Source organism: Dendrobates tinctorius, unplaced genomic scaffold (genome assembly GCF_039654945.1).
Source record: "Dendrobates tinctorius isolate UK_male_01 unplaced genomic scaffold, ASM3965494v1 ptg000366l, whole genome shotgun sequence".
NCBI lineage: Eukaryota > Metazoa > Chordata > Amphibia > Anura > Dendrobatidae > Dendrobates > Dendrobates tinctorius.
Window position 1 is genome coordinate 2,314,106 of NW_027362032.1, and position 72,089 is coordinate 2,386,194.

The 72,089-nt window shown below is 44.4% G+C and overlaps 2 protein-coding genes across 2 annotated transcripts; one reads left to right on the forward strand and one right to left on the reverse strand.

Moving 5' to 3' along the window:
• Positions 1–1,836: 1,836 nt before the first annotated feature.
• LOC141075638 (uncharacterized) lies at positions 1,837–30,566 on the forward strand. The gene is made up of 7 exons (XM_073562747.1): positions 1,837–1,902; positions 9,812–9,902; positions 12,579–19,860; positions 23,335–23,523; positions 28,340–28,481; positions 28,566–28,710; positions 29,276–30,566. The coding sequence occupies exons 1-3, from the start codon at positions 1,837–1,839 to the stop codon at positions 14,519–14,521; spliced, it is 2,100 nt and encodes a 699-aa protein (XP_073418848.1). The 3' UTR covers positions 14,522–19,860; positions 23,335–23,523; positions 28,340–28,481; positions 28,566–28,710; positions 29,276–30,566.
• A 13,046-nt stretch (positions 30,567–43,612) lies between these two features.
• LOC141075639 (gastrula zinc finger protein XlCGF66.1-like) lies at positions 43,613–49,209 on the reverse strand. The gene is made up of 4 exons (XM_073562748.1): positions 49,077–49,209; positions 48,896–48,993; positions 48,607–48,697; positions 43,613–44,512 (listed from the first exon to the last, which is right to left on the reverse strand). The coding sequence occupies exons 1-4, from the start codon at positions 49,207–49,209 to the stop codon at positions 43,740–43,742; spliced, it is 1,095 nt and encodes a 364-aa protein (XP_073418849.1). The 3' UTR covers positions 43,613–43,739.
• Between the last annotated feature and the right edge of the window lie 22,880 nt (positions 49,210–72,089).

The following is a 72,089-nucleotide window of genomic DNA, read 5'->3' on the forward strand; positions in this document are numbered from 1 at the left end:
TAACTTCATGGAATTTGAGCAATTCAGAGTTTTCATCAGTCACTACATCTCTGCTGATTGTTGCTGTGTTGGTCTCTGGGTGTAGGATTCTGTATCCCTTTTGAGTTTCCCTAGAGCCCACCAGGACTCCTTGCTTTGCGTGTGCTTCCCACTTGGAAGTTTTTCTTTGGAAACATACACAAATGTTTTGCTTCCAAATATCCTGAGGTGCTTCAGGTTAGGCTTCTCGCAGTTCCACAGCTCATATGGAGTTTTATTTGTGGCTTTGCCTGGCACTCTGTTTTAAAGATGGTAAGCTGTCATGATGGCTTTTACCCAATACATTGTAGGTAGATTCGCATCAAACAACATACTTCTTCCACTTTCACAGAGAGTTCTCTCTGCAATTATTATTATTATACATTTTTATAGCGCCATTTATTCCATGGCACTTTACATGTGAAAAGGGGCAAATATAGACAAGTACAATAAACATGAGCAAAACAAGGTGCACACAAGTACAGAAGGAGAGAGGATCCTGCCCGCAAGGGCTCACAGTTTACAGGGGATGGGTGAGGATACACTAGGAGAGGGTAGAGCTGGTCGTGCGGCGGTTCAGTAGACTGAAGATCATTGCAGGTTGTAGGCTTGTCGGAAGTGGTGAGTCTTCAGGTTCTTTTTGAAGGTTTCCATGGTAGGCGAGAGTCTGATGTGATGGAGTAGAGTTCCAGAGTATGGGGGAAGCACGGGAGAAGTCTTGTACGTGGTTGTGAGAAGAAGAGATAAGAGGGGAGTGGAGAAGGAGATCTTGAGAGGATCGAAGGTTGCATGTGGGTAAGAACCGGGAGACCATGTCACAGATGTATGGAGGAGACAGGTTGTGGATGGCTTTGTATGTCATAGTTAGGGTTTTGAACTAGAGCCTGTGGATGATAGGAAGCCAATGAAGGACTTGGCAGAGAGGAGAGGCTGGGGAATAATGGGGACACAGGTGGATTAGTCGGGAAGCAGAGTATAGGATGGATTGGAGTGGTGCCAGAGGGGAGGCCAGAGAGTTGGAGGTTGCAGTAGTCGAGGCGGGAGATGATAAGAGCATGCACAAGTGTTTTTGTGGTTTCATGGTCAAGGAATGCACGGATTTGGGAAATATTTTTGAGTTTGAGATGGCAGGAGGAGGCAAGGATATGTGGCTTGAAAGAGAGGGCAGAGTCAAGAATCACCCAGAGGCACCGAGCATGCGGGACTGTGGAAAGTGAGCAGCCATTGACATTAATGGATAGGTCTGGTGGAGGGGTAGAGTGAGATGGGGGAAAGATTATGAATTCTGTTTTGTCCATGTTCAGTTTTAGAAAGCGAGTGGAGTAGAAAGTTGAAATAGCAGAAAGACATTGTGGGATTTTGGTCAGTAAGGAGGTGAGGTCAGGTCCAGATAGGTAGATCTGCGTGTCATCGGCATAGAGCTGATACTGCAAACCATGGGATTCTATGAGCTGTCCCAGGCGGAAGGTGTAGATGGAGAAGAGTAGGGGTCCTAGAACTGAGCCTTGAGGATCACCGACAGGGGGCAAGGTGAGGGGGTGGTGTGGAGAGGGAGACACCGAATGTTCGGTCTGTTAGATATGATGAGATACAGGTTAGAGCCAAGCCTGTGATGCCAAGGAGGCAGTGAGCGATAAAAGTTTAGAGGCAGCTAGGGTGGAAGTGTCAATGGGGATGTTGAAGTCACCCATGATGATAGTGGGGATGTCAGCAGAGAGGAAATGAAGTAGCCAGGTGGTGAAGTGGTCGAGAAAGGTGGAGATGGCTAGTTCTGGGGGGGCAGTAGATGACAGCCAGTTGGAGGGGGAGTAGATGCAGATGGAGTGCACCTCAAACGAGGGAAGCGTAGCGGAGAGTGGTAGCGAAATTGGGGTAAAGGAGCAGGTATCGGAGAGGAGCAAGCCAACTCCTCCACTACGTTTGTGGCTGAGGCGAGGGGTGTGAGAGAGATGGAATCCGCCGTAAAAAAGTGCAGCTGGAGAGGCTGAGTCAGAGGGGTGAACCAGGTTTCGGTGATGCCAAGGAAGGAGAGTTTGTTGGTGAAGAAGAGGTCATGGATAAACGACAGTTTATTGCAAACCGAGCGTGCACTCAATAGTGCTCCAGGTAGAGGGATCGGGGGAGTGGGAGCTGGATGAATGGATATGAGGTTATCATCATTACGAAAATGTGTAGAGGATCATGGCAGGGTGTTAGAAGTGAGTGTGGGGAAGTGTTTAGGAGGGCCAGGATTTGGGGATACGTCACCAGCAGTGAGGAGTAACAGACAGAGCGTTAGAATATGGGAGCAGGATAGGACATGATGTTGCCGTGTATGTCTAGAGAAAAAAGGATTGTATGTGGAGCAACAGTTCTGAAGATGAGGTGAGATGGCTGGGGAGGATGAAGGGGGAAATGACTAGTTCCTTACTAGGTGGGGGGATTACAGGAGTTAGAAAAAAATAGAATAGTATGGGGGTGAAAGTGGAAAGAAACCAAAGCATTGTAGTGGTTATCTATTACATCACCTTAAAGTCAAATTCCAGTCCAATTCTAGTCTAATTCAGAGTAGTGCAATTAGAAATCTGTAATTTGAAATATGGAATTTGAAATATGCCTGCTCGGACTACGTCAGACGCATGGCCCTGAATATATATGTGACTGAGAGGGATCAGTTGTGCGAGGGTATATGGGCGTGTGTGGGCAGACCACATGTTTCGTGTTAACCAAAGGTGATAAAAAGGGGGGAGGGACTGCTGTTGTGAATTCTCTTTCTGGGCTCCCTCTGGTGGTTACTGAAGGTAGTGGAACTTGTCAGATTGACAAAGGTGTTGCAAATTCTCTTTCTGGGCTCCCTCTGGTGGTTACTGGAGGTAGTGGAGCTGGTCAGATTGACAGAGTCTTGCCACCTGATAATGATGACAATTGGAGATCTGGGATTTCTGACTGGTGTATTTAATACAGCTGACTTCCTTCCATCCCTGCTGGTGATTTTCTTCCTGTGCCTTCTAAGGTCTGATGTCTGACGTCTCTTGCTCTGTTCCTGCATGGTTCAGCTAAGTGGTTCATTTGCTAATCTTTTTGCATTTGATCTGGTTTTGTCTATCTCTGCTTTGTGCAGGTCAGCTTGCTCCTGCTGGGGCTGTGCTGGATCACCGCCCATATGTTACTGCTTGTGTCAGTTTGTTCTGTCCCCTGTTGTGTTGGTCTCTTTTTGCCTTGCTTTCAGTATATACCAGAGTGCTGATATAGTGGGGGCGAAGTCGTGTGACTTCAGTGTTTTTGTGCATCAGACGTGTTGGATTTTTCAGGGTTTTTGCGTGATTGCAAACAGTGTCTTTCCTTTCCTGTCCTGTCTAGTCAGTTTGGGCCCCATCATTTGCTCAGTTTATTTTCCTGCCTGCGTTTGTGTTTTCATCTTGTCTCACCGACAATATATGTTTGGGGGCAGTCTATTCCTTTGGTGTCTGCTCCGGGGCAGTTTAGATTTTACCTTTCTTGCTTTAGGCTTAGTTAGCTCTCCGGCTGTGCCGAGGCATCTAGGGCTTCGTAGGTACGCCCCACGGCTACTGCTAGTTGTGTGGATAGGATCAGGGGTCTGCAATCCGCTTAGTTACCAACCTCTCTGGTTTTCTAGTGGCTTAGCCTGGTCCTGCTATCCTCCTCGGTGACCCATTCATAACAGACTGCCCACTCAGAGACATGCATGGAAGCCACAAGAGGAATGAAGTACATTATGGATACAAAAAGTAGGGTAAGCAGTGCATACCAGGGATAATAAATGCAATTCACAAACACAGTCAGGAGCTGGGAAAAGTTGGGGACATTCAGTGCATACCAGGGATATGCCATTTTGTTCTGGGTTGTATGGAATGGTAGTCTGGAACACAATTCCATCCTTTTTCAAAATGGTTTGCACCTTACCACTTGTATATTCGGTTCCATTATCTGCACACAGGGCTTTTGGCATTCTTCCAAATTTGTTAAACACTACAGCAAGATATTCTTCAAGTTTCTGTGGAACTTCATCCTTACTGTGAAGCAGGTAGGCGACTGTATATCTGGAGTAGTCATCAATAAATGTGAGAAAATATCTCATTTTGCTAGGAGTTTGAACACTCATTGGACCACATACATCTGTATCAGATCCAGAGGCTGTGCAGATCTAGTGGTGCTTATTTTAGGAAAGAATTTTCTGGACATTTTCCCTGTAAGACAGCTAGTGCATGTCATCATTTGACTGCACTGGTTGATTTCAATACCATTTGCAAGATGAGCTAGCTTCCTTACTGCTTCTGGGTCTCTGTGCCTAAATCTGGAGTCACACATAGCGACTTCACCGATCTCAAGGTGTCAGGATCGCTGGTAAGTCGCTATGTGATCGCTGGTGAGCTGTCACACAGAGCGCTTCACCAGCGATCAGCACAGCGATGCCGAGCGCCCAGCATCGCTTGCCATCCCTGTAAAAAATAGAATTAAAATAAAAAATATTGTTATTCTCACCTTCCGACGTCCCGCGCAGCCTTCCTCTCTCCACGCTCCGGTCCCAGTAATCCTTTGCGAGAATGACCGCGAGAGTCACAGTCTTGCAGGAGCGCGAAGTCTCACGGTCATTCGTGCAAAGGATTACTGGGACCGGGAGCGTGGAGAGAGGCGGGAATGCTGCGCGGGACGTCGGAAGGTGAGAATAACAATTTTTTTTATTTTAATTCTATTTTTTACAGCTGATCGCTGGTCTCCCGCTGTCACACACAGCGATGCGTGCTGGCCAGCGGGAGACCAGCGACCAAAAAAATGTCCAGAGGTTTCTTACAGCGATCAGCGATACCGGCAGGGGGGCCGTTCGCTGATCGCTGTGACATACAGCGATCTCGCTGGTGAGATCGCTGTTACGTCACAAAAGTTGTGACTCAGCAGCGATCTCGCTAGCGAGATTGCTATGTGTGACTCCAGCTTAAGACGTCTGTGCCATACATGGATACAGTTCATATGCAGATCTTGTCTAGCACCGTAAACTCATTCTTTTCATTTTATCTGATAAAGTTCTTGTGGGATTTTTCCTACTGTGACCCTTCTTTTAGATGATGCAGCTGTTATCTCTAAAAGTAACTAGATTCCTGTTTTGCGTGAGCTTCTTTACTGACAGAAGATTGCTTTCAAGGCTGGGAACATAGAGAACATCCTTTTGTCATGATCCAGGTCAGGGTTTGTTTCTTGTTATTCTCTCCCTGGCCTGGTCATGTGAGGATTAACTTTCTCTGCCTCGTTTTGGGATCTGTTTGGCTATTTCGGTCTGCTGCTGCCTGCAGGCAGCGTCTGTAATAGTTCTAGTGTTTGCTCCCCGTGCTGTGACCCTTTGGTATTTGACCCGGCTTGATCTCTGACCTGTTTGACTGTCTCATGTCTCTGGCATCTCTGCTCCTGACCAGCTCTGACTTCTCTGGCTTGGATCTGATCACATGTATTGTTTCCTCTGGTACTGCATTCCCTGTCCATTACCGACCTGGCTGCTGCACTGTGGTGCTATGCTGTGAGTGCATCCTTTTTTCCCTCACCTGCACCCCCTGATGGAGGTTGCGCGCTACTGCTTTGCAGCAGCATTACACCTTTATTGGGATCTTTCTGCTTTGTGCTGAGGAAACTGGACAGTGGAGGTAGCCGTATCCTATTCCTTCTGAAGTCATATAGTAACCATTCGCTAAGATGACCTTTTCTGATTAGCTTTCATTAAGGTCAGTGAAGAAATCCTTATTATTTGTCATATTGCTACTTGCACCAGAATCTATGCACCATATAGACTTTGCAGATGGGCTTGTTCTGGCATTAAATGCAGCTTCAGGACATGCAGAATCTTCCTTTACAGCTGTTTTAACCCTTTGATGACTGTTCTGCTTTTTAAGCTGATTCATTCTTACTTTCCAAATTCTGCAGTCTACTTTAAGGTGGCCGGGCTTTTTACAGACAAAACATTCACGAGTTTCTCTTAGATTGCTTTTATATTTAGGCAAATCCTGTGTCTTTAATGCTGTTTCTGCTCTGGATTCATTACTGCTGCTTACATGCTGCGTTTTTCTCTTGAATTCATCCAAAAGTTTGCCTTTAACATACTCTAGTATCAGCTCATCATCTGGCCGTGCATCTAGTGCAGTCACAAGTCTGTCATAACTCTCTGGAAGACCACTTATTAGAAATGCAGCAGCATGAAAATCTTTAATTTCTTCTCCAAAACCCCTGAGATGCGGGGGGCGTGGCTATGCCGTGAGAGGGAGAGGAAGCTGGTGAGGAGAGCTCCGCAGAATCCTGACTGATCCTGGTCCCTAGACCCTTTCCTAACAGCTCACCTGCTGCTGACTGGATCCTCCTTGGACGCTGGGACCCCCTGGGCACTCCATGGCAGGTCGGGAGATGGCTTCTGGGAGCGGGCGACGGAGGAGATAGGGGCGGGCGGCTGGTTCCCCCTTGAGGCGTCGGCCATCTTGGGTGCGCAGCTCAGCTGCTGAGAGCTGCAGCGCCGGCTTCCCACTGCTGCACCGCCACCGGGCAGAGAAGAAAAACAGCGGACAATCTGGGGGAGTGCACGGTGAGTGCCCTGGAAAAACGGGCCCCGTGTGATATCTCTCTTCTCCTATCCGTTCACTGTGCCGGCTGGCACCATCATTAAGGGAGGCTCTGTGCGCCCTCCCCCACTGCAGCTGCCACTGCGGGACCCCCCCTCCCTCCCCGGGCCATAAAGGTCATCTGGACTGTGCCTGGCTACCGTCCTTGCAATCCTTCAGGCATCCCCCTGTAGCCTGATCTATACTTAACTGTTACCAGCCCGCTGTGATCCCTCTGTGTAGTGGATAATACCTGGATCGCGCGCCTCATTTATTTCATTGGAAGCACTGCAGACAATCATGAGCCGACTTAAAGGGTCGGGAGCGGCGGCGGAAAGATAAAAGGAGTTTGCAAGACCTGACCCCGCTAAAAGTGCGCGGCATAATAGGAGCACATCCTCTCAAGTTCAGTGCAAAAATCGCCATTCTGGGGGTGAGGAGGAGATGGAACAGGAAGAATTGACCCTTAAACAAGCATCTGAGCAGTTGATGCAGGCTATCTCATTGACCAGGACATCCCTGACGGAGAAAATTGAGGATATTTATACGGAGGTGGGGAGACTCCGTCAGGATATGCAGGCCATGAAAGGACGCATTACGGAGGTGGAGACGAGGATGTCCAGGGTGGAAGACACCATTACACCTATGGAGGCTAAATTAACGAAGGTGGCGGGCTCCATAAATGCCTGGAAGCAGAAGGCGGATGATTTAGAAAACAGAACGCGCCGGAATAATATCCGTATTGTTGGGCTGCCTGAGCACTCGGAAGGTCAACATCCTGAGCAATTTCTGGAGGATTGGCTTAAGACCTCCCTGGGGGATGAATTCTCCTCAATGTTCACCGTTGAAAGAGCCCACAGGGTCCCTACAAGACCCCTGCCTCCGGGGGCCCCGCCTCGACCATTCCTGGCACGCCAGCTTAACTGCAAGGACAGAGATACCATTTTGCGTCTTGCACGCCTGAAAAGTCCTATTAAATTCAACAATGCTGTTGTTTCCATCTTTCCGGATTTCTCCGTGGAGCTGCAGAGGCAGCGGGCACAGCTCTTCGAGGTCAAGAAGCAACTGAGAAACAGGAACGTTGTGTATTCGATGATGTATCCGGCCCGGCTCCGAGTTGTCCATGAGGGTTCCTCCGTGTTTTTTGCGGATCCATTGGAGGCAACTGAGTGGATACGGTCCCATGGGGGATTCCCGGCGAAGGAATCCTAATGTGACGGTTGTTACATCAGATTTTCTCAATTAATGGTCTAATTGGAGCTCTCCCGGCGAGTTCCCAAATTCCAGCTATACCGGACGTTGGATTCAGTGATGGTATCCCCTTGTTCATTTTTTGATGGGGGCGTAAGACTGTAGGTCTATGTTACTAGGTTCCTGTTTTGCTTTTTCTTTTTCAAAAGTTTTAATTTTTATAGTTGTTTAGATAGAGGCCGCAGCTGACGCCAAATTCTGTTATCTGTGTGGGGTCTATGCACTGGGATCGGGCACCATTATGCATCATATACAGATAGACGGGAATAGGTTCTAAGCTGATTTGTATGACCTGGAATGTAAGAGGCATAAAAACCCCTCAAAAGAAAATTAAGGTGTTCTCACAGATCAGACATTACTGTCCTCACATTGTGGCCTTGGTAGTGACACACCTGACTAGAGAAACAGTTCGGTGGGTACAGAAACCGTGGGTGCAATGGTTCATACATGCTTTTCACACCAGCTACTCAAGGGGAGTTTCTCTGTTAATCCATAAGAATGTTCGGTGGGAGGTCAGGGAGGCCCGGAGAGACCCCGAGGGACGATTTTGTTTGTGCACGCAATGATTAACTCTCAGAAATATGTCATTCTTTGTATTTATAACCCCCCTCTGGCCAATATATCAATCCTTCTGTCCTGTGTCACATCATCAATAAACACCAGTGACCCAGTGCCACTGGCAGCCATGCATGCCCAAGCCATCACACTGCCTCCGCCGTGTTTTTTACAGATGATGTGGTATGCTTTGGATCTTGAGCTGTACCACGCCTTCGCCATACTTTTCTCTTTCCATCATTCTGGTAGAGGTTGATCTTGGTTTCATCTGTCCAAAGAATGTTCTTCCAGAACTGTGCTGGCTTTTTTAGATTTTTTTTTTAGCAAAGTCCAGTGTAGCCTTTTTATTTTGGATGCTTATGAGTGGCTTGCACCGTGCAGTGAACCCTCTGTATTTACTTTCATGCAGTCTTCTCTTTATGGTAGATTTGGATATTGATACGCCTGCCTCCTAGAGAGTGTTGTTCACTTGGTTGGCTGTTGTGAAGGGATTTCTCTTCACCATGGAGATTATTCTGCGATCATCCACCACTGTTGTCTTCCGTGGGCACCCAGGTCTTTTTGCATTGATGAGTTCACCAGTGCTTTCTTTCTTTCTCAGGATGTACCAAACTGTAGATTTTGCCACTCCTAATGTTGTAGCAATTTCTCAGATGGTTTTTTTTCTGTTTTTGCAGCTTAAGGATGGCTTGTTTCACCTGCATGGAGAGCTCCTTTGACGGCATGTTTCCTTAACAGCAAAACCTTCCAAATGCAAGCACCACACCTCAAATCAACTCCAGGCCTTTTATCTGCTTAATTGAGAATGACATAACGAAGGGATTGCCCACACCTGTCCATGAAATAGCCTTGGAGTCAATTGTCCAATTACTTTTGGTCCCTTTAAAAACAGGGTGGCACATGTTAAGGAGCTGAAACTCCTAAACCCTTCATCCAATTTTAATGTGGATACCCTCAAATGAAAGCTGAAAGTCTGAACTTCAACTGCATCTGAATTGTTTTGTTTAAAATTCATTGTGGTAATGTTTAGAACCAAAATTAGAAAAATGTTGTCTCTGTCCAAATATATATGGACCTAACTGTATGATAAGCTTAATAGATCAGGGATAAATCATTTGTGTTTCTCTATCTGTGCAGTATCTACAGCAGGCTGCTTCTCTCATACACAGACACAGCAGGAAAACAGGAAATACAGTCACATGCTCCCCCTGTGTGAGCCTCTGTGAGTTTTTTTTTAAGCTTTATAAATAGTTTACAAATTTAGCAACTAAACACTCATAGACATAAATGAGTTTTTGCACCAAACATATTCCAACAACTTGTGTAATGAGAACAGTGGAGATGGCAGGATTAGAGCTGATCATAGATGGGACTTCTCCATCTGTCTGTGACTTTTACAATATTTGTTTCAGGGTGAAGATCTGACCCATATTAATACTACAGAGACATATGTGAGAGATGATGAGCGGTGTAAAGAGGAGATTCCCACATATGACTACCCAGGTGAGTAGTAACCACTGAATGCAGAGAAGTCACAGATTCCTCTCAGTCACCGGCTGTGGCTGCTTTATCGGTGGTGTAGTCCGGCCGTATTACTATGATCACCATTTTGCCTCTAGACCACAACATTCTCCTCCACCCAAAACTGTTCAAATGACTTTGGGCATTGAAAGCCCTTTTCTATAGAACTTACAACCTGGAGGATCCACCTACCCCCTGGGATTAGGAGACGCTAACCGTTACCTGCCCAGATCTGTAAACTATAAAGCCAAATGACAGCGTACGTAGAATGTGCTGACAGGTTAGAAAATCACTTGAAGAAAAATCTTATGATGGGCCTGTAAGAGAAAGTGGAGGGTAATGATGCTGTTGGCTTCCTAGAGTCCTGAGATGTAATTCAGGGCTGAAATCTAATATCCCGAGATCTTGATACAGAGATCTCCATCTGTGCATGCGCTGCCCCCCGGTGGCCATGTTTACAGAGTCCACCGCACAGGACATGTGAGGGCTCTGGCATTTCACGAAATGTTGACAGAGTCCCCCCACAGCGGCGGACACCCCGGGCAGCAGCAATGGTGGCAACCCCGGGCAGCGACAGCAGCAGCACCCCACTCCTGCCTCCTCCAGCAGCGACACTATGACCCCACTTCACCACAGCAATAAGACGCATGGATTATAAGAAGCACCACCATGTTATTAAAAAAAAAATTCCTATTTTTCTCCTCAAAATTTGGGGTGCGTCTTATAATCCGGAATGTATTATAATCCATAAAATACGGTAACATGTTTTTTATTTTAGCTCTTTTTGTACAGGTTCATTTTGTATGGCAGTTTGATGATGGTGGGATCGGCCTGCCTCACTTATGTGAGTCTGCAACTACCTGGTAGCCTTTAAAATAAGGTCTCCATTACCTCTGCCATATGCCTGAGATCTAAATTTAAGACACATCACCTCTGCACTAGTATAAAAAGTTCTCTATGAATGTCTAATCTTTCTTCTTGAAACTCATCTGACAGAAAATATTGGCCCTTACGATACTTTAGATTGCCAAGAGCCACCGAGCCCCATACTCTAATTACCCAGAGAGTTTTCACCAGGATAATAGGAAACAAATGGACCTTACAAATTATTTCCCAATGTCTCTTCAATCCAACAATCCCCTATATATGGTTGTACACTACTTTCTGGGCACATGGTAGGGTTAAGAAAGGAAGGAGCGCCATTTAGCTATTCGTACACAGCTCTTGATGGAATAGTTTGCAGACACGGTGTATTGGGAGCACTGTTAGTGATCACCTGGCAGATGAAAAGATGGCCACCACGAGAAGGCTTGGCTCTATCTACTCTATTTTCCAGATCCCAGTGATTGCCTTGCTCATCATCCTTTAACCCCTCTACATGGATCTGGACTTACACAGAGACCCCTAGGCTTGGGCCATGGTGTTACCCGCTATTCTGTGGAGTGAGATGGCAAGAAGAATAGTCAGGTAGTTGGCCATAACCAGGAGGGCAGAGAAAGTAGAAAATCAGAAGACACAAGTGTAGTCAGTAAGCGGGCTGGGATTACACCAGGAAACAAATACACCAGCTGAGCACAGAGGACTGAATCAGAGGAGAACAAGGCTGTATCTGGCAGATTCCGAGAATAGGCTTCAAGCTTTAGGAGGGTTTGGTGCTTTCTAATTGGCTTAAGCAGGTAGTAGATTGCTACCATATTGCTGGACAGCACACAAACCCATACTGCCAGGCTGGATGAAACTACTGGTCTCAGGCACCCTAATCTTAGCGGCTGGACAGAGCCAGCGCCACCCAGAGCTTCTGGTTTCGATGTCTCTTCTATTACCAGCAACGTCTGCACAATAAATAAGGCGCTGCTTGGTGATGGAACCAAACATCGCAGGAGCAGATTCCAGTGGAGAGGGGACACACCATCTGCAGATGCCCTAATATAACAAAATTACAGGAAACTAAAGCAGTAGAAATCCCCATAAAGTGGCTCCATTATGGAAATTATAACCCTCAGTGAATTATTCTATGGGAGTAGTGACACTTTCCGGAAATTAGCTCGCACTGGATGTTGCAACATGAAAATTGCACATTTGTCATTTTATTATCCAACACATAATGCCCAGATTGTGCTCCAGGAAACACACACCGTAAATTAAGTGGGTTCGTCTCACTATAGTAATGCCAAATATATGGATGCTAAATATGGTTTGGGCGCACTACAAGGCTCAGAAGAGAGTGGATATTTGACTTTGGGAGAGCGGATATTGCTGGATTGGTTTATGGAAGCCATGTTGCTTTTCAAGAGCTTTTGAGCCACAAATATTGTGGAAACCTTTTGGTTTTCCTCTGTCAGATGATGGACCTTAGTGGTGTCTTGTGTTTCCGTGAGATGAGTAGAAGTTTTATTGGTATAATTTTCACATATATAACATTGTTGGCTTTTTGTTCCATGTTTGGGAGGCAGAATGAACAAACCATTGAACACCATGATGCACTGGTTCATGCTATGAGGCTTTCGATTAGACTGTGAACTGTCATTGTCTTGGTGAATACTTAAATATTTTTAAAAAGCTTGTATTTTTTTATGGACAGCTTAAGTAGAAATGTCCAAAAGTATAAAATTTGAGGATATTTTATTCAAAATTATTAATTGGTTTTATTTTTAGCAGATGACTGTACCTGGAGATCAGAGGGAACGCTGACATCTTCAATTTTTAAATCTGATGATCTTGAGATCTCACAGGATACAATTGAAGTTAATGCCGTTACTCCACATATACCATCATCCCTTCATAGCAAAGATCTGTCATCTGATCCTGTGAAACAGGTCCCATCTTTTGGTTCATTACCAACTACTAAGGAAAATCAAAGTCACAATACAAGCTTTAAAAAATTAATTGATTCTAAAGGAAAGGAGCCATTTTCAGATTCAGAATATGGAAATAGTTTTCTTGAAAAGACTTTTCTTAAACATGAAAAAATTCACATAACAGAGAATAGATTTTCCTGTTCACAATGTGGGAAATGTTGTACAAAGAAATCAGATTTGCTTAAGCACCAAAGAACTCACACAGGGGAGAAACCTTTTTCCTGTTCAGAATGTGGGAAATGTTTTAACCAGAAATCAGATTTGGTTAATCACCATAGAACTCACACAGGGGAGAAGCCTTTTTCCTGTTCAGAATGTGGGAAATGTTTTAACTGGAAATCAGATTTGGTTAGGCACCAAAGAACTCACACAGGGGAGAAACCTTTTTCCTGTTCAGAATGTGGGAAATGTTTTAACCAGAAATCAGATTTGGTTAATCACCATAGAACTCACACAGGGGAGAAGCCTTTTTCCTGTTCAGAATGTGGGAAATGTTTTAACTGGAAATCAGATTTGGTTAGGCACCAAAGAACTCACACAGGGGAGAAACCTTTTTCCTGTTCAGAATGTGGGAAATGTTTTAACTGGAAATCATATTTGTTTAAGCACCAAAGAACTCACACAGGGGAGAAACCTTTTTCCTATTTAGAATGTGGGAAATATTTTGTGAGGAAATCATCTCTTCTTAGTCACCAAAAAACTCACACAGGGGAGAAACCTTTTTCATGTTCAGAATGTGGGAAATGTTTTAACAAGAAATCTAATTTTGTTGCACACCAGAAAACTCACACAGGGGAGAAGCCTTTTTCCTGTTCAGAATGTTGGAAATGTTTTAGCCAGAAATCAGATTTGGTTAAGCACCATAGAACTCACACAGGGGAGAAGCCTTTTTCCTGTTCAGAATGTGGGAAATGTTTTATCCAGAAATCAGATTTGTTTAAGCACCAAAGAACTCACACAAGGGAGAAGCCTTTTTCCTGTTCAGAATGTGGGAAATGTTTTACAAAGAAATCATATGTGGCTATACATCATAGAACCCACACAGGGGAGAAGCCTTTTTCCTGTTCAGAATGTGGGAAATGTTTTACAAAGAAATCATATGTGACTAATCACCATAGAACCCACACAGGGGAGAAGCATTTTTCCTGTTCAGAATGTGGGAAATGTTTTACAAAGAAATCAGATTTGGTTAAGCACCAAATAACTCACACAGGTGAGAAGCCTTTTTCCTGTTCAGAATGTGGGAAATGTATTGCACATAAATCACATATTGTTACTCACCATAGAACTCACACAGGCGAGAAGCCTTTTTCCTGTTTAGAATGTTGGAAATGTTTTACAAAAAACTCAGATTTGGTTAAGCACCAAAGAACTCACACAGGGGAGAAGCCTTTTTCCTGTTCAGAATGCAGGAAATGCTTTACCCAGAAATCAAATTTGATTAAGCACCAAAGAACGCACACAGGAGAGAAGCCTTTTTCCTGTTCAGAATGTGAGAAATGTTTTACAAAGAAATCAGATTTGGTTAAGCACCAAAGAACCCACACATGGGAGAAGCCTTTTTCCTGTTCAGAATGCGAGAAGTGTTTTAACTGGAAATCAGATTTGTTTAAGCATCAAAGAACTCACGCGGTGGAGAATCCTTTCTCCTCTTCAGAATGTGGGAAATGTTTTGTGAGGAAATCATCTCTTCTTAGTCACCAAAAAACTCACACAGGGGAGAAACCTTTTTCATGTTCTTAATGTGGGAAATGTTTTCTACCGAAATCAACTCTTAATAAACATAAGGGAAGTCATACGGGGAGAAGCTTTTTTCATGTTCAAAATGTTGGAAATATTTTAACTAAAAATTGTATCTTCTTAAAGGTGTTGACCACTACTAGGACAACCCCTTGTCATTCCTCATGATTGGCCATGTTACAATAAAAACATTCATTGTACGAGAATGATCAGTACTAAATATATCTCTTTGATAACTCTCTTCTCGACCCTCTCCAATCCGGTTTCCGCTCTTTACACTCTACTGAAACTGCCCTCACTAAAGTCTCTAGTGATCTACTAACAGCTAAATGAAATGGTCATTACTCCATGCTAATTCTCTTGGATCTCTCTGCAGCATTTGACACTGTGGATCATCAGCTCCTCCTCACTATGCTCCGTTCCATTGGCCTCAAGAACACCGTTCTCTCCTGGTTCTCCTCCTATCTCTCTGACTGCTCCTTTACTGTATCTTTTGCCGGTTCATCCTCCTCTCGCCTTCCCCTTACTGTTGGGGTTCCTCAAGGATCGGTTCTAGGCCCCCTCCTCTTCTCCTTATACACTGCCCCTATTGGTCAAACAATCAGTAGATTTGGTTTCCAGTACCATCTCTATGCTGATGACACCCAATTATATGCTTCTTCTCTTGACATCACGCCAGCCTTTCTAGAAAACACCGGCGATTGTCTAAACGCTGTGTCTTACATCATGTCCTCACTATATCTGAAACTGAACCTGTCAAAGACTGAACTCCTTGTGTTTCCTCCCTCTACTAATGTACCTATACCCGACATTGCCATTTCTGTGTGTGGTTCCACTATTACTCCCCAGCAACATGCTCGCTGTCTTGGTGCCATACTTGACTCCAAGCTTTCCTTTGCCCCCTACATTCGATCACTGGCTCACTCTTGTCATCTGCACCTCAAAAACATTTCTAGAATTCAACCTTTTCTTATTTTTGACTCTGCAAAAACTCTTACTGTTTCTCTTATTCATTCTCGTCTCGACTATTGTAACTCCCTTCTAATCGGTCTCCCTCTTACCAAACTCTCCTCTCTCCAATCTGTCTTGAATGCTGCAGCCAGGATCATATTCCTCACCAATCGTTACACCGATGCCTCTACCTTGTGCCAGTCATTACACTGGCTACCCATTCTCTCCAGAATTCAGTATAAACTTATTACCCTCACCCACAAAGCCCTCCATGGCTCAGCACTACCCTACATCTCCTCCCTTGTTTCAGTATACCACCCTACCCGTGCCCTCCGTTCTGCTGATGACCTGATGTTAGCATCCTCAATAATCAGAACCTCCCACTCCCGTCTCCAAGACTTTACACGTGCTGCGCCAATTCTTTGGAATGCACTTCCCAGGTCAATACGATTAGTCCCCAATCCCCACAATTTTAAGCGTGCCCTGAAAACGCATTTATTCAGACTGGCCTATTGCCTCAACACATTAACCTAATCTATCCCTGTGTGGCACAGCCAAAAGTTTTACCATAACCAGGTTCCCCGCATCATGTTCCCACATGCTTTATGCATCCATTAGCCCTCTGTGTCTGTACTGTTACACACTTAACATTATGGCTGGTCCAATCAATCAGGGCAACTGTTACCACCCACCTTTCGTGTCTACCTTTTTTCTTTTCCTCATAGATTATAAGCTTGCGAGCAGGGCCCTCATTCCTCTTGGTATTTGTAATGGTCTATTTGATTATTGTTATGCTGTAATGTCTATTGTCTGTACAAGTCCCCTCTGAAATGTAAAGTTCTGCGGAATATGTCAGCGATATAGAAATATAATTTATTATTATTATAAATACATTGAACAGCCATGTCGGACTGAGCTGCCATCTTAGAAAAACTTTCACTAACTAACTTTGCAGCTAGTGAGATGACCTTATGGGAGCTCTAGCCAGAATGGAGACATAAAATGACATCAGAGCCATTAGCAGGTATGGTTGGCATACACAAAGGTTAATAGGAGTAGCTGCAGGGCATCATGAGAGTAAATAATGGTGTCATATGGTAGTAAGTAGGGATGAGCGACTTTGCCTTTTTTCGGGTAGAGTCAGGTTTCATGAAACCCGACTTTCTCAAAAGTCGGGTCGAACGAAATCGGCCGATTATTGCAAAAAGTCGAAGGCCGACTGAAACACGAAACCCAATGCAAGTCAATGGGGAACCAAGGTCGGCAGGGAGTGGAGGACAGGAAACACACCTACAGTGCCCATTTTAATGCCAAAAACATCAATTCTTATTACTTAAGCTTGTCAACCTTAATTTACTTTATAATAATAGTTAGGCATTGAACACTGGGGGTTATTTGGCTAAAGTTGTGTGGGGGGGGTAGGGCTGGCTCCAGATTTTCATGGGCCCAGGGCCAAAGAGTGTCAATTGGCTCCTTTAACACATGCCACAATTCATGATCCTCTAATATGGCAGAGAAATAGCGGTATAGTACAATGAAAAATACTTCACTTCTTACATCTCATGACTGATATCCATTTTAAATTCTCCAATAGCTCCAAAAACGGACAGTATATAACTCCGTACAGTATTATGTCCACCGCATAGTGCGCTGTACAGAGTAATGAGGCCCATATATTTCTCCATACAGAATCATTGGTCCCATATAATGTTTGAAACAGTATATGATGAGCTCCACATAATGCTACAGTATATGATGGGCCCCATGGATGAAGCTCCACTGTGTTATGGGCCCAAATAATGCTCCATATATAATGGGCCCCATTTCTAATGCTCCAGTGCATAATGGGCCCTGTAAATGCTGCTCCAGTGTCTGATGTCCACCTTTGGAATGCTCCAGTGTATGGTGGGCCTCATATATCATTCTCCAGCGTATAGTGCTCCCCAAAAATAGCTGTCCCAACATTGAAAACAATTAAATAAGTCTCCTCGCTAGGGAATCCCTGTACTAGTCTGGACTCCTCGTCGTCCCCATTTTCCATCTCACTGCACTTGGACTGTTTAGGCAGAGGGCGTACAGACGTGATGTCATCGCGCTCTCTGACCAGAATGTCACTGTCAGGAAACGCGGAAGACGTCACGGCGGTGGAGCAGGGAGAGGTAAGTATTTCAACTTTGCAAGTGCTGTGATCCTGAGCAAGCAGGGGGGGCCCATTCATTGGCGACGGCACTGGCGCAGGGCCCCTCATAGTACGCCGGTGTGTCTGACGGCGGGTGTGCAACCCCACCGTCAGAGACACTTGATTCTACTATGAGGGACCTTGTGCCAGTGCCATTGCCAAAGAGTGTTCCCACCCACCTGTCCAGGGCAACGGCACTCGCACGGGTGCATGTGCCAGGTGGTGACCCCGACCGTGTGGGAGGAGGCAGCCCAGTTAGGGAGGTGGAAAAATTGGCATATGTTGATGTTGGACATTCAGCAGCTGCAAATGGAGTAATTGGAGAAGTCCGCAGAAGAGGAGGACAAAAGCAAGCCATTTTTCTGGCAGGGGAAGGTGGGTCAAAATCCTTTGAAACCCATGCATGGTTCATTTTAATGAAGGTTAGATCATCAACATTTTGGGTCGACAGACGGGTCCTTTTTTCTGTCGGGATTGATCCAGCAGCACTGAAGACTCGCTCAGATAACACTAGCAGCAGGGCAAGCGAGCTCCTGTAAGGCATATTGTGCCAATTCAGGCCAGGTGTCAAGTTTACTGGCCCAATAGTCAAAGGGGAATGACCGGTGAGGGAGAACATCGATATGGGAGGAGAAGTAGTTTGTTACCATAGTTGACAACTGCTGTCTCCTGTCACTTTCCATCGATGCTGTATTACCAGTCGTGTGAGCAGTACTTGAAAAATCAGTCCACAACATGGTCATTAAACCCCTGTGTCCAACGCCACTTCGGCTGTGTGCACCACGAACACCTCTTCCATGTTGCCCCCTACGGCTCGTTGGAAAAACATCACCGCCGCTGTGTGCTGGGAATGCCTCAAACAAACGGTTTACCATAGTTGCTTGTTTTTTAGCCATTATTAGCTCTAGGTTCTCCTGTGGCATGATGTTTTGGAATTTGCCTTTATAGCATGGATCCAGGATGCTGGGCAACCAGTAGTCGTCATCGTTCATCATTTTGGCAATGCGGAGGTCCCTTTTTAGGATCTGCGAGGCATAATCAGACATGTGGGCCAATGTTCCAGGTGTCAATGATGCACTGCGATTGCTGGGAGGAGGAGCACTTTCTGGCAAATCAACATCCCTCCAGTCACGCACAAACCCTGTACCTGACCTTGCCACGCCAACATTTTCTCTTGTCCCCTGAAAAGCATCCTCCTGCCCAAAATAATCATCCTCCTCCTCTTCCTCTTCTTCCTCCACCTTGCCCACGAGACTTCCCTGACCAGACAATGGCTGACTGTTGTAAAATATCAGTATTTCTATAATAAAAAAATATATTGACTACGTAGCGTATGCAGAGTCTAGTCCTGCTAACAAGCTCTGTTTAGCTTAGAGAGTGACTGAGCTATTCTGAGTTCTTTTGCTCATACATTTGTTCCTGCGTGTCAGACGTATAGGTCACTTGTCAGAATTGTCAATATGTGACTATTTAGAGGTTATGTATGGTTCTAAAGATTGCAGGTTTTAGGTTTAAGTTACTCTGGCTAAAGTAAATGCATTAATAACTATATGCATATTGTAAAATAACTAGGGTACACTTAATATGGAAGAAGTTATGAACATAGAGGAAAGCCACCATATGTGGTTGTAGTTTAAAGGTCAAAATAGTATATAAGCCGACCTAACTCTTGTTCAGTCAGATCTCATATCCCTTGAGATTCTCGAACACACACAGAACAGCTGCTCAAGACCATATGTAAGAACCAAAATGCTTCTTTTTCTTCTTTTAAAGTAACATTTATATTTTGTGTGCTATGAACTTACTTTTCTTCATTTTTGTAATAATTTTTTGAATGAACAATTAAACAAGATTTATTTTATCCACAATTCAACATTGCTTTTCATTTTTATCCTCACCGAGCTCTTACTCAAAAGTGAGAATGGGAGTTATATTTTTCTTCATTTTGGCGAGCCTTGGCCAGGCTGACCTTTTGTGCTAACTTTGGCTGGCATTCCATCATCGGTTGTACAAGGGGGAGAACTAGAACTCTGCTAAAAACACCTGTTGTACAAGCCTCCTCAGGAATTCCACTATTTCACGGCACAAGGATCAGACTGAACCTAAAGTAGACGAGTGAGGATCGTACAGAGCTGCAAGCATCCCATCCAGACGGAGATCTGAGGATTGCATAAGGACACAGAGGACCATCCATTGGATCAAAGCTCCATAGGTGAGAAAATGGATTTTATACATGATTATTTTAAGAAAACTAACATAGAGTTTAAGTTTGATCATAGTTATACAGACGCACAATTATGGTCTAGTTTGTATAATCAATGTGAAGCAGAAAATGTTAAAATTGACAAGCGTTTTTTCCCAGTAAGGAAATTACAAAGAAAGCTTCAAAATGTCATGCAGCTGGTCCACGTGTATAATAGCCTAGTCTTTGAGAAAACTGAACCCAACACTTATAAAACATGCATTGTCACACAGGAAACTGATCACACTGACACACCAGGTGACACACAAGAGTCTGACGAGGATTATTTTGATTGTCCAAATTGTTTGATATTGTCAGAACACATAGAACAATTGGAGGATCAGATTGATACCAGGACAGAGTTATTGTCCAAATTACGACAAGATATAAAAAAGATTTCAGTTAACACAAGATCAACAGGTAAACAGGAGGACAGTGCTGCTGCCTCATCATTTGGACCAGACACACAAGATCCAGATGCTTCAGTAGAGGAATTAGAGGCAGTAGAATTACAACGGAAAAAATTACATGACAGAGCAGCACGCATTAATCTGAAAATACACGATCAGCTAATGAAAATTGTAAAAGACATTCCAAATTACAATGATAAGATGGACGCCTTTTATAATGCGGACACTTTTGAATCAAACACAGACAAATACAATCTTAATGATGAGCAAAAGAATAAGATATTCAAAGTATGGCTACCTTCACATATGGGAAAAAGATTACTGACCACACCCAGACTAAATGATGATCATGAAATGACACATAGTACAAAAGAAGACAGACTTAGACAATTAGTATTGTTTACAACTGGAGAAGACATGCCTACAGTTGATATTTTAGGGAATTTACAAACAAATATTTCCGATGATCCATTCTCTTTTTTGGTAGAATTTGAACAGGCCTACCGAATGGTAATGGATCTCGGGCCTCACGAAGAGCCGGCATCCATGATCAAATTTTTTGTAAAAAAGTTCAAGTACTTGGATCCTGCCTCAGTGCAATTGGCTAACACTCAGCCATCATTGCAGGAAGCAACAGTTTTTATTGACAAAGTAAGGAGATCCATGAAACAAAACCAGGTCAAGGCTAAAATAGCTGTAGTTCATGAGAAAGAAGCCAGTCAGCTGAAACCTAGAGCCACAGTATTCTCCAAGAGTAGGGATTACATTGAGCATAGAGGTAAAAATACTACACAAAGGAACAATATCCATTGTTATTTTTGTGGTATACCTGGACATTTGAAGTGGCAGTGCAGGAAATTTTTCAGAACAGAATCAGAGATAGGTACACAAGGAACAGGTAAGCTTGGAAAGGAAAACGGACTCATGCCAAAATCATACACCACACCTTCCGCACCTCCATTACAATTATCTGCACCTGCTCATACTGCCAACAGACAAACACAGTCACCATATGCACCATTAATCAGACAGATCAGAGAGATGACAGTGAAGGAGACAGAGTCAAGGGATAGAATTCCAAGGTCTTTTAAGAGGGACACTGGTCTTCTCCCATCTCCTTCATCTTTCTGACAATCACAGACTATTCCTCTACCACATCCATTGGAATTTGTGACTCGAGTTACATTGGATGACTGTGGAAGACCATTTAACAAAGTAAGTTTAGCAGGACAGAATGCTGTATTTCTTATTGACACAGGAGCTCAGTTAAGTGTTACAAACCTTGATTTGAAGCTAAACCCAGATTCACCAGTTTGTACAATCGTCGGTTTTAGTGGAAAGGGTGGAACTAAAGCAACCTTAGTTCCCAATGTGACGTTGGAAATACCTAGTTCTTTCAAAACAGAAATTGACATTTGGTATTGTCGTGATTCTGAAAATATACTTGGCACAGATTTTATGCAGAAATTCAGATGGGTAGTTGATCTAGGAAATCAAGTGATCTGGAAAGATTCCAATGGTTGTAAACCGGTAGTCATTGACCCTAATGATTATAGCCATGGTGGAAGTATTTGCTTAAATGATGTGGTGTCATCAGACCATTTGTGGCCTGAAACTGATGGTGATGAGGTATTGATAGAAATTGTACAGCTTTTTCCTTCTCTTTGGGCTCAGTTCAGGAATGAGGTGGGTACAATGAAAATGTGGTGGTAAATGTGGAAGGATGAGATCCTCCACCACAGCGTCAGTATAAATTGCCTCCAGAATCAATTGATGCAGACTGAGGTCAGATTTTTAGGAGTGTTGTTGAGTCCAGGAAAAAGGCAGCCACTGCAGGAAAGAATTGAGGCAACTGCTTCCCTACCAATTCCGACATCACACAAGGCATTGAGACATTTCTTAGGTCTTATGAACTATTCATGGGATTTCATTGAGAATTTTGCAGACAAGGCCAGACCTTTATATGATCTTTTGAAAGGTGAAAACAGTGATTACTTTGGTCCTTGGGGTGATGAACAGCAAACCTCATTTGAACAATTAAAAATTAATTTACAAAATGCACCTGCTTTGTCCACAGTAGATCCTTCGGCTCCATTTGCTTTGCAAGTGCACACATCAGAGGCATCAGTGTCTGCTGTGCTGTTACAGTTGCAGGGAGAAGAGTGGAGAATTTTGGGCTATTTTTCTAAGCTTCTCTCACCTGTTGAAAGAAGTTTTGAGACCTGTGCAAGACACTTGGTAGGTGTGTACTTTACAGTCAATTTCTATTCAGATGGGCACTATTATTCAGGATATGCCATTTTTTATCCCAAAAGAGGACAGGTTGTGAAGCACAAATTACCGAGTCATTTTTCAGCTCAAAGGGCAGAGCTAGAAGCAGTAAAAATGGTACTACAGCTGAATGAAGCAGATGATCAGTGTCCCATTGCGATCTACAGTGATAGCTCTTATGTTGTTAGATCACTGACAGATTACTTGTCAGTTTGGGAAAAAAGAGGCTATGTAGATTCATCTAATAAGACTCTTGTTCACAGTGACACACTGAAGACAATTTTCAGGATAGCATCAAAAAACCCTAATGGTTTTGCTATTGTCAAGGTTCCGGCCCATAAAACATCTGATTATGAATTATCTGTTGGAAATGCAACCGCAGATATGCTAGCCAAAGAGGCAGCCCTGACAGGAGAAGAGGTGTTTGAACCTGAACCTCTCGAGGTTTCAGCAGTTCAAAGAACAGACATGCATATCCCTTCTTTTGCGGAAGAACAAGAAAAAGACTCATCTCTTGTTGCTTCCCGGGTTGATCCAAAACCTCCCTTTGTTTGTGAAAACGGGGTTTTGTGTCATGACTTAAACGGGGAGTTGCGTCCTGTTGTCCCAAGACATCTACAGGTTGAGTTCACAAAATATAATCATGAAAGTTTGGGTCATTTGGGCCAACAGAAATTGTTGTGTTTGAAACTGTTCAACTGTAAAGCGCTGCGGAATATGTTGGCGCTATATAAATAAAGATTATTATTATTATTATTATTAGGCATTCTCAGAGAGAAATTTTACTGGGAAAAGATGGAGGAGACAGTGCAAAGTATTGTTCAATCATGTCTCATTTGTGCCCAAATTAATCCAAGACCAAAAGGACAGAAACCACCACTACTCTGAATTGCACCTGCAGATGGTCCATGGTCTACGTTACAAATCGACTACATTGGACCGTTACCATCAGGTAAAAATGGTCTCAGGTATGCATTGGTTGTAGTAGATGTTTTTTCTAAGTGGGTTGAAATTTTACCTGTCAGGAAAGATGATGCTTTGTCTACAGCTAGAGCATTAGTGAATCATGTCTTTTGCACTTGGGGGATCCCAAGAATGATCACCTCCGATCGAGGAAGTCACTTTACAGGAAAAATCATGCAAGCCGTTTGTGCTATTCTAGGGGTACGACAACAGTTTCATGTACCCTACCATCCACAGTCTGCTGGTATTGTGGAAAGGATGAATAGAACAATAAAATCCAGAATTGCCAAGATGTTATTGGACAAAGGAAATACTTGGGTTGATGCAGTACCTTTTGTACTGTTGAGTGTAAGGGTATGTTCACACGATCCGTTTTTTTTGCGTTTCCGCGGCGTTATTTCACGCGCGTTTCTGCCGCAAAATCACTAAAAATAAGCATCCCATGCAAGCCTTTGGGATTCCGCTCTGCTGTGCTAATGCTGCGTTTTTTTCCGCGGCGGAATCTTACCGCGGAAAAAACCACAGCATGCTCATTAATTTTGCGGATCAGCGGCAATTCCGGCTCCATAGGGTTGTATGGGATCGCATGTAAACCGCATTTTTTAATACATTCGGCATATTTCTCACGGTAAATACCGCATGCGGCCAGGAAATGACATGTAGCCCTTCCCATCATGCCCCATCATGCCATGCAAGGACCATCCCATACAGGAAGAAGGACATCCCAATCCTTTCCTTCTTCCTGTATCATGGCTGGTGCTACAGGCATGGAGTGGTAGACAGGATGGAGCTAGATGTCCCCTTCATGATAAGCGTGGTGAGTGTGTGTGCGTGATGTCTGTGTGTGGTGTATATGGCGTGGATGTGGTGTATGGGGCGTCTGTGTATACTGCTGCTATCTGGCATAGGCCGATAGGACTACTAGGCCCATCGGCCTATGTCTGTTCCCATACAGTAGTGCCAGCAGGCTCAGTGCGATGGGAGCAGTATTCCCATTGAGCTGTTCCTGCTGTGAATAAAAAAATTTTTTTTTTGCCCCATTCCCCCCGCCAATATGAGTTTTGGGCCCCCACTAAAATGTGCCTTTTTAATTCCCGCTTCCCCCCCTCTTCCACATATATCATTTTTTCCCCCAACAGCCTTTCCTTAAAATTTCCTTTTTTTTTTTTTCTTTTAAGTGTCCAATAATTTTTTTTCATTGGTGGCCAGTGGTTACCTGTGGAAAAAAATAATAATTACCTGTCCCCGACGTCGCCACCTAAAAAAAATTAAAATAAAAAACCCGTACTCACCTATTCTGCTAATTCCCCGAAGACCATGCTCAACCTAAATAAAAATATAAAAAAACAAACCACAAAAAATACCTACCCTCCGCAGAATCCCATAAAAATGAGTGTTCCACGAAGATCTAAAGTTTAGAGCAGCCACATAACATGTGGCCGCTCTAAACTCCCGACGCCGCTACAATGAATGGGGCCGTAAAGCACCCCGGTTCATTGTTTACCGACTTCACCCGAAGTCAGCTCGCGCTACGCGGGTGGTCCGGTCTGCGCATGCGCGGACTAACATGTTGTCCTGAGATGAACTCAGGAGCATGGGAAAATTTCTCACACTCCTGTGCAGATCTCAGATCAGCAATGGAGGTGGATTTTTTTTTTTTTAACCCTTCAAATCTTGGATTGGGCGTTCAATAAAACATGGTCAAAAACAAGTTGTATTTATTTAAATAAAAACATTTCAAAATAATGTCTGTTTATTTTTTTAACCCTTTCAAGATATATGGTTAACAATGGATCGGCGGCTGATTGACGCCTATCTGTTATTAACCCGGCTTAATGTCACATTCCAATTGCAATGTGACATTAACCCCTTATTACCCCATATGCCACTGCACGATGGCTGTGGGATGAGAGAGGGTTAAGTTCCATAAAAGGCGCATCTCACAGATGTGCCATTTATGGGGTGTCTGGGGGCAGATTTTTTTAGCTGGGGAGGGGCCAAAAAAAATGGTCCCTTATTAGGCTATATAAATCTGCTGTCACTCACCTGCTTTCCCTCTCTGGTGGAAAAAATTGCGCGGGAGCCCACGCCATTTTTTTTCCAGATTATTTACAGAAATTGACACCCAAACTTCTAAATAAAAAAAATAAAAACGAATAATATATAAAACTAGCTGAAGAGCCCGGCGCTGCCTGGGCATAGTAACTAACTGTGGTTAGTTATAGCAAATTATAATTATCCTCCATCCCATAGTCCCGTGCCCATATACCCATCATACATATCCACGATCCCATAGGCCCGTGCCCATATACCCATCATACATATCCTCCATCCCATAGTCGAGTGCCCATATACCCATCACACATCTTCCATCCCATAGTCCCATGCCCATATAACCTTCATACATATTCTTCATCCCATAGTCCCATGCCCATATACCCATCATACATATTCGCCATCCCATAGTCGAGTGCCCATATACCCATCACACATCCTTCATCTCATAGTCCCATGCCCATATATCCATCATACATATCCTCCATCCCATAGTCCCGTGTCCATATACCCATCATACATATCCTCCATCCCATAGTCCCGTGCCCATATACATATCCACCATCCCATAGTCCCGTGCCCATATACCCATCATACACATCCTCCATCCCATAGTCCCGTGTCCATATACCCATCACACATCCTCCATCCCATAGTCCCATGCCCATATACCCATCATACATATCCTCCATCCCTTAGTCCCGTGCCCATATACCCATCATACATATCCGACATCCCATAGTCCCATGCCCATATACCCGTCATACATATCCTCCATCCCATAGTCCAGTGCCCATATACCCATCACACACCCTCCATCCCATAGTCCCGTGCCCATATACCCATCATACATATCCTCCATCCCATAGTCCAGTGCCCATATAACCATCATACATATCCGCCATCCCATAGTCCAGTGCCCATATACCCATCACACATCCTCCATCCCATAGTCCCGTGCCCATATAACCATAATACATATCCTCCATCCCATAGTCCCATGACCATATACCCATCACACATCCTCCATCCCATAGTCCCATGCCCATATACCCATCATACATATCCTCCATCCCATAGTCCAGTGCCCATATACCCATCATACATATCCTCCATCCCATAGTCCCGTGCCCATATACCCATCATACATATCCGCCATCCCATAGTCCCATGCCCATATACCCATCATACATATCCTCCATCCCATAGTCCAGTGCCCATATAACCATCATACATATCCTCCATCCTATAGTCCAGTGCCCATATACCCATCACACATCCTCCATCCCATAGTCCCGTGCCCATATAACCATCATACATATCCTCCATCCCATAGTCCCATGACCATATACCCATCACACATCCTCCATCCCATAGTCCCATGCCCATATACCCATCATACATATCCTCCATCCCATAGTCCAGTGCCCATATACCCATCATACATATCTTCCATCCCATAGTCCCATGCCCATATACCCATCATACATATCCGCCATCCCATAGTCCCATGCCCATATACCCATCATACATATCCTCCATCCCATAGTCCTGTGCCCATATACCTATCATACATATCCGCCATCTCATAGTCCCGTGCCCATACACCCATCATACATATCCGCCATCTCATAGTCCCGTGCCCATACACCCATCACACATCCTCCATCCCATAGTCCCGTGCCCATATACCCATCATACATATCCGCCATCCCATAGTCCCATGCCCATATACCCATCATACATATCCTCCATCCCATAGTCCTGTGCCCATGTAACCATCATACATATCCGCCATCCCATAGTCCCATGCCCATATACCCATCATACATATCCGCCATCTCATAGTCCCGTGCCCATACACCCATCACACATCCTCCATCCCATAGTCCCGTGCCCATATACATATCCTCCATCCCATAGTCCCGTGCCCATATACATATCCGCCATCCCATAGTCCTGTATTATTTTTCCTCCATGTGACCTGTGATAAACAAAACAAATGCGCCTTTATGCGCCAAATACACGCAGTAGCATGGATGGCCATGTGTACTTCTGCTTTTGAAATAGCATGCATGAACATGGCTATAGAATGGTATAAACTCATGCATCTAGAACCCAAAATGGAAAAGCGTATGCAGCATTATTATATATTCTATTGCGCATGAACCCCAGCGATACAAGGCGCTAGTGTGAAAATAGCCTTAGGCATGTGCGTAGGGTTATGTATATTGTTAGGCCTATTATAATGTTGATGGTTATGTTTAGGACTAGGAATTGGGGTGGTGTTAGGGAAAGCGTAGGCCAAGGTTTACCCTTGGCGTATGCCTTGTTAGGCCAGGGGACATGAAGAGGGTGTGGGGTTTGGCATTGTGTTAGGCCTAGGGTCATGTCGAGGACGGTTGGTTATAATGTGAGGAAAAAGGGATAGCCCAAGGCTTCACGTATAGTGACATAAGATGAGAATTGAAACATGCTTCTTGCTCTGAATCCCAGCTCATTTGCGTTCAAATGGTTACACGTGGTTCGAGTGGTGACGGACATTATGTTGAAAGAGCCGTATAGGGTTGCTTTTGGTTTTTTGGGTGAAGGTCTAGCAGGATTCAAACATATCGACATTGGTTTGGTGTGTGAGTTTCAGTGTGGATATATCTCTACATGTGTTGACCAAATTATAGAGACAAAACAGACTTTTTGCTTTTAAATTCTTTTTAAATAACAGTTATTAACATGGATTATTCATTTTTTAGATAGAGAAACATCCTGAAGTGTGGGACCGTGCCAGTGCGGCATACAAGGGATCCTACAATAAAAGGGATGCTTGGCCAGCAATTGTCACCGAAATATATCCGCGGTGGCCGGACCTTCCAAGAGCGGGACAAAAACAGATTAGTAAGTTTGTGTTATGAGTTCTATTTAAAATTTGGCCTGTAATTTGTGAAAACACATTAATGTTTTTCTTTGATTTTATTGCAGTGGATGATGTGAAAAATCGATGGCGCTCAATAACGGACAGGCTGGTCAAGTCAATGAAGACACCAAGTGGAAGTTCACCTCCTAGAAAGAAGGTTCCATATGCTGATCAGCTGCAGTTCATTTTAACCAGCAGGAATGTGCGGAGGTAATTAGCGCTTTGATTACTGGGGTAGTGTCTGGCTAACGTCACGATAATTGGATGACGACTGGACATTGTTTGATATTCGGGATAGTATGCTGTTATGTTTGTGAGATGTGACGATGTTTAATAATTTTATTATTAAACATATTGCATATCAATATTAATTCTGGATCCACATATAACGCAACATACACTTCAAGAGGTGAACATAACATGCTCCATACCAAAAATAGGCCATATATTTCAGCACAAAGTTTAAAAATGGCCCCATAAGATGGTAAAGATAATAATATGCCCCATGTAATGATCCTTGTTATGGCTCCATAACATGCTCCATAGATTATTCCCCAATATGCTAGGCCATAGACTATGTCCCCATATGCTGCAAACTATGTTAGATCACTTTTTTATAAGCCGAGAGGTGGACTTTAAGCTCAAAAAAATTTCCATAAAATCTCATGTCATACCCGAGTTCAGCTTTTTACATATTATATATATTTTATTTTTACCTAGTTATAAACTTTGACTTTTTAGTTTTGGTATAATTTTGTGTTTCTTCCTTCAACAGAATGGATGGAAATATAAGTTCCGGCCCGTCAACAGCCCCTGGACAGAAAAGCCCGGAAACTGGTCTGGCCGAGGAGGTCCAGGACTTTGACATGTCTTCCTCTCCAGCTCCTCAGGATGACAGGCCCTCTTCAGTGATATCCTCCATGGCAGCTGAAGCAGCTGGTTGTGATTCTTTATTGGACACCAGTGTGTCCTCTGACGGGACTTTGGCGTCTGCTGCTCCTGCACCTGTCACTACCAGTAGCTCAGCTGGTGGTGTGTCAAGGCGCACTTGGATGCGGGCAGGTTCTGGTCATTCCGTGGCATCGACTAGGGCGGCAACAAAAAAAGGGACAACAACTGAGACTGAGTGCAATTGAACTCACTAGCCGAACCCTCAGTCTTATTGATAATGTAAGACATCAGGATGACATAGACACTTTTGGTTTAAACATAGCCAGCCGCCTGAGGTCCATGCCACGGGACTGACGGAATCTTATAATGTCTGCTGTAAATGTACTTATAATGTCTGTTGACACACCATCAAATCTACCACCGGCAAATGACATAATCAGTGGGATTATGAACCTTTTTAATCCCCGCTGTGTGCCTCCACCACCACCTGCATCAACTGCTTCGCAGCGGTTTGGTCAGGTGCCATCCTTACGTCCTGACCATCCTGATTCATTTGTTTTTGGCCACCAAAATTCATCACAAAGTAGTGGTCAACATGGAAACTCTCCAATGAGTCAGGTGTTGTCTCAAAACTTATATCCATCGTATAGCTATGATCCAGACTATCATCAATTTTGAGGTTTGGTTAATCACCGACCAAGTTGTCTGGTCAAAAAAACCCCGTTGCCACCAGACAACTTGCCTGTCCTGTTGACAGGATAAAATTTATTCCGACAATGTTTGTCGTTCATTTGAAGTATGTTTCATACAGTGTTTTTATATGTGCTTTCGACACTTTAGATACCAGCCAAGTTGTCTGGTCAAAAAACCTCCGTAGCCACCAGACACCTTGCCTGTCCTGTTGACAGGGTAAAATTTATTCCGACAATGTTTGTCGTTCATTTGAAGTATGTTTCATACAGTGTTTTTATATGTGCTTTCGACACTTTAGATACCAGCCAAGTTGTCTGGTCAAAAAACCTCCGTAGCCACCAGACACCTTGCCTGTCCTGTTGACAGGGTAAAATTTATTCCGACAATGTTTGCCGTTCTGTTGAAGTATGTTTCATACAGTGTTTTTATATGTGTTTTTCACAATTTAGATACTGTTTATATAAAAAAAAACAGTTTCAAGACTCAGTGTGTGTGTGAATATTTTTTGGTGCCAAAGACTAAACACACTGTAATCAATGTAAAAAACAGAAACAGATAAACATTGCTCACTACACGCTGCCTCTTCACCACTATTGGAGCTCCCAGCTCAACCAACCAATGTGCTGCTGTGACACCCCAAACAACTGCCTCCTTTGTGTACTGTAGTGATATTTGGTATGTTACCTTTTGGAAAGTACCGCACCATGGGCTATATGTTAAAAATTTTAACAAATAATAGTAGATATGTTGTGAAAATTGAGTGTAGTGGGTAATGGTGGTGTGTAAAGAATAGATGTTCGCAGAGACCCGATTTATTGTTGACCAGCCAAAAAATTTACTAATTTTTAGCATTTTGTCCAAAAGTTTTTATCAGCACGCTACTTGCTTGCTTGGGATTACCTATCATTTCTTCTCAGCTGTTCAGGCTGCTCAACACCGACACTGGAGTATTGCCAGTGCACGGCACCTTCAGGACTCATGAAGTAGTCAGTGAATGTTTCTCGCACACGCACACCCGAGTTTGAAAGCCTTCCCTGACCCGAGGTTTCAACTGCAACTAATTCAGACAGCTGTGACTCCTCATCTACCTCTGTTCTGTATTCTCGAAGGTAGTTGTGGAGTACACAGCATGCCTTAATTACAGTGTCAACAGTGTCAGTCTCTAACTGGATGGCAGTGTGAAAGATCCGCCACTGACTACACAGGATCCCAAAGGTGCATTCCACATATCTTCGTGCACGGCTCAGCCGATAATTAAAAATCCTCCGCCGGTCATCCAGTGTCCTTCGTGGGTATGGGCGCAGCAGGTTGATCTTTAAGGGAAACGCCTCATCCGATACCATCACAAAGGGCACTGGAAGTGTGGAACCCGGCAAAGGTCTTGGGGGTGGAAGCGTTCTGCCACCTTGAAGAATTTGCATTCCGATCAGAGATGATCGCAACACCCGAGAATCCCCAGTACTACCATAGGCACCAACGTCGATGACAACAAATTTGTAATGTGCATCAGCCACCGCCATCAGAACCACTGAGTACTTCTAATAATTAAAGAAGCGTGATCCTGATCGTGGTGGCTTCAGCACTCTCACATGTTTACCGTCAACTGCACCTATGCAGTTTGGGAAATTGGCCACAGACTGAAAGCCAGCTGCGACCTGCAGCCAAGTCTCCTCGGTCGGCGATGGCATGACGATGGGCTGCAACTTCTGCCAGATGACGGCACATGTACACCTCACAATTTGAGAGATGGTGGATTTACCAACCCTAAATTGTAGGTGCAGTGATGTGTAGCTCTCTCCTGTGGCCAAAAACCTGTAAAAAAGGAAAGGAAAATGTAAGTAAAGCATCGAAATACAAATAAAGGATAATATGCATGCAGGACGTTATTGGAATGGCCTTTTCGCTATGTATCACTTCTACCTGTCCTTTACCCGTGGAAGCGAGTTTAATCGAGTAGAAACACCTGTTGTCCAGCACCTCCCTCCCCTAGCATTCCTCTAACGTCCTGCATGTCTACATATGTATTGATGAAATACATGTAAAATAAAGACACTCTATTTTTCCCCTGTAGTGTGTAGTGCTGTTTTTATTTTTTTGCCACTTTGAAACCTTCCTTGGTTTGGATGCAAGCACCTCGATGTTTTAACCGAAAAGTAGACGGCAATACTTCAGATACATTGCCATGTCTGAATTTTTTTTTAATTTTTTGTTTTGGGAAAATCTTTTGCCTTCATTTGCTTGATGTTTGATGGGATCTTTAGAGGGGTTATGTGAAAAAAAATTACGGCAAGGTGATGAGCAGCCTTTCCTCAGCAGAGATGGGTCTTCGCATGACTGTTTCTTGATAATTTAACTCGGGTGAAAGAAGGTCGAGTAGGCGATCAAATGCTGGTATTGTCAGCCAGCAGAAGTGGACACATTTCTCAGGATACCTGAAACAAGAATAAAAAAAAAAATTAACACAGGTAAAGTATTGAACATGATTACAATAAACAACAAAACAAATTTAAACAAAATTTGTTGCTCACTGAGTCACAAAGAACATAATTTGCCCTACTATATCTTACTTCCTTAAATCCTGGTAAAGAAGATTGAAGTGGCCCTTGTCCACACGCTCTTGAAGAATTGGGTGCACCCACATTCTTTTGGAAGCTGTACTCCTCTTCCTCGTACGACATCGCTCCTATGGGATAATTAAATATGAGTCCCAAATACATCAAAATAATAAACCATTAAGAAATATGCGGACATTATGTTACGGTACTGTAACATTAGCATTATTTCTGAAGCCGCATTGTGTGACCAAAAATCCTATGTAATATAAAGCTAGTTGCGCGCGCTTGCATTTATGCGCCCTAGCAATCGAGTGGTAAAATATAGTATGTACAAATCTGTACGCAAAGATTGCATGCACACCGTAACGCAATCAAACACATGTTCATGCGAACGCTGATTTTCCATTGACCATTGTGCTTTACTTTGTAAAATTCAAACATAAAACCTTGGCCATTTTTGTTTTAAAGTCTTTTGTCAGACACAAAACTATGAGCAATGCAGGCCTAAGGCTCGGTTAACATGGCGTTAAAGCAAACATTTTGTATGCAGTACAGCAGATGTCATTATTGTCATCATTATTAACGCAGCGATTGCGCAAAAATATGGTAGTGCCCAGGTAACATGCACTACCTAGCATTTGCACATGCAACAAGTGTGTTCACCAACGCAACCAAAAAATGGCAAGCAGCGTTCAAGGGTGCATCATTAACGCCTGCTTGATAGCACATTGCGATGTGGACATGCCTTATGATGCATTATTTTCATTGCCGGCAATGGTGGACTCATCAGAAAATTGTCCCCTAACGCAATGTGAACCCTGTCAATGCACACAAAAGACACATGTGCATAAATGCACATTAAACACAGGACAATCCAAGACCATGTGCACGCCATGCATGCGCATAGACGCGCACAATGAGATGATGCAAAAAACGATAGATGCTGTGTCCAGCATTACCTGCTCGTGGTGGTGCAGCAAAATCAATGTTGTAAGATGCAAAATAAGCATCAGTTCTGGGCTCAAACACAGGCTCTGCAATGGACGCATCTTCACTGTCTTGCCATTTGCAAAAAAAACATGGAGAATAGAGGTTGTAACAGGAAATGACTTCATAAACTTTTTTTTTCTTTTTTCAATTAACTTTGTGTGAATGTAAAAACGCTTGCAAACCGCATAAAAACCCGCATAGAAAACCACATGAAAAACGCACATCAAACGCTTTAAAAACCGCAAAAAAAATGCATGCGGCTTCTGGGAGCGGTGACATGCGATTTTTGTCAGGAAAATTCTGCTTAAAATATGCAACGTGTGCACTTAGCCTAAGAGGAACAACTTTTGCCACAACTCAGTTTACTCCTTTTGAACTGATGACAGGAAGAAAAATGCCATTGATTTTTCCTCATGAACCATTTTTGTCCACACCACAAAAAGATGCTGTTGCAAGGTCCAAATGGTTGCAATTGTTGCAGGATAACTTGAAAACGATTCTTCCACATGCTGCATCAAGAATGCAGAGAATGGAGCCACCATACGTATCCAAATTCAAGAAAGGGGCTCTAGTGATGATTAAAACTTTCAGGAAGAATGGACCTTGGGAAAGTAATTGGGAAGGTCCCTTTGAAATTATCGAAACCATGGGTCAAGTGATGATTCTTGTGCAACGAGCATCTAAGGTGGTTAAAAATACCCGCAGACAACAAAAATTGTGGGTACATGTTGATCAATGCAAACTGTATATTGCAAAATAATGATACTGCATTTCTTTTAGGAAGGAATGGATTCCAATAAGAACTGGAATACGAAACTCCACGTCCTTGATGGAAGAGATTCAGCACCAATCCTTCAGAAGAAGACATTTCCCAGGAAAAGCTACTATCTGATGGGAATCACATTTCTGCTACTTTGTACTATTTCAACTGTGATCTACGCTGAAGATATTTCACACCATGGAACAAATACTAGTGAAGTGAAGGAACTTTTCAAAGGAACTTAACATCCAAGGAAACCAAGAGGAACGAATCTACAAAGCTTAATAGATGAGGACATACCGGACGATTCAGTAGATATTACTGGAAACATTTGCATGGGTTATGGTGCAAAATGCTGTATTGAGCTACACTTCATACATGACACTGACATAATATTACATGCAGCCACAGGACCTAAGACGAAGCTCACACAGTTACAAGGAGATTATATACACAATAATAAGACAGGCACATGGGAATGTAGTCCTACAGATGTGTTATTCTGGAATATAGAGATAAGAGGTGAAGAGAAAGCTGTGTGGTCAGGCGATATTACAAATGATATGATCGCAAAAGGGAAATTTGGAACATCCAAAACAGATGCTTGGTTAAAGACACAACTTTTTGGGAAAGTTTTGGACCCTTCATTTCTTTCTATTAACGAAGGAGATGAGGATTGGGTAAAAACATGGAACTTTCAGATAACCAGAGAACCAGTACAAGTACAGGTATCTGTAGTTTTTACAGCATCAAATACTATAGCTCCAGAAGTAAGGGTTACACCACAAGCAGTATATAGTCAAGAAAATATGTCTCCTTTATTACTAAAATGCAGCACGAGGTTAGAGCTACCTTCAGAATCTCTGTTATCATGGACCAAAGATAAATCATTTTTGGGAAGTTTTTCAAATGGTCCAACAAATGTTATCCACAGAGGTCAATCCAGTAATGTGAGATGGTTGGATAAGGATTTTATTTTTTCTGTAGATAATCCATCTCCTAAAGATTCTGGACTTTACCAATGTTGTAACGAAAAATAACTACAAACAATGAAAAGGTGTAAATGTAAATATATGGTCAGCAGTAGATAATGTATGCACACAGACAAGATTTCAACCATCTACTCCTTTCCAAATCAATCAGTTCCAAACTAAACCTCTGTTATGAGATGGAGTGTTTCTGACCATGGTATGGACCTTTAACATGTCTAACTGGAAAATCTCTTCTAGATATCCCCAGTGTCAGTCACATCTCACTAACATGGAGATGGGAATAGAACAATGGTTTGGGAAAAGAACTTCAACACAGGTTAGAAGTAAGAGGGGAGTGTTAGAAGGTATTTTGGGGGGATTAGGAACAGTAGGAAGTTTAATTAACACTATGGACATTCATACACTTAAATCAGATCTGGAAAATATTGGGTATATTGGAGGAAAAGGGGTAAAGATTCAGAAAAGCTTGAATCAAGTCCTTGAAAAGATGGTTTTGAACACTGCTGCTGTATTGGGATCTTCTGTATCACATCTACAAGATGCTACTTTAGCTTTAATGGAAAGTGAACAGGAATCTCAAGTGGCCAAAACATGTCTAGAAATTCAGATTGAATATTCCACCAATCTGACAATGATTGCACAAGCCTTACAAAGTGGAATTACACCTCTAGGACTAATGAGAGATTTGCCTATAGAATATAACTTTGCGTTAAACCATACAGATTTGTGGGTAAATAAGTGGATAGAATGTGAACAGAACATTTGTGTAGGAACATCACTGATCCCAGTGTCAGGAAGAGAAGAAACCCTGGTTCCTATAAGTGTTCTGGGACTTCCTGTCAGTCCTACACAATTGCTATATTATCAATTACACTACACAGAGTTTGCATTTGATGGTATCAACACTGAACAATTAGACATTTCGTCATGCTTAAATTTTGTTTCCAAGGTAATGTGTCTACCTGGACAGGATAAAGTCATTTATCATTCATGTTTCCATAATCATACCTCATGTCATGCCAGAGTTGAGACTGTCCACACGATACATGACCCGGTGACACCAGTAAGCGCTAACAGGATTTGTTTCCAAGTCATGTCAGGAAGAGAAGTGGTTTCTGCATTCTTCTCATCTTGTGTACATGCCGAAAATCTGACAATGGGTTTATATTGTATTGAGGGAAATGTTAAAGCTCTCACAAAGAAGGAAGGAAGTACAGGTAGTCCTCGACTTATGACGTTGATCCGTTCTTACGCGGCGTCGTAAACCGAATTTCAACATAAGTCAGACCATACGTTCATACAGTACTGTACCATAGTAACAGTACAGTACTGCAAACACTTAGCCTATCCTAACACAGTACCTTACATAATTATCAATAAACATAGGTACAGTAAAATATTGTGCAGTACAGTACGTTTAATGAAATACTGTACTGTAAGTGCTGTAACAGTAATCAACAGTGTACAGTACTGTAATAAACAAAAATAGCATTGGGAGGAAGCTGCAGAAGGTGCTGGAGGTACAGGATCTGTTGCAGGATCTATTGCAGGCCTCTCTACCTTCTTGAAGTACTGCTGCAGGTTAGTTTGGAAGGAGACCATCTTCTTCTCCAGGATCTCCTTGTAACACCTAAGGGAATCCATGACTCCTCTGGCAACCCTAGTGTACCTTTCCATGTTGGGATCCTCAGCCTCAAACCTTGACAACCCTTCCTCTATCAGGGCAAAACCTCCTGCCAAGCCCTGCCTTGTAAATCTCTTAGGTTCTGGGGTTGGTATGTCTTCCTCTTCCTCTATCATCTGCTTCTCCAGTTGAATAAGGTTCTCAGCAGATAACTCCTCTCCATGAGATGCCAGTAGCTCTGTGACATCCTCCTCCTCCACCTCCAGATTCATTGTCTTACTCATATCAACAACGTTCTTTATGACACTAGTCACTGACTCTTGGACCTCTGTGACATCATTCAAAAACTGGGGACACAGTTTTTTTCCACACACCATTCATACTGGTGTGCTTAACCTCATCCCAGGAATCAGCAATGTTATTCACAGCATCAAGGATGTATGTTTTCCAAAAGTCCTTTAGAGTCAAGTCCTTATTCTTTTCATTTGCTGCTAAAGCATTACCAATGACCCTTCGGAAGTAGTAGGCCTTGAATGTAGCAATGACTCCTTGGTCCATAGGCTGTATTAGGGCAGTGGTATTAGGTGGAAGATAAACCACCTTGACATTAGGGTTAAAGTCATCCTGATGGGCAGGGTGTCCAGGGGCATTGTCCAGAATTAGCAACACCTTAAAGAGGATATCCTTGGAGGTACAATACCGCTCCATGCCTGGCACAAAATGGTTGGTGAACCAGTCATCAAACACTGCAAGTGTCACCCATGCCTTCCTATTAGACTTCCAGATGACTGGTAGTTGACCCTTCAAAATGCCCTTGAGTGCCCTTGGATTCTCAGCCTGATACACCAGCATGGGCTTCAGTTTGTAGTCGCCAACAGCATTGCCCCCAAGAAGCAAAGTCAGTCTCTCCTTGCCGACTTTATGACCTGGTGCTGACTTCTCCTCCTTGGTGATGTACGTACGGTTAGGCAAACGTTTCCAAAACAAGCCTGTCTCATCCACGTTGAACACTTGTTGAGCACAGTAACCACCCTCCTCAATTATCTCAGCCAATGCTTTAGGAAACTCAGTTGCTGCTTTCTCATCAGCACTAGCAGCTTCACCTTGCACTTTAATGTTATGGAAATTGGCACGATCCTTAAACCTCAAAAACCAACGCCTACTCGCCACAAATTCTTCACTTTCACTTCCTTCCCCCATTTCTCTTTTCAACGCCTCAAACAGTCGCCTAGCCTTCTCCTGAATAACCATAGCTCACAGGGATACGGCGTTGATTTTGGTCTTCCAACCAAAGCACCAATAATCTTTCCATCTCAAGAATAAGCCCACTACGCTGCTTTGTTATCACTGTCGCTTTCATAGGAGCAGATCCTTTCACATGTTCAAGGATTCAATCTTTATCCTTGATAATCGTAGCGACAGTCGAACGACTAAGTCCTAATGACCTGACAATTTCTGTTGGTGTTTCCCCCTTATCAGATCGCCTTATGATATCCACTTTCACCTCCATGGTGATGGCCTTCCTTTTCTTTAATGCACTGGCATCAGAAGAGTCTGGCTTATGTTTGGGAGCCATAATGAAGGGCATTATGGCATGCAGGAGACTCGTCTTCCTCGTGTAACCGGGTACAGTGTGCAGTACTGGACTGTATTCTTCCGCTGCTGCACGTAGTTTGACTTACGACGCAAAACCGCGTAAGTCAGAATAAGGTGTCGTATAAAGCGTCGTAACCACGAAACGACGTAACGCGCGACCGTCGTAAACCGAGGACTAACTGTATACTACATCAATAGGCTCAAGAAATCTGAAAATCCTTCCGATCCAGTTCAATTTGTCACAAGTCAATAAATTTCCTTGGGATTTGTGGACAAATGAGATAAAGAAAGACAAGGGTTTATTAAATCTGCTGACAAAACAAATAAAAGAAGCTGAAATTGTATTCAGACATGAGCAAGGTAATTTACATGATATTGACCATGAATGGACGAGTATGTCAGGGTCATCTTGGTGGAGGAATTTAGGAAAATCCATAGCGAGTTGGTCACAGTCTTCAGCGAAAATGGCAGCAGGGAATGTATCATCTAATCCGATTGTTATCATATTTATTATAGTTTTGTTGTGTATAATATATCAAATAGTTATTATGTGTAAAATTAAGAGAATTTATAAGAATATAAAGATAGAAATGAAAAAGGAAGAGGATATTTTAAGAGAGATGTTAAAATGAAAAAATATAAACTCTCTGACGTAATTTTTGTTTTATACAATAGGTTTGAGAATTCAGATGACATTCAGGGCAGATGGTGACACAAGGTTTTCAGAATAAAGAATGAATGTGATACGAATGGTGAGAGAATGAGTTTAGGATTATGATATTTCTAAAAATCATAATCAGGGGGGACTGTAAAATATCAGTATTTCTATAATAAAAAATAGTATAGATTACTTCACATATGCAGAGTCTAACTAGCTAGCAGAAACCCTGGTCAGTGGATGAGTGAGCTAGTCTGAGGATTTTGGCTGATACATCTGTTCCCTGCTTGTCAAACCTATAGGTCACTTGTCAGAACTGTCAGTATGTGACTATTTAGAGATAATGAATGGTTCTCCATAGGCTTAAGTTTCTAAAGGCCCTTTTACATTTAGCGATGCACCAGCGATCCGACCAGCGATACCGACCCGGTCAGGATCGTTGGTGCATCGCTAAATGATCGTTAGTGAGCTTTCACACAGAAAGATCTCACAGCGATGCAGCAGCGATGCAGCGCACGATACTCACCTTTCACACACAGCGATCCAGACGTCCTCCCGCCCGCGTCCAGTGTCGCTCGTCTCACACAGCAGGAAGCCCAGCAGAAAGCAGACAACGAGAAATGGAGCCGCCCGATCTCGTGCGATCAGCAATGGACAGCGGGGGAGCCGGTCGGAGGTAAGTATCACACATAGCGATATCGCTAGCGATATCGCTATAACATCACAAAATCGGTGATGTTTTAGCGATATTGCTAGCGATATCGCTATGTGTAAAACCCCATTTAGGCTAAGGTAATGCATAGCTAATTATATGCATATTGCAAAAAATAACTATATGTGTATTCCATAAGCTTCTAATATGGAAGAGGCTACGAATATAGCGGCAAATCACTGTATGTGGTTATAGGACAGACACTAATGCAAGTCTATGGGTCAAAATAGTATAAAAGCCAGCCTAACTCTTGTTCAGGAGATCTCTCATAGCTGGAGACTCTCAAATACACGGACCAGCTGCTCAACTCAAGGCCATATGTAAGAATCATAGAATCGTAGAGTTGGAAGGGACCTCCTGGGCCATCTGGTCCAACCCCCTGCTCAAAGCAGGATTCGATAAATCATCCCAGTCAGATGTCTGTCCAGCCTCTGTTTGAAGACTTCCATTGAAGGAGAACTCACCACTTCTCGTGGCAGCTTGTTCCACTCATTGATCACTTTAACTGTCAAAAAGTTTTTTCTAATATCTAATCTGTCTCCTCCCATTCAGTTTCATCCCATTGCTTCTAGTCTTTCCTTTTGCAAATGAGAATAAAGTTGATCCTTCTACAATGTGACAGCCCTTTAGATATTTGTAGACAGCTATTAAGTCTCCTCTCAGTCTTCTCTTTTGCAAACTAAACATTCCCAAATCCTGCAACCTTTCCTCATAAGACAGGGTTTGCAGACCGGTCACCATTCTGGTCGCTCTTTTCTGAACTTGCTCCAGTTTGTTGATGTCTTTTTTAAAATGTGGTGCCCAAAACTGGACACAATATTCCAGATGAGGTCTGACCAAAGAGGAGTAGAGGGAAATAATGACTTCACGTGATCTAGACTGTATGCTTCTGTTAATACATCCTAGAATTGCATTTGCCTTTTTTGCTGCTGCATCACACTGTTGACTCATATTCAGTCTGTGATCTATTAGTATACCCAAGTCTTTTTCACATGTGCTGTTGCTTAGCCCTATTCCTCCCATTCTGTATATGCTTTTTTCATTTTTATTGCCCAGATGTAGTACTTTGCATTTTTCCCTGTTAAAAATCATTCTGTTAGTTGCTGCCCACTGCTCCAGTTTATTTATATCTTTTTGAATCCTCTCTCTCTCTTCTCTAGTATTAGCTATCCCACCTAGCTTTGTGTCATCAGCAAATTTAATCAGTTTACCCTCAATTCCTTCATCTAAATCGTTGATAAAGATGTTGAATAATACAGGGCCCAGGACAGAGCCCTGTGGTACCCCACTTGAGACATTCTTCCAACTGGATGTGCAGCCATTTATGACCACTCTTTGGGTCCGATCACTAAGCCAGTTATGAATCCACCTAACAGTTGCCTTGTCCATTCCATACTTAGACATTTTTTCAATAAGGATTGTATGAGATACTTTGTCAAATGCTTTGCTGAAGTCCATCATAGAAGGAAATTAAGTTAGTCTGACATGACTTATTAGTTACAAACCCATGCTGACTCTGTTTAATCACTTCATTCTTATCTAGGTACTGACATACATGTTGTTTAATAATTTGTTCAAAGATCTTTCCTGGTATAGAAGTCAGGCTCACCGGCCTATAGTTGCCTGGGTCCACCTTCTTCCCCTTTTTGAAGATAGGAACAACATTTGCTCTTCTCCAGTCTTCTGGGACTTCTCCTGTGCTCCAAGAATTTTCAAAGATTATGGAGAGGGGTTCTAAAATTTCTTCTGCTATCTCCTTCAGTACTCTGGGGTGTAATTCATCTGGACCTGGAGACTTGAATTCATTTAGGTTAGCTAAGTGTTTCCTCACTATCTTTCTGTTTATAGATATCCCGGATTCTTCTATTCCCTTAATAGGACAGTGAAGAACAGTTGAGGTTACATTTCCTTTCTGAGAGAAAACAGATGCAAAATAGGAATTTAAAAGTTCGGCCTTCTCAACATCCTGTCTTACCATTTCATCATTTTCATCCTGTAAAAATCCTATAGCATCTTTGACTTTTCTTTTACTTTTGACATATCCCCAAAATCCTTTATGATTGCTTTTGACATCTCTTGCAAGCCTCAATTCATTGTCAGCTTTAGATAATCTGATTTGTGCCCTGCAGGTTCTGCAGACAGCATTATATTCTTCTTTAGATATGCCTCCCTCTTTCCATTTTATAAACATTTCTTTCTTCCTTTTTGCATCTGAGGTTTTCTTCAGATAGGTAGCGCCCGTGTATACTCTATTTTTCAAGCGCAAAATAAAAGTCAATATTACCGGCTGACACAAGCAAAAGTCTGTTTTCTTGACCAACCAGAAATCAACACTTAAATTTAAAGCCAACATACAGATAACATTCTATTATTCTTCATCTGCTAAAAATAGTCATCTGGTTAATTAAGGAACAATGCTGCATGTCTTCACAATGCCAAAAGTAAAAAAAAATGTTTCTAAAAATATTTAAAAAATATCAAAGTGCAATTCTTTTATACTTTACCTAATAAAGAGGAGCTATTTTTACTGATACAGTGGGTACGGAAAGTATTCAGACCCCTTTAAATGTTTCACTCTTTGTTTCATTGCAGCCATTTGCTAAATTCAAATTCATACTATCTATTCCTGACACTGGAGTGGATTATAAACTGCTGAAGTATATAGTTTGAGGTAGAATCATACAATGGTAGAGTTGGAAGGGACCTCCTCGGCCATCTGGTCCAACCCCCTGCTCAAGGGAGGATTCGCTAAATCATCCCACTCAGATGTCTGTCCAGCCTCTGTTTGAAGACTTCCATTGAAGGAGAACTCACCACTTCTCGTGGCAGCCTGTTTCACTCATTGATCACTCTAACTGTAAAAAAGTTTTTTCTAATATCTAATCTGTGTCTCCTCCCATTCAGTTTCATCCCATTGCTTCTAGTCTTTCCTTGTGCAAATGAGAATAAAGTTGATCCTTCTACAATGTGACAGCCCTTTAGATATTTGTAGACAGCTATTAAGTCTCCTCTCAGTCTTCTCTTTTGCAAACTAAACATTCCCAAATCCTGCAACCTTTCCTCATAAGACAGGGTTTGCAGACCGGTCACCATTCTGGTCGCTCTTTTCTGAACTTGCTCCAGTTTGTTGATGTCTTTTTTAAAATGTGGCGCCCAAAACTGGACACAATATTCCAGATGAGGTCTGACCAAAGAGGAGTAGAGGGAAATAATGACTTCACGTGATCTAGACTGTATGCTTCTGTTAATACATCCTAGAATTGCATTTGCCTTTTTGGCTGCTGCAGGTCTGAGATCTGCCAATATGGGGCTAGTTTTCTGACTGTTTCAAATAACATGATTCATGATTTTAGTTTTTTTTTTTTTCGATTAGTCTCGCTTGAAAATAGGTCAATATTAAATAGTTTCTTGATGAGTCGCCTTTGGTGAGGATGATGAAACCCATAGAAATGAGAGGCTTGGAGAGTGAGTGTGTATACGTCACCTCACCCTATATACTGAGATGTGGGGTACATGTTTTTTCTATTAGTCACCTACTGACTAACCTTCAGGGGGTGAATTATGGGTATAGCTTTACATTTGGAATTAATAAAGTTTAGTTTTATCCTTTTGTCAGCAAACATGAAGAATGACAAGAGACAACCCATTTAAGAAGATTTAATTTTGGGTAAAACTATTCCAACATTATTAACATAAAAAAGGCTTCTCCCCTATGTGACGTCTCTGATGTTTATTAACAGTTGATTTCCAAGTAAAATATTTCCCACATTAAGAAAGTGAAAATGGCTTCTCCCCTGTGTGACTGCTCTGATGTCTAACAAGAAGCACTTTCTGGTTAAAACATTTCCCACATTCTGAACATGAAAAATGTTTCTCCCCTGTGTGAGTTCTATGGTGCCTAATAAGATCATGTTTCTGTTTAAAACATTTCCCACATTCTGAACAGGAAAAAGGCTTCTCCCCTGTGTGAGTTCTCTGATGTCTAACAAGAATCGCTTTCTGGCTAAAACATTTCCCACATTCTGGACAGGAAAAAGGCTTCTCCCCTGTGTGAGTTCTATAGTGAGTAACAAAACGTGATTTCTCGTTAAAACATTTCCCACATTCTGAACATGAAAAAGGCGTCTCCTCTGTGTGAGTTCTTTGGTGCCTAACCAATTCTGATTTATCGATAAAACATTTCCCGCATTCAGAACATGAAAAAGGCTTCTCCCCTGTGTGAGTTCTATAGTGAGTAACAAAACGGGATTTCCATGTAAAATATTTCCCACATTCTGAACATGAAAATGGCTTCTTTGCTTTAGGAGCAGTTTGTTTTTTATTGCCTCTTCTGTGACTTTGATTTTCCTTATTAGTCAGTAATGAATCAGAAGATGGGACCTGCTCTATAGGATCAGATGACAGATCTTGGCTGTGAATGGATGATGGTATATCTGGAGTAATGGCATTCACTTCAGTTGTATCTTGTAGGATCTCAAGATCATCAGATTTAAAAATTGAAGATGTCAGCTGTCCCTCTGATCTCCTGTTATAGTCATCTGCTAAGATAAAAAAACATTTTTTTTAAATAAAATATCCTTGAGTTTTATATTTTTGAACATTTCTACTTAAACTGTACATAAAAATGGCAAGCTATGTAAAAAACTTTAATTATTTACCAAGACAATGACAGTTCACAGTCTAATAGAAAACCTTGTTGGATGAGCCAGCAGTGTGCGGTGTTCAACTGTTTGTTCATTCTGCCTCCCAAATATCAAATGTAAAGAAACCAATCAATGTTATGTAGGCGAAAATAATACCAATTCTCATCTCACAAAAACAAGACCCCACTCAGGTCCATCATTTGTCAATAGAAAAACAGATAAGGCAGGTTAGGGTTAGTGCTATAGTTAGGGTTAGTGTTGGGGCTAAAGTTAGGGTTTATGCTAAAGTTAGGGGTAGGGTAAAAAATTAGGCTTTTCTCAATTGTCTCCCCAATAATTTGGTCACGTCAGAGTTTTCTATTTCCGGAAAAAATAAAATAAAAATGAATAAAATGGCCGGTCAGTATTATAGTGCAGAGGAGGCTTATGCACTTTTATGTTCTGACAGTGAAGAAAGTGCAGTGTCAGATGGCGATGTGGATTTCGAGGGCTTTAGTAGCAGCGACAGTGATAGCTCAGAAATGAGCATTGATTCTGGTCCATCCTCACACACAAGGACCAGTACAACAAGAAGGTCAAATAGCGCTTCTGGAGAAATGTCTCCAACTCAGGGAACAATGCTCAGTACTAGTGCTGTCCCTAGTGCTCATGAATTGGCGCACACCAATGTCCAAGGGGCTTTGCCTCTTGATGTAGCATTTCCCAGATAGGAGGCTTCGGATTCGGCTACTCCATTCATCCCTAATTTTAATGCCATTCCTGGTATAAATGTGGAGGTGGAAAAATTTGGACCAATTATTTTTTTTAATTTGTTTCTGACAGATAGCTTGCTAGAGCATATTGTCCTACAAATTTATATATGTCCCAATTCGTCAGCCAGAATCCACGATCTTATTATGCTAGGTCAAATTTATGGAACCAACTAATGTCCTAGAAACGAAAACATTTTTAGGACTTACATTCGCAATGGGGCTTGTTAAAAAACGAGCATTCAGTCTTATTGGTCCAACCGCCTTGTTCAAGCCACCCCTATGTTTTCTGCCGTTCTTCCTAGGACCTGTTATGAAAGCTTTTCGCATGTATGAGGGGAAAGACAGCCAACTAGACCCACCAGGATGCCCTACTTATCTGGGGACATCTGGAAAAATGGTTTGGGAGGAGATAACTCCATTTTTGCAAAAAGGCTACAATCTATATGTTGCCAACTACTACACCAGCATATCTCTATTTAAAAGTCTGGTTGAACATAACATAGGGGCTTGTGGGACCATTCACAAAAACTGTCAGGGGTTTCCACAATCATTGGTCAGCAAAAATTTCCGAAAGGGGCAGTCAGGGGCTTTACACAATGGAGAGTTGCTTGTCCTTAAGTATAAGGATAAAAAAGATATTTTTATCCTGAGCTCGATGCACACAGATGCCACAAGGGCCACTGCAGACCAACAGGGATCCACTACTCCAAAACCTGTGTCTGTCATTGACTACAACAAATATATGGGGTGTGGACCTTGCAGATCAGGTTCTACAGCCATACCAGGTATCAAGAAAGTCATAGATCTGGTATAAAAAGTTACTCATGTATTTGTTTCAGGTGGCCACATATAATTCTTTTGTGTTATACAAAAAAGCCGGAAATGCAGATACTTTCCTTGATCATCAGGAAAAGGTCACTGAAAATCTTGTTTTTGAAAATTCTGTCCCCGCCAATCCTTTAGAATGTGAAGATGTGAGAAGACTCACTGAGCGACATTTTATTGCACTCATCCCAGTAACTGAAACAAGAAAGAACCCCAGAGAAGATGTTGTGTATGTTCCAAGAGAGGAATGAGGCATGATCCCCGCTATTATTACCCACAATGCCCATCACTGCCAGCCTTATGCCTCCATGACGGCTTTACAATCTTCCACACAGAACCACGTTTTTGAACTGTTTTGACATTCAAGCATTTGGATTATTTAGTGACAGACACATTTCAGTAGAGCTGACGTAACAATTTCCGGGGGTAGGTGGGGGGAGGTCTCCAGAGACACAAGCTGGGCACAATATATTGGGCACTACAATGACATTTCTGCAATTTTTGCTCTAAAACTTCCACTACGTGTTTCTGGAAATCATCCATGTAGTGAAAATGGTCACTATATCCATAGATGAATTCCCAGAGGGGTGTCATTTCCAACATGGGGTCACTTCAGGGGGGATTCTGTTGTTCTGGCACTTAGCATCTCTCCAAAGTGCCACAACAGCAGAATCCCCCCTGAAGTGACCCCATTTTGGAAATGACACCCCTATGTCAATTCATCTATGGGTGTAGTAACCATTTACCTATCTATATATTTTCCAATGTAATATCAGGGGTTAAAACAACATTTTAGTGGTAAAAATGTAATTATTTTTTCTTCACTGCCCAATGGTATAATTTTCTGTGGAACAGCTGTGGAGTCAGTATGCTCACTGCACCACTAGAAGAATTCATTCAGGGAAGTATTTGGTAAAATGCAGTCACTTTTGGGGCTTATGCTTATTTGGCACCTCAGGGGCTCTGACAATGTGACATGCCACCCACAAACAATTCCAGAAAAATCTGCTCTCCAATATAGCGCTCCTTCCCTTCCGAGCTCTGCCATGCGCCCAAACAGTGGTTTACCCCCACATATGGAGTATCGGCATGCTCAGGAGAAATTGCACTACAACTTTTGGGGTCCAATTTCTCCTGTTACCCTTTGAAAAAAATGGAGGGCAAAAAGATAATTTTTTGTTGAAAAAATATGATTTTTTTATTTTCATGGCTCTAGGTAATTAACTTCTACGAAGCACTTGGGGGTTCAAAGTGCCCACCACACATTTCCTTAGGGGGTCTAGTTTTCAAAATGGGGTCCCTTGTTGTGGGTCTCCACTGTTTAGGCACATCAGGGGCTCTCGAAACGCGACATGGCAACCGCTAATTATTCCAGCATATTTTACATTCTAAAAGTCAAATGGCACGCCTTCCTTTCCGAGCCCTGCTGTGCGCCCAAGCAGTAGATTTCCCCCACATATGGGGTACCGGCATGCTCAGAAGAAATTGCAAAACAAAATGTATAGTCCATTTTCTCCTGTTACCCTTGTGAAAGTAAAAAAAAAAAAAGGTATAAAGGAAAATTTTTGTCATTTATTTTTTCCTTCTACATTCCATTCATTCCTGTGAAGCACCTGAAGGGTTAATAAACTTCTTGAATGTCGTTTTGAGCACCTTGAGGGGTGCAGTATTTAGAATGGTGTCACTTTTGGGTATTTTCTGTCATATTTACCCCCTCACTGTTTAACTTTTAACCCTTATAACTTCCTAACAAAAAAAATTTGATATAGTTCATATAGAGGCTACTGCGCAGGCGCCGCCATCACCGGTGACATTTTGCTGGATGTAATTTTTTTTTCTAAGCCTCACAATAGCCACAATATTATAGGCATTATCACCAATAATATCAATGCTATTATATGCATTATGTAATAATGGGGGCAGGTCAGTGAGGGGTCAGCGACCAGTCATAGGCCGATACAGAGGAATATGTAATCAGAGCACCACATAAAGCCCCGCCCACAGCCCCACCCACAGCCCCGCCCCAGAGCACGAGAATCTCATTAACTGAAAACTACAAATACAGATTACACAACAGTAAACCAGAGTTGCCCTCATTTATGGTGGACCATTGGAGCTACTATGGATCCTGAGCAGAAGATTAGAGAAAATAATATTGCTCTCCATTTCAGGAGAGATTGTGCAGTAATCTGAATTCCTTAGGATCAGAAACAATGTAATTGGTTGTAAGTTCTATAGAAAAGGGATTTCACTGCCCAAAGTCATTTGAACAGTTTTGGGTGGAGGAGAATGTTGTGGTCTAGAGGCAAAATGGTGATCATGGTAATACGGCCGGACTACACCACCGATAAAGCAGCCACAGCCGGTGACTGAGAGGAATCTGTGACTTCTCTGCATTCAGTGGTTAGTACTCACCTGGGTAATCATATGTGGGAATCTCCTCGTTACACCGCTCATCACCCCTCACATATGTCTCTGTAGTATTAATATGGGTCAGATCTTCACCCTGAAACAAATATTGTAAAAGTCACCGACAGATAGAGAAGTCCCATCTATGATCAGCTCTAATCCTGCCATCTCCACCGTTCTCATTACACAAGTATAAAACATATAATACTGGGGGATAAAACAAGACTGAGCACAAGACCTTCACAGCCGTCTACACATCATAGGGGAGATCTCCTGACACCTTCTCTCCATCTACCTGATGATCCTGAGGAGCACTGGGATCTTCTTGGTTACAGTCCTGTGGAAGAAGAGGACGGGGACATCTCTCTTGTGTTGTCCTCTTACTGGATAGATCTGGAGGAAACACATACAGGGACTGAATTCATTCTCTACATACAGATAATTATAGGCCGTGTGTATTTAGTCCTGTCTATTACCTGGAGATGTGAGGGGCTGGGGAACCTCCATTATGACGTCCTTGTACAGATCTCTGTGTCCTTCTAAATACTCCCACTCCTCCATGGAGAAATAGACAGCGACATCCTGACACCTTATAGGAACCTGACACATACAATGATACCGTCATCCCCCCAATCCCTTCATAGTGTTACTGTATAATGTCCCAGCATTCCCAGCAGTGTCACCTCTCCAGTCAGCAGCTCAATCATCTTGTAGATGAGTTCTAGGATCTTCTGGTCATTGATGTCCTCATGGATCAGGGGGTGAGGTGGAGGCCCCGTGATTGGGCTCAGGGGTCTTCCCCATCCCTCAGACACAGGGTCCTGACAGCGATCACTAGAGGTCTTCTTCACCACGGTGTAATCCTGGTTATGGAGAGACATTAATAAATCTCACTACAGACATTTCCAGAGTCCTCACCTCTCCAGTTCTGTCCATCTGTTATTCCCATAGATAAGAATGATGTAATGTGACGTCATCAGAATCTCTCACCTCTCCAGTGAGACGGAAGAGGATCTCTAGGGTGAGGTGTAATATCCTCTCCGCCATCTTGTCTCTGTCCATATCCATCCTTGATGGGTAAATCAGGAAAATTCTCTTCTATAGAAGATCTTCACTGAGAGGATCCGATATTGTAGAGACCTGAATGAGAAGAAGATGATCCGATGTAACACCATAAGAATCCTGTGTAATAATACAATTACTGGAGATAATAAGGGAAACATATGAGGAGATTTATTATCTTACAGGGTTTAGTTTTCTCCCCTGACATCTACTAATAAAACCTATATATTTAGGCCACAGACAACAAGCATTTTCCTCCTCGGAGTCGGCAGCTGAACACGTTCCTCATAGACTCATCTTCCATAACGCTAATTCTCGTCTCATTACCGACACTGGAATCGGCATTAGCAATACTGCAGGAGATATTCATTACACGCGACATGAGAAATAACTCCTTCATGGTGAGAACGACATCTTCATCTTCTACTGCGGCTCTAGAGACAGATGTGGCCAGAGTCGGTCACTGCCTCCATCCCCACCGGCCGTCTATATGAAGGTTTCCCGTCTTCCCCGCACTGGAATCTTCTCTCCCGTTAGATCTCAGCTCTGAGTCACACACAGAAGTTTGAGGCTTTTCTGGAAGAACAGGACAGGAGAGATCTGAGGCCGATGTCTCCATGTACAGGGTTTCCCCTCGGGATAAGAGGCTTTTCTATCCCTTTCCCCCAATTAGAGGGGACACCTGTGGATATCGGGGTCTTTACCGGCTGCAGTCCTGGGGGGATTTACTCGGTAACGTGGACGTTGGACAAACGTCACCATCAATTCCCATCAGAGTGAAGGAACATCGCTCCTCTATTCAGCTCTATGGATCCAGGATGAAATCCACTGCGGCCCCTGCAAGAAAAGAGCGAAGTCTGGTGAGACCCCCGAGGCCGGAGATTTCTACAGCTGCTCTGTGCGCACAGGACCTGTGATGAGGTCACAGAAGGGGAGGAGTCAGGGGTCACATGATCAGGGGCCTCAGCGTCTGCAGGACTCTGCTGTGCTGGTTGTCATGGTGCTGGATGAGGGGAAGTTTATGTGTGGGGTCAGGAGGGGTTTACAGGGTGGATGTAGCAGAGCCGTGTGTGTACGAGGTGTACGGAGCGGAGCCGTGTGTGTACGAGGTGTACGGAGCGGAGCCTTGTGTGTACGAGGTGTACGGAGCGGAGCCATGTGTACGAGGTGTACGGAGCGGAGCCGTGTGTATGAGGTGTACGGAGCGGAGCCGTGTGTGTACGAGGTGTACGGAGCGGAGCCGCGTGTCTACGGGGTGTACGGAGCGGAGCCGTGTGTGTACGAGGTGTACGGAGCGGAGCCGCGTGTCTACGGGGTGTACGGAGCGGAGCCGTGTGTGTACGAGGTGTACGGAGCGGAGCCGTGTGTGTACGAGGTGTACGGAGCGGAGCCGTGTGTGTACGAGGTGTACGGAGCGGAGCCGCGTGTCTACGGGGTGTACGGAGCGGAGCCGCGTGTGTACGAGGTGTACGGAGCGGAGCCGCGTGTCTACGGGGTGTACGGAGCGGAGCCGTGTGTGTACGAGGTGTACGGAGCGGAGCCGTGTGTGTACGAGGTGTACGGAGCGGAGCCGCGTGTGTACGAGGTGTACGGAGCGGAGCCGCGTGTCTACGGGGTGTACGGAGCGGAGCCGTGTGTGTACGAGGTGTACGGAGCGGAGCCGTGTGTGTACGAGGTGTACGGAGCGGAGCCGTGTGTGTACGAGGTGTACGGAGCGGAGCCGTGTGTGTACGAGGTGTACGGAGCGGAGCCGCGTGTGTACGAGGTGTACGGAGCGGAGCCGTGTGTGCACGAGGTGTACGGAGCGGAGCCGCGTGTGTACGAGGTGTACGGAGCAGAGCCGTGTGTGCACGAGGTGTACGGAGCGGAGCCGCGTGTGTACGAGGTGTACGGAGCGGAGCCGTGTGTGCACGAGGTGTACGGAGCGGAGCCGTGTGTGTACGAGGTGTACGGAGCGGAGCCGTGTGTGTACGAGGTGTACGGAGCGGAGCCGTGTGTGTACGAGGTGTACGGAGCGGAGCCGTGTGTGTACGAGGTGTACGGAGCGGAGCCGTGTGTGTACGAGGTGTACGGAGCGGAGCCGTGTGTACGAGGTGTACGGAGCGGAGCCGTGGGTGTACGAGGTGTACGGAGCGGAGCCGCGTGTGTACGAGGTGTACGGAGCGGAGCCGTGTGTGTACGAGGTGTACGGAGCGGAGCCGCGTGTCTACGGGGTGTACGGAGCGTAGCCGTGTGTGTACGAGGTGTACGGAGCGGAGCCGTGTGTGTACGAGGTGTACGGAGCGGAGCCGTGTGTGTACGAGGTGTACGGAGCGGAGCCGCGTGTCTACGGGGTGTACGGAGCGTAGCCGTGTGTGTACGAGGTGTACGGAGCGGAGCCGTGTGTGTACGAGGTGTACGGAGCGGAGCCGTGTGTGTACGAGGTGTACGGAGCGGAGCCGTGTGTGTACGAGGTGTACGAAGCGGAGCCCTGTGTGTACGAGGTGTACGGAGCGGAGCCGCGTGTGTACGAGGTGTACGGAGCGGAGCCGCGTGTGTACGAGGTGTACAGAGCGGAGCCGTGTGTGTACGAGTTGTACGGAGCGGAGCCGTGTGTGTACGAGGTGTACGGAGCGGAGCCGTGTGTGTACGAGGTGTACGAAGCGGAGCCCTGTGTGTACGAGGTGTACGGAGCGGAGCCGTGTGTGTACGAGGTGTACGGAGCGGAGCCGCGTGTGTACGAAGTGTACGGAGCGGAGCCGTGTGTACGAGGTGTACAGAGCGGAGCCGCATGTGTACGAGGTGTACGGAGCGGAGTCGCGTGTGTACGAGGTGTACGGAGCGGAGCCGCGTGTGTATGAGGTGTACGGAGCGGAGCCGTGTGTGTACGAAGTGTACGGAGCGGAGCCGTGTGTGTACGAGGTGTACGGAGCGGAGCCGTGTGTACGAGGTGTACGGAGCGGAGCCGCGTGTGTACGAGGTGTACGGAACGGAGTCGCGTGTGTACGAGGTGTACGGAGCGGAGCCGCGTGTGTACGAGGTGTACGGAGCGGAGCCGTGTGTGTACGAGGTGTACGGAGTGGAGCCGTGTGTACGAGGTGTACGGAGCGGAGCCGTGTGTGTACGAGATGTACGGAGCGGAGCCGTATTTGTGTGGACCCCTCTGTGTACTCTGTATACCCCCATCTTCAGTCACAGACCCCTCTGTGTACGCTGTACACCCCCAGCTTCGGTCGCAGACCCCACAGTGTACACTGTATACACCCATATATCCCCCAGCTTCGGTCGCAGACCCCTGTGTACACTGTATACATCCATATACCCCCAGCTTCAGTCGCAGACCCCTGTGTATACTGTATACACCTGTTTACCCCAAGCTTCAGTCACAGACCCCGCGTCTCACACTGTATACAGCTGTATACCCTCAGCTTCAGTCTCAGAACCCTGTGTGTATGCTGTATACACCCGTATACCCCCAGCTTCAGTCACAGACCCCTGTGTGTATGCTGTATACACCCGTATACCCCCAGCTTCAGTCACAGACCCTTCTTTGTATGCTGTATACACCTGTATACCCCCCGCTTTGGTCGCAGACCACTCTGTGTATGCCGTACACACCCGTATACCCCCAGATTCGGTCACAGCCCCCTGTATTCACCCGTATATCCCCAGTTTTGGTCGCAGACCCCTGTGTACGCTGTATACACCCGTATACCCCCAGGTTCGGTCACAGACCCCTCTGTGTATGCTGTATACACACGTATATCCCCAGCTTTGGTTGCAGGCCCCTCTGTGTACGCTGTATACACCCGTATATCCCCAGCTTCGGTCACAGACCCCTCTGTGTATGCTGTATACACATGTATATCCCCAGCTTTGGTTGCAGACCCCTCTGTGTATGCTGTATACACCCGTATACCCCCAGGTTCGGTCGCAGACCCCTGTGTACGCTGTATACACGCGTATACCCCCAGCTTCAGTCATAGACCCCTCTGTGTATGCTGTATACACCCGTATATCCCCAGCTTCGGTAACAGACCCCTGTGTACACTATATACACCTGTATACCCCCAGCTTTGGTCACAGGCCCCCCTGTGTACGCTGTATACACCCGTATACCCCCAGCTTCAGTCATAGACCCCTCTGTGTATGCTGTATACACCCGTATATCCCCAGCTTCGGTAACAGACCCCTCTGTGTATGCTGTATACACCCGTATATCCCCAGCTTCGGTAACAGACCCCTGTGTACGCTGTATACATCCGTATACCCCCAGCTTCAGTCAGACCCCTCTGTGTATGCTGTATACACCAGTATATCCCCAGCTTCAGTAACAGACCTCTGTGTACACTGTATACACCTGTATACCCCCAGGTTCGGTCGCAGTCCCCTGTGTACGCTGTATATATCCGTATACCCCCAGCTTCACAGCCCCTTGTGTTCACTGAATACACCCGCTTACCCCCAGCTTTGGTCGCAGACCCCTGTTTACGCTGTATACACCCGTATAACCCCAGGTTCGGTCGCAGACCCCTGTGTACGCTGTATACACCCGTATACCCCCAGGTTCGGTAGCAGACCCCTGTGTACGCTGTATACACGCGTATACCCCCAGCTTCAGTCATAGACCCCTCTGTGTATGCTGTATACACCCGTATATCCCCAGCTTCGGTAACAGACCCCTGTGTACACTATATACACCTGTATACCCCCAGGTTCTGTCGCAGTCCCCTGTGTACGCTGTATACATCCGTATAACTTTCACACCCTCGCAGAAATCTTAAACACCTTGACCTACACTCATTCTCTGAATCCCTTCTCCCTCTCACAGATATAAGTTCCTTACACAATGCAGATGACGCTGCCGCTCTATATAACACCACAATAGCTGTAGCTTTGGAATCCGTTGCCCCACTTACACATATCAAAGCTCGCAAAATCAACAGACAGCCCTGGCACACCAGCCTGACCAAAGAGCTGAGGCGAGCTTCCAGGGCTGCTGAGCACAGATGGAAAAGATCCCACTCCAACGAGCACTTCATCGCATTCAAACAGTCCCTCACTACTTTCAAGACCACACTCGCCACAGCTAAACAAACCTACTTCTCTTCTCTCATATCCTCCCTGTCTCACAACCCTAAACAGTTATTCAACACCTTCAATTCTCTCCTCTGCCCCCCAGCACCTCCTCCCTCCCCACTCATCTCAGCTGAAGACTTTGCCTCATTTTTCAAGCAGAAGATTGATAACATCAGAGAAAGTTTTGGTCAACAACCCCCAGAACCCTTCCTCCCGACTTCCCAGCCCTCCACCTTCAAAACCAACTTCTCCACCATTACAGAAGATAGACTCTCCACTCTACTCTCAAGATCACATCTCACCACCTGTGCACTCGACCCGATCCCATCCCGCTTCATACCAAACCTCACCACAGTCTTCATCCCAACCCTAACCCATCTCTTCAACCTATCACTAACAACTGGTGTTTTCCCCTCAAGCTTTAAACATGCCTCCATCACACCTATCCTCAAAAAGCCCTCTCTTGACCCATCCTCTGTATCTAGCTATCGCCCTATATCACTTCTCCCCTACGCCTCCAAGCTACTGGAACAGCACGTCTACCTTGAACTGTCCTCCCATCTCTCTTCTTGCTCCCTCTTCGACCGCTTACAATCTGGCTTCCGGTCACACCACTCCACTGAAACTGCCCTTACTAAGGTCACCAATGACCTCTTAACCGCCAAGAGCAAGCGACACTACTCTGTCCTCCTCCTCCTGGACTTGTCGGCTGCCTTTGACACAGTGGACCATTCCCTATTATTACAGACCCTCTCATCCCTCGGCATCACAGACTTGGCCCTATCCTGGATCTCATCATACCTAACAGACCGGACATTCAGCGTCTCCCACTCACACACCACGTCCTCACCTCGCCCCCTATCTGTCGGAGTCCCACAAGGTTCAGTCCTTGGGCCCCTGCTGTTCTCTATTTACACCTTTGGCCTGGGACAGCTCATAGAATCTCATGGCTTTCAGTATCATCTCTACGCTGATGACACACAGATCTACATCTCTGGACCAGATATCACCTCCCTACTAACCAGAATCCCTCAATGTCTGTCCACTATTTCATCCTTCTTCTCCGCTAGATTTCTGAAACTCAACATGGACAAAGCAGAATTCATCATCTTTCCCCCATCTCACGTGACCCCCCCTACGAACCTATAAATTACAGTAAATGACTGCCCACTCTCCCCAGTCCCACAAGCTCGCTGCCTCGGAGTAATCCTTGACGCTAATCTCTCCTTCAAACCACATATCCAAGCCCTTTCCACTTCCTGCCGACTTCAACTCAAAAATATTTCACGAATCCGTTCATTCTTCACACAAGAATCTGCAAAAACCCTAGTCCATGCCCTCATCATCTCTTGCCTTGACTACTGCAACCTCCTGCTCTGTGGCCTCCCCTCAAACACTCTCGCACCCCTCCAATCTATTCTAAACTCTGCTGCCCGACTAATCCACCTGTCCCCCGCTATTCCCCATCTTCTCCCCTCTGTCAATCCCTTCACTGGCTCCCAATTGCCCAGAGACTCCAGTGCAAAACCCTAACCATGACATACAAAGCCATCCACAACTTGTCTCCTCCATACATCTGTGACCTCGTCTCCCGGTACTTTCCTGCACGTAACCTCCGATCCTCACAAGATCTCCTTCTCTACTCCCCTCTTATCTCCTCTTCCCACAATCGCATACAAGATTTCTCTCACGCATCACCCCTACTCTGGAACTCTCTACCACAACATATCAGACTCTCACCTACCATCGAAACCTTCAAAAAGAGCCTGAAGACCCACCTCTTCCGACAAGTCTACAACCTGCAGTAACCACCGATTGACCAAACCGCTGCACGACAAGCTCTACCCTCGCCTACTGTATTATCACCCATCCCTTGTAGATTGTGAGCCCTCACGGGCAGGGTCCTCTCTCCTCCTGTACCAGTTATGATTTGTATTGTTTAAGATTATTGTACTTGTTTTTATGTATACCCCTCCTTACCTGTAAAGCGCCATGGAATAAATGGCGCTATAACAATAAATAATAATAATAATAATAATAGTATACCCCCAGGTTCGGTCACAGCCCCCTGTGTACACTGTATACACCCGTATACCCCCAGGTTCGGTCACAGCCCCCTGTGTTCACTGTATACACCCGTATACCCCCAGCTTTGGTCGCAGACCCCTGTGTACGCTGTATACACTCGTATACCCCCAGGTTCGGTCGCAGACCCCTGTGTATGCTGTATACACCTGTATTCCCCCAGCTTTGGTCAAAGACCCCCCTGTGTACGCTGTATACACGCGTATACCCCCAGCTTTGGTAACAGACCCCTGTGTACGCTGTATACACCTGTATACCCCCAACTTTGGTCACAGACCCCCCTGTGTACGCTGTATACCCCCAGCTTCGGTCATATACCCCTCTGTGTACACTGTATACACCTGTATATCCCCAGCTTCGCTAACAGACCACTGTGTATGCTGTATACACCCGTATACCCACAGCTTCGGTCGCAGACCACTGTGTACTCTGTATACACCCGTATACCCCCAGGTTTGGTCGCAGACCCCTGTGTATGCTGTATACACCCGTATAACCCCAGCTTTGGTCACAGACCCCCCTGTGTACACTGTATACACCCGTATACCCCCAGCTTCGGTCACAGACCCCTGTGTATGCTGTATACACCCGTATACCCCCAGCTTCTGTCACAGACCCCTCTGTGCATGCTGTATACACCCGTATACCCCCAGCTTCGGTCACAGACCCCTCTGTGTATGCTGTATACACCCGTATACCCCCAGCTTCAGTCACAGACCCCTCTGTGTATGCTGTATACACCCGTATACCCCCAGCTTCAGTCACAGACCCCTCTGTGTATGCTGTATACACCTGTATACCCCCAGCTTCGGTCACAGACCCCGCATCTCTCACACTGTAGAACTGACGCCGGACACACACGGTAAAACTGCGGTCGTCGGTCTCTCATCTCTCGCACTTATACTGATAACATAAGATGGAGTCAGACGAACCCTCCTACAAAACGTGAGAACAAAGTCATTACTACAGGACTGTGTGAGAAAGGGATTTATTCTACAAGAAACGCTGGGGCCACAAATGAGAATAACATAATGTTGTTCATCTTCTCTTTCACCATAGATATTGGCAGTGAGGGCGACTTCCACTTTGCCACAATGTGGATTTTAGTGGCCATACATAAGTAGTTTACTAGCTTCTGAAAGCTTTCTGGAAGCCGGGAAGGCCTGGTTCCCAGTAAAAGGGTAGAAGGTTCCAGATCAACCGGTCCACCATACATCTGTGCTATCAGACGCTTCACCTTCTCCCAAAGCCCAGAAACCACCATACAAGACCATCAAATATGTCTCATGTCACCAGATATTCCACAGCCCCTAAAACAGTCTCCCGAGATTTTAGGAAAAATGCTGTGAATTTTTTCTGGTACATAATAGACTCTGTGCAATAGTTTTAAGGAGGTCTCCACAAGGGAAGTCTGGTGACTGCCTCATGATATGGTGTCATAGCTACGATACCATTCATCAATTGACTGTTCAACCCCCAAATCCTCCTCCCATTGTAACATATACTTCAATTTTTTATCATTTTGTGGAGAATTTATAGCATAGTAGATCAATGAGTAGAGGCGTAGCTAGGGTTTTGGTTCAGGGGGGGAAAACTTCTGAGTGAGCCCCCAACCAGGTAACCTTGATTACAACTCGGTGACGCCCAGTAATAGTGGAGGAGAACCTCAGCAGAGGACCGCGCTGTTGCTGAATATAATTTCTAAATAAAGACCAATATTGATATTACCGCCATATAGTGAGTGGTAGATACCTGTCCTACACAACATACCGTATAAGAGATCACAGCACAGTTACAGATGGTGACTTACAGCTGACGTTTTTTCTGACCCAGACCAACATGACAACTTCTTCCAGCCAGGACTCGTCTGCAGAGATTACAACAAAGATCCATTTCATGTCTCATATTTTCAGCACTGTCACCAATGGGACTACTCCCTACCTGCACAAACTCCTTACCCTGCTGATACCCCAATGCTGAGCCGCTGCTGCTGTATGTGTCCCTTTAACTGGACCTGCTGTGTGGCTCTCTGTGCCCTCTAAATTCTAAAGCAACTCTCGAAAACAGTGCCCATATTTTGTCCTCTAGAAAGTAATAGCGCCATTTGTGCCCCTTTGACAGTCAGAGTTACCTGAGTTCCCTATAACAATAAGTGCCCACTTTACATTTAATAATGTCATGAGTCTCCCCCCTGTACAGCTCCCCTATACACTGTACGATGCTCCCCTATACACAGTATGATGCTCCCCTATACACTGTACGATGCTCCCCTATACACAGTATGATGCTCCCCTATACACAGTATGATGCTCCCCTATACACTGTATGATGCTCCCCTATACACTGTATGATGCTCCCCTATACACTGTATGATGCTCTCCTATACACTGTATGATGCTCTCCTATACACAGTATGATGCTCCCCTATACACTGTATGATGCTCCCCTATACACAGTATGATGCTCCCCTATACTCAGTATGATGCTGCCCTATACACAGTATGATGCTCCCCTATACACAGTATGATGCTCCCCTATACACTGTATGATGCTCCCCTATACACTGTATGATGCTCCCCTATACACAGTATGATGCTCTCCTATACACTGTATGATGCTCCCCTATACACAGTATGATGCTCCCCTATACACTGTATGATGCTCCCCTATACACAGTATGATGCTCCCCTATACACAGTATGATGCTCCCCTATACACTGTATGATGCTCCCCTATACACTGTATGATGCTCCCCTATACATAGTATGATGCTCCCCTATACACTGTATGATGCTCCCCTATACACTGTATGATGCTCCCCTATACACAGTATGATGCTCCCCTATACACTGTATGATGCTCCCCTATACACAGTATGATGCTCCCCTATACACTGTATGATGCTCCCCTATACACAGTATGATGCTCTCCTATACACGGTATGATGCTCCCCTATACACAGTATGATGCTCCCCTATACACTGTATGATGCTCCCCTATACACAGTATGATGCTCCCCTATACACAGTATGATGCTCCCCTATACACTGTATGATGCTCCCCTATACACAGTATGATGCTCCCCTATACACTGTATGATGCTCCCCTATACACTGTATGATGCTCCCCTATACACTGTATGATGCTCTCCTATACACTGTATGATGCTCCCCTATACACAGTATGATGCTCCCCTATACATAGTATGATGCTCCCCTATACACTGTATGATGCTCCCCTATACACTGTATGATGCTCCCCTATACACAGTATGATGCTCCCCTATACACTGTATGATGCTCCCCTATACACAGTATGATGCTCCCCTATACACTGTATGATGCTCCCCTATACACAGTATGATGCTCCCCTATACACTGTATGATGCTCTCCTATACACAGTATGATGCTCCCCTATACACTGTATGATGCTCCCCTATACACAGTATGATGCTCCCCTATACACTGTATGATGCTCCCCTATACACTGTATGATGCTCCCCTATACACAGTATGATGCTCCCCTATACACTGTATGATGCTCCCCTATACACAGTATGATGCTCCCCTATACACTGTATGATGCTCCCCTATACACTGTATGATGCTCTCCTATACACTGTATGATGCTCCCCTATACACAGTATGATGCTCCCCTATACACTGTATGATGCTCCCCTATACACAGTATGATGCTCCCCTATACACTGTATGATGCTCCCCTATACACAGTATGATGCCCCCCTATACACGGTATGATGCTCCCTATACACTGTATGATGCTCCCCTATACACTGTATGATGCTTCCCTATACACAGTATGATGCTCCCCTATACACAGTATGATGCTCCCCTATACACTGTATGATGCTCCCCTATACACAGTATGATGCTCCCCTATACACAGTATGATGCTCCCCTATACACTGTATGATGCTCCCCTATACACAGTATGATGCTCCCCTATACACTGTATGATGCTCCCCTATACACTGTATGATGCTCCCCTATACATAGTATGATGCTCCCCTATACACTGTATGATGCTCCCCTATACACAGTATGATGCTCCCCTATACACAGTATGATGCTCCCCTATACACTGTATGATGCTCCCCTATACACAGTATGATGCTCCCCTATACACTGTATGATGCTCCCCTATACACTGTATGATGCTCTCCTATACACAGTATGATGCTCCCCTATACACAGTATGATGCTCCCCTATACACTGTATGATGCTCCCCTATACACAGTATGATGCTCCCCTATACACTGCATGATGCTCCCCTATACACAGTATGATGCTCCCCTATACACAGTATGATGCTCCCCTATACACTGCATGATGCTCCCCTATACACTGTATGATGCTCCCCTATACACTGTATGATGCTCCCCTATACACAGTATGATGCTCCCCTATACACAGTATGATGCTCCCCTATACACTGCATGGTGCTCCCCTATACACTGTATGATGCTCCCCTATACACTGTATGATGCTCCCCTATACACTGTATGATGCTCCCCTATACACTGTATGATGCTTCCCTATACACAGTATGATGCTCCACTATACACTGTATGATGCTCCCCTATACACTGTATGATGATCCCCTATACACAGTATGATGCTCCCCTATACACTGTATCATGCTCCCCTATACACTGTATGATGCTCCTCTATACACAGTATGATGCTTCCCTATACACAGTATGATGCTCCACTATACACTGTATGATGCTCCCCTATACACAGTATGATGCTCCCCTATACACTGTATGATGCTCCCCTATACACTGTATGATGCTCCCCTATACAAAGTGTGATGCTCCCCTATACACAGTATGATGCTCCCCTATACACTGTATGATGCTCCCCTATACACAGTATGATGCTCCCCTATACACAGTATGATGCTCCCCTATACACTGTATGATGCTCCCCTATACACAGTATGATGCTCCCCTATACACTGTATGATGCTCCCCTATACACAGTATGATGTTCCCCTATACACAGTATAATGCTCCCCTATACACAGTATAATGCTCCCCTATACACTGTATGATGCTCCCCTATGCACAGTATGATGCTCCCCTATACACAGTATGATGCTCCCCTATACACTGTATGATGCTCCCCTATACACTGTATGATGCTCTCCTATACACAGTATGATGCTCCCCTATACACAGTATGATGCTCCCCTATACACAGTATGATGCTCCCCTATACACTGTATGATGCTCCCCTATACACTGTATGATTCTCCTCTATACACAGTATGATGCTTCCCTATACACAGTATTATGCTCCACTATACACAGTATGATGCTCCCCTATACACTGTATGATGCTCCCCTATACACAGTATGATGCTCCCCTATACACAGTATGATGCTCCCCTATACACTGCATGATGCTCCCCTATACACAGTATGATGCTCCCCTATACACAGTATGATGCTCCCCTATACACTGTATGATGCTCCCCTATACACAGTATGATGCTCCCCTATACACAGTATGATGCTCCCCTATACACTGTATGATGCTCCCCTATACACTGTATGATGCTCCCCTATACACTGTATGATGCTCCCCTATACACACTATGATGCTCCCCTATACACTGTATGATGCTCCCCTATACACAGTATGATGCTCCTTTATACACTGTATGATGCTCCCCTATACACTGTATGATGCTCCCCTATACACTGTATGATGCTCCTCTATACACAGTGTGATGCTTCCCTATACACAGTATGATGCTCCACTATACACTGTATGATGCTCCGCTATACACTGTATGATGCTCCCCTATACACTGTATGATGCTTCCCTATACACAGTATGATGCTCCCCTATACACTGTATGATTCTCCCCTATACACAGTATGATGCTCCCCTATACACTGTATGATGCTCCCCTATACACTGTATGATGCTCCCCTATACACTGTATGATGCTTCCCTATACACAGTATGATGCTCCCCTATACACTGTATGATTCTCCCCTATACACAGTATGATGCTCCCCTATACACTGTATGATACTCCCCTATACACTGTATGATGCTTCCCTATACACAGTATGATGCTCCCCTATACACTGTATGATTCTCCCCTATACACAGTATGATGCTCCCCTATACACTGTATGATGCTCCCCTATACACTGTATGATGCTCCCCTATACACAGTATGATGCTCCCCTATACACAGTATGATGCTACCCTATACACTGTATGATGCTCCCCTATACACTGTATGATGCTCCCCTATACACTGTATGATGCTCCCCTATACACAGTATGATGCTCCCCTATACACTGTATGATGCTCCCCTATACACAGTATGATGCTCCCCTATACACTGTATGATGCTCCCCTATACACAGTATGATGCTCCCCTATACACTGTATGATGCTCCCCTATACACTGTATGATGCTCCCCTATACACAGTATGATGCTCCCCTATACACTGTATGATGCTCCCCTATACACTGTATGATGCTCCCCTATACACTGTATGATGCTTCCCTATACACAGTATGATGCTCCCCTATACACAGTATGATGCTCCCCTATACACTGTATGATGCTCCCCTATACACAGTATGATGCTCCCCTATACACTGTATGATGCTCCCCTATACACTGTATGATGCTCCCCTATACACTGTATGATGCTCCCCTATACACTGTATGATGCTACCCTATACACTGTATGATGCTCCCCTATACACTGTATGATGCTACCCTATACACTGTATGATGCTCCCCTATACACTGTATGATGCTCCCCTATACACATTATGATGCTCCCCTATACACTGTATGATGCTCCCCTATACACTGTATGATGCTCCCCTATACACTGTATGATGCTCCCCTATACACATTATGATGCTCCCCTATACACTGTATGATGCTCCCCTATACACTGTATGATGCTCCCCTATACACTGTATGATGCTCCCCTATACACAGTATGATGCTCCCCTATACACAGTATGATGCTCCCCTATACACTGTATGATGCTCCCCTATACACAGTATGATGCTCCCCTATACACTGTATGATGCTCCCCTATACACAGTATGATGCTCCCCTATACACTGTATGATGCTCCCCTATACACAGTATAATGCTCCCCTATACACTGTATGATGCTCCCCTATACACAGTATGATGCTCCCCTATACACAGTATGATGCTCCCCTATACACTGTATGATGCTCCCCTATACACTGTATGATGCTCTCCTATACACAGTATGATGCTCCCCTATACACAGTATGATGCTCCCCTATACACTGTATGATGCTCCCCTATACACAGTATGATGCTCCCCTATACACAGTATGATGCTCCCCTATACACAGTATGATGCTCCCCTATACACTGTATGATGCTCCTTATACACTGTATGATGCTCCCCTATACACAGTATGATGCTCCCCTATACACTGTATGATGCTCCCCTATACACAGTATGATGCTCCCCTATACACTGTATGATGCTCCCCTATACACAGTATGATGCTCCCCTATACACAGTATGATGCTCCCCTATACACTGTATGATGCTCCCCTATACACTGTGTGATGCTCCCCTATACACACACTATGATGCTCCCCTATACACAGTATGATGCTCCCCTATACACTGTATGATGCTCCCCTATACACAGTATGATGCTCCCCTATACACTGTATGATGCTCCCCTATACACTGTATGATTCTCCTCTATACACAGTATGATGCTTCCCTATACACAGTATTATGCTCCACTATACACAGTATGATGCTCCCCTATACACTGTATGATGCTCCCCTATACACAGTATGATGCTCCCCTATACACTGTATGATGCTCCCCTATACACTGTATGATGCTCCCCTTTACAAAGTATGATGCTCCCCTATACACAGTATGATGCTCCCCTATACACAGTATGATGCTCCCCTATACACTGTATGATGCTCCCTATACACTGTATGATGCTCCCCTATACACTGTATGATGCTCCCCTATACACTGTATGATGCTCCCCTATACACAGTATGATGCTCCCCTATACACTGTATGATGCTCCCTATACACTGTATGATGCTCCCCTATACACAGTATGATGCTCCCCTATACACTGTATGATGCTCCCCTATACACAGTATGATGCTCCCCTATACACTGTATGATGCTCCCCTATACACAGTATGATTCTCCCCTATACACAGTATGATGCTCCCCTATACACTGTATGATGCTCCCCTATACACTGTGTGATGCTCCCCTATACACACACTATGATGCTCCCCTATACACAGTATGATGCTCCCCTATACACTGTATGATGCTCCCCTATACACAGTATGATGCTCCCCTATACACTGTATGATGCTCCCCTATACACTGTATGATTCTCCTCTATACACAGTATGATGCTTCCCTATACACAGTATTATGCTCCACTATACACAGTATGATGCTCCCCTATACACTGTATGATGCTCCCCTATACACAGTATGATGCTCCCCTATACACTGTATGATGCTCCCCTATACACTGTATGATGCTCCCCTTTACAAAGTATGATGCTCCCCTATACACAGTATGATGCTCCCCTATACACAGTATGATGCTCCCCTATACACTGTATGATGCTCCCTATACACTGTATGATGCTCCCCTATACACTGTATGATGCTTCCCTATACACTGTATGATGCTCCCCTATACACAGTATGATGCTCCCCTATACACTGTATGATGCTCCCCTATACACAGTATGATGCTCCCCTATACACAGTATGATGCTCCCCTATACACTGTATGATGCTCCCCTATACACAGTATGATGCTCCCCTATACACTGTATGATGCTCCCCTATACACTGTATGATGCTCTCCTATACACTGTATGATGCTCCCCTATACACAGTATGATGCTACCCTATACATAGTATGATGCTCCCCTATACACTGTATGATGCTCCCCTATACACAGTATGATGCTCCCCTATACACTGTATGATGCTCCCCTATACACAGTATGATGCTCCCCTATACACTGTATGATGCTCCCCTATACACTGTATGATGCTCCCCTATACATAGTATGATGCTCCCCTATACACTGTATGATGCTCCCCTATACACTGTATGATGCTCCCCTATACACAGTATGATGCTCCCCTATACACAGTATGATGCTCCCCTATACACTGTATGATGCTCCCCTATACACAGTATGATGCTCTCCTATACACGGTATGATGCTCCCCTATACACAGTATGATGCTCCCCTATACACTGTATGATGCTCCCCTATACACAGTATGATGCTCCCCTATACACAGTATGATGCTCCCCTATACACTGTATGATGCTCCCCTATACACAGTATGATGCTCCCCTATACACTGTATGATGCTCCCCTATACACTGTATGATGCTCCCCTATACACTGTATGATGCTCTCCTATACACTGTATGATGCTCCCCTATACACAGTATGATGCTCCCCTATACATAGTATGATGCTCCCCTATACACTGTATGATGCTCCCCTATACACTGTATGATGCTCCCCTATACACAGTATGATGCTCCCCTATACACTGTATGATGCTCCCCTATACACAGTATGATGCTCCCCTATACACTGTATGATGCTCCCCTATACACAGTATGATGCTCCCCTATACACTGTATGATGCTCTCCTATACACAGTATGATGCTCCCCTATACACTGTATGATGCTCCCCTATACACAGTATGATGCTCCCCTATACACTGTATGATGCTCCCCTATACACTGTATGATGCTCCCCTATACACAGTATGATGCTCCCCTATACACTGTATGATGCTCCCCTATACACAGTATGATGCTCCCCTATACACTGTATGATGCTCCCCTATACACTGTATGATGCTCTCCTATACACTGTATGATGCTCCCCTATACACAGTATGATGCTCCCCTATACACTGTATGATGCTCCCCTATACACAGTATGATGCTCCCCTATACACTGTATGATGCTCCCCTATACACAGTATGATGCCCCCCTATACACGGTATGATGCTCCCTATACACTGTATGATGCTCCCCTATACACTGTATGATGCTTCCCTATACACAGTATGATGCTCCCCTATACACAGTATGATGCTCCCCTATACACTGTATGATGCTCCCCTATACACAGTATGATGCTCCCCTATACACAGTATGATGCTCCCCTATACACTGTATGATGCTCCCCTATACACAGTATGATGCTCCCCTATACACTGTATGATGCTCCCCTATACACTGTATGATGCTCCCCTATACATAGTATGATGCTCCCCTATACACTGTATGATGCTCCCCTATACACAGTATGATGCTCCCCTATACACAGTATGATGCTCCCCTATACACTGTATGATGCTCCCCTATACACAGTATGATGCTCCCCTATACACTGTATGATGCTCCCCTATACACTGTATGATGCTCTCCTATACACAGTATGATGCTCCCCTATACACAGTATGATGCTCCCCTATACACTGTATGATGCTCCCCTATACACAGTATGATGCTCCCCTATACACTGCATGATGCTCCCCTATACACAGTATGATGCTCCCCTATACACAGTATGATGCTCCCCTATACACTGCATGATGCTCCCCTATACACTGTATGATGCTCCCCTATACACTGTATGATGCTCCCCTATACACAGTATGATGCTCCCCTATACACAGTATGATGCTCCCCTATACACTGCATGGTGCTCCCCTATACACTGTATGATGCTCCCCTATACACTGTATGATGCTCCCCTATACACTGTATGATGCTCCCCTATACACTGTATGATGCTTCCCTATACACAGTATGATGCTCCACTATACACTGTATGATGCTCCCCTATACACTGTATGATGATCCCCTATACACAGTATGATGCTCCCCTATACACTGTATCATGCTCCCCTATACACTGTATGATGCTCCTCTATACACAGTATGATGCTTCCCTATACACAGTATGATGCTCCACTATACACTGTATGATGCTCCCCTATACACAGTATGATGCTCCCCTATACACTGTATGATGCTCCCCTATACACTGTATGATGCTCCCCTATACAAAGTGTGATGCTCCCCTATACACAGTATGATGCTCCCCTATACACTGTATGATGCTCCCCTATACACAGTATGATGCTCCCCTATACACAGTATGATGCTCCCCTATACACTGTATGATGCTCCCCTATACACAGTATGATGCTCCCCTATACACTGTATGATGCTCCCCTATACACAGTATGATGTTCCCCTATACACAGTATAATGCTCCCCTATACACAGTATAATGCTCCCCTATACACTGTATGATGCTCCCCTATACACAGTATGATGCTCCCCTATACACAGTATGATGCTCCCCTATACACTGTATGATGCTCCCCTATACACTGTATGATGCTCTCCTATACACAGTATGATGCTCCCCTATACACAGTATGATGCTCCCCTATACACAGTATGATGCTCCCCTATACACTGTATGATGCTCCCCTATACACTGTATGATTCTCCTCTATACACAGTATGATGCTTCCCTATACACAGTATTATGCTCCACTATACACAGTATGATGCTCCCCTATACACTGTATGATGCTCCCCTATACACAGTATGATGCTCCCCTATACACAGTATGATGCTCCCCTATACACTGCATGATGCTCCCCTATACACAGTATGATGCTCCCCTATACACAGTATGATGCTCCCCTATACACTGTATGATGCTCCCCTATACACAGTATGATGCTCCCCTATACACAGTATGATGCTCCCCTATACACAGTATGATGCTCCCCTATACACTGTATGATGCTCCCCTATACACTGTATGATGCTCCCCTATACACACTATGATGCTCCCCTATACACTGTATGATGCTCCCCTATACACAGTATGATGCTCCTTTATACACTGTATGATGCTCCCCTATACACTGTATGATGCTCCCCTATACACTGTATGATGCTCCTCTATACACAGTGTGATGCTTCCCTATACACAGTATGATGCTCCACTATACACTGTATGATGCTCCGCTATACACTGTATGATGCTCCCCTATACACTGTATGATGCTTCCCTATACACAGTATGATGCTCCCCTATACACTGTATGATTCTCCCCTATACACAGTATGATGCTCCCCTATACACTGTATGATGCTCCCCTATACACTGTATGATGCTCCCCTATACACTGTATGATGCTTCCCTATACACAGTATGATGCTCCCCTATACACTGTATGATTCTCCCCTATACACAGTATGATGCTCCCCTATACACTGTATGATACTCCCCTATACACTGTATGATGCTTCCCTATACACAGTATGATGCTCCCCTATACACTGTATGATTCTCCCCTATACACAGTATGATGCTCCCCTATACACTGTATGATGCTCCCCTATACACTGTATGATGCTCCCCTATACACAGTATGATGCTCCCCTATACACAGTATGATGCTACCCTATACACTGTATGATGCTCCCCTATACACTGTATGATGCTCCCCTATACACTGTATGATGCTCCCCTATACACAGTATGATGCTCCCCTATACACTGTATGATGCTCCCCTATACACAGTATGATGCTCCCCTATACACTGTATGATGCTCCCCTATACACAGTATGATGCTCCCCTATACACTGTATGATGCTCCCCTATACACTGTATGATGCTCCCCTATACACAGTATGATGCTCCCCTATACACTGTATGATGCTCCCCTATACACTGTATGATGCTCCCCTATACACTGTATGATGCTTCCCTATACACAGTATGATGCTCCCCTATACACAGTATGATGCTCCCCTATACACTGTATGATGCTCCCCTATACACAGTATGATGCTTCCCTATACACTGTATGATGCTCCCCTATACACTGTATGATGCTCCCCTATACACTGTATGATGCTCCCCTATACACTGTATGATGCTACCCTATACACTGTATGATGCTCCCCTATACACTGTATGATGCTACCCTATACACTGTATGATGCTCCCCTATACACTGTATGATGCTCCCCTATACACATTATGATGCTCCCCTATACACTGTATGATGCTCCCCTATACACTGTATGATGCTCCCCTATACACTGTATGATGCTCCCCTATACACATTATGATGCTCCCCTATACACTGTATGATGCTCCCCTATACACTGTATGATGCTCCCCTATACACAGTATGATGCTCCCCTATACACAGTATGATGCTCCCCTATACACTGTATGATGCTCCCCTATACACAGTATGATGCTCCCCTATACACTGTATGATGCTCCCCTATACACAGTATGATGCTCCCCTATACACTGTATGATGCTCCCCTATACACAGTATAATGCTCCCCTATACACTGTATGATGCTCCCCTATACACAGTATGATGCTCCCCTATACACAGTATGATGCTCCCCTATACACTGTATGATGCTCCCCTATACACTGTATGATGCTCTCCTATACACAGTATGATGCTCCCCTATACACAGTATGATGCTCCCCTATACACTGTATGATGCTCCCCTATACACAGTATGATGCTCCCCTATACACAGTATGATGCTCCCCTATACACAGTATGATGCTCCCCTATACACTGTATGATGCTCCCTATACACTGTATGATGCTCCCCTATACACAGTATGATGCTCCCCTATACACTGTATGATGCTCCCCTATACACAGTATGATGCTCCCCTATACACTGTATGATGCTCCCCTATACACAGTATGATGCTCCCCTATACACAGTATGATGCTCCCCTATACACTGTATGATGCTCCCCTATACACTGTGTGATGCTCCCCTATACACACACTATGATGCTCCCCTATACACAGTATGATGCTCCCCTATACACTGTATGATGCTCCCCTATACACAGTATGATGCTCCCCTATACACTGTATGATGCTCCCCTATACACTGTATGATTCTCCTCTATACACAGTATGATGCTTCCCTATACACAGTATTATGCTCCACTATACACAGTATGATGCTCCCCTATACACTGTATGATGCTCCCCTATACACAGTATGATGCTCCCCTATACACTGTATGATGCTCCCCTATACACTGTATGATGCTCCCCTTTACAAAGTATGATGCTCCCCTATACACAGTATGATGCTCCCCTATACACAGTATGATGCTCCCCTATACACTGTATGATGCTCCCTATACACTGTATGATGCTCCCCTATACACTGTATGATGCTCCCCTATACACTGTATGATGCTCCCCTATACACTGTATGATGCTCCCCTATACACAGTATGATGCTCCCCTATACACAGTATGATGCTCCCCTATACACTGTATGATGCTCCCCTATACACAGTATGATGCTCCCCTATACACAGTATGATGCTCCCCTATACACTGCATGATGCTCCCCTATACACTGTATGATGCTCCCCTATACACAGTATGATGCTCCCCTATACACAGTATGATGCTCCCCTATACACTGTATGATGCTCCCCTATACACACTATGATGCTCCCCTTTACACTGTATGATGCTCCCCTATACACAGTATGATGCTCCTTTATACACTGTATGATGCTCCCCTATACACTGTATGATGCTCCCCTATACACTGTATGATGCTCCTCTATACACAGTGTGATGCTTCCCTATACACAGTATGATGCTCCACTATACACTGTATGATGCTCCGCTATACACTGTATGATGCTCCCCTATACACTGTATGATGCTTCCCTATACACAGTATGATGCTCCCCTATACACTGTATTATTCTCCCCTATACACAGTATGATGCTCCCCTATACACTGTATGATGCTCCCCTATACACTGTATGATGCTCCCCTATACACTGTATGATGCTTCCCTATACACAGTATGATGCTCCCCTATACACTGTATGATTCTCCCCTATACACAGTATGATGCTCCCCTATACACTGTATGATGCTCCCCTATACACTGTATGATGCTTCCCTATACACAGTATGATGCTCCCCTATACACTGTATGATTCTCCCCTATACACAGTATGATGCTCCCCTATACACTGTATGATGCTCCCCTATACACTGTATGATGCTCCCCTATACACTGTATGATGCTCCCCTATACACAGTATG

What these genes read in the sequence shown, in the direction of transcription:
- LOC141075638 (XM_073562747.1), top strand. Translation starts at nt 1,837, where the DNA reads ATGGAGTGCACCTCAAACGAGGGAAGCGTAGCGGAGAGTGGTAGCGAA. An exon ending in AAATTGGGGTAAAGGAGCAG is followed by an intron (nt 1,903 to 9,811) that starts GTATCGGAGAGG and finishes TATTTGTTTCAG; the next exon opens with GGTGAAGATCTGACCCATAT. An exon ending in TCCCACATATGACTACCCAG is followed by an intron (nt 9,903 to 12,578) that starts GTGAGTAGTAAC and finishes TATTTTTAGCAG; the next exon opens with ATGACTGTACCTGGAGATCA.
- LOC141075639 (XM_073562748.1), bottom strand. Translation starts at nt 49,209, where the DNA reads ATGTGTCAGGTTCCTATAAGGTGTCAGGATGTCGCTGTCTATTTCTCC. An exon ending in CCAGCCCCTCACATCTCCAG is followed by an intron (nt 48,994 to 49,076) that starts GTAATAGACAGG and finishes TGTTTCCTCCAG; the next exon opens with ATCTATCCAGTAAGAGGACA. An exon ending in GTGCTCCTCAGGATCATCAG is followed by an intron (nt 48,698 to 48,895) that starts GTAGATGGAGAG and finishes TATTTGTTTCAG; the next exon opens with GGTGAAGATCTGACCCATAT.